We start from the raw sequence: 71,786 nt of genomic DNA on the forward strand, positions 1-71,786 counted from the left end.
TAGACGAATTGACTAAGCACATGCACAACATATGTGATGTCAGGTCTCGTGATTGTTAAGTATAACAGTCGTCATACTAACCTTCGGTACTGATTTAGATCAGAGTGAAAACTACCATTGGCGTGTCCCAAACGATGATTTTGCTCAATTGGGGTGTCTACGGATTTGCATCCAGTCAGTCCAGTTTCTTTCAAAATGTCCAGGACAAACTTGCGTTGATTCAAAAACAGATCGGTAGTAGACCTAGCCACCTCTATTCCAAGGAAATATTTCAAATTTCCCAAGTCCTTTATCTTGAAACAACTATTGAGATACGCCTTGAATTTTGCACACGTTTCTGAATTGTTCCCAGCTAGTATAATATCATCAACGTACTCCTTTTCTGTATATGAAAAGAGTACTCTCCGCAGTGCATTGCTTGAAACCATACTCACGCAAGGATGTTGCCAATTTTGCGAACTAGTTTCTAGAGGCTTGTTTTAGGCCGTACAGAGACTTTTGCAACTTGCATACTGCATTTGGTTTTTCGGAATTGAAACCCAATGGGAGCTTCATGTAAATTTCTTCCTTGAGGTCACCATGAAGAAAGGCATTATTCACATCCATTGAATGAAGTTCCCATCCTTTTGCCACTGCCACTGCTAGAAAGACACGAACAGATACATGCTTCATCACTGGAGTGAAAGTCTCTATATAATCTTCTCCCCATTTTTGAGTAAGCCTTGCACAACCAATCTGGCCTTGAAACGTTCAATACTCCCATCCGAATTGTACTTAATTATGTAGACCCATTTGCATCCGACTACTTTCTTTCCCGGGGGCAAACTCATAATTTTCCAGTTTTATTTTCTTCCAAGGCCTTAATCTCTTTGTTCATTGCTTGAGTCCATCGTTCATCTTTAACTGCCTGTGCATAACTGGTTGGCTCATCATGAGAATCGATGGCCGCTAAGAAAGCTTTATGAGTTGGACTAAACTTACTATAGCAAATATAATGTGTTAAAGGATGGGCCTTACCTGCGGGCGCTTTTCGAATTGGGTTCACGTTGGATGGCGATAACAACGCGTCACACACATAGTCTCTTAAATACCTAGGGCGTTTTCTTTCCCGTTGAGGTTGCTCTTGTTGCAAAACATATTGTTCATTTTCATTTCTTTGTGGTGTGCTCACTACAGCTTGGTTGGACGTACCTGTTCCTTGTTGCTCTTCCGAATTTATTTCCACATCGGTTGTGTGAACACTTTCTTCATTTGCGCCCACATGTTGATTGCCACTAGTTCCAACAAGACTCCTATCATTCCTAAATGGCTCGATTTTATCTTCCACAACCACATGCTCCCCCTCACTTGGAAGTTGTTCCTCTCCAAGTGCCTCATTATTGCTGAAAGGGAAGACTTCCTCATAAAAATATACATCTCGGGATACAAAGGCATCTCCCTTTTCTAAACTGTACATTTTCCATCATTTCTTCCCATATAAAAATCCAACGAAAATACACTTTTCGGCACGCTCTCCAAACTTATCTTTTCAAATACTTTGTCTTTTGGCATACGCAAGGCACCCAAATACTTTAATGTGAGAATATTTGGGTGTTTTTCCAAACAAGCCTTCAAATAGTGTGCGGCCTCCTAGTACACTGCTTGGTGTGTAGTTAATCAGATGAGCTGCTGCCATAATACACTCCCCAAAATTTCAAAGGTAGATTAGCCTGAAAACGTAATGCTCTTGCCACATTAAGGATGTGTTGGTGTTCCTTTCTACTCTCCCGTTTTGTTGCGGTGTCCCAACCAGACCTGTTCATGGGTCGGGCCGGGCCGGGCTTTGACTCTTTATTAACAGAAAACTATTAGGCCCGAGCCCGAGCCCGGCCCGACCAACGGGCCTACAACTTGGGCCCGAGCCCGGCCCTGATGAAAAGCCCGAAGCCCGAGCCCGAGCCCGACCTAATAAAAGAAATTCAAAATTTTTTGACATTTTCTATTTTAATTTAAATGTTTTTCCCCTATTTAAATGAACAATGGGTCTACAAGTGAATCAATGACCTTAAATCAAAAAATTTATTCAAATAGACATTACATAGGGTTTTTACTTAGGTTTAACTATAGGTCGGGCCGGATTTACTTAAGTTTAACTATAAGTCGGGCCGGGCCGAGCTCGGGCCGGGCTATTTTAGCAAAGCCCGGCTCGAATTTTATGCGGGCCGGGCTTTTTGGCCCGAGGTTAAGCCCGCGGGCCAAAAATCCTGTTCAAGCCCGTCTGGGAGTCGGGCCGGGCCGGGCCGGGCCGGCCCGTCGGGCCACCCGGCCCATGAACAGGTCTAGTTCCAACACAAGAAGTTTGATGAATAATTCCCTGGCTGAGAAAAAAATCATTGAGAGTCCCCAAAAATTATGTTCTATTGTCACTACGAACCATCTTGATATCAACCCCAAATTGTCTCTTAACCATAACACAAAAGGACATGAAAACCTTTTGAGTTTTTGATTTATCATGCAAAAGATACACCCATGTAGTACGTGTAAAATCATCCACGATGGTTAAGAAATAATGAGCTCCTGAGAGAGATGGAGTGTGATACCGACCCCATAGATCGCAATGTACTAATTCAAATGCACGAAAAGCTTTATTGTCACTTAAAGGAAATGAAATTCGTGTTTGCTTTGCATGATGGCATACACCACAGCACTCAACACAATTATTATTACGGCTGAAACCACACACTTCAAATAAATATGATAAATTTTTGTCACAAAGGTGTCCTACACGTTTGTGGCACAACTTCTCTGTATTCTTCTTGATGGCCATTGCATGAGCAGTATGTGTGTTTCACAAATAGTATAGGCTATCCTTGAGATCACCCAGTCCAATTAGCATCCGTCGGGTGGGGTCCTGTATTACACAAACATTCAAATAGTAAGTAATAGCACAACCCATATCTGCACTTAACTTTCTTCATGATATCAGATTACATTTAAAATCCGGAACATAAAGAACATCTTTCAATTTTATATGCTTGTCAATCATGATATCCCCTATTTTATTTACTTTCAAAGAATCTCCATTCGGGATGACAACTCTTTCATCCCTTCCAGCTTCTCGAACATTCTCAAAAGCTTTAAGGTTACTAGAGACGTGGTGCACCACTGTCAATAATCCAATTCGACAAGTGGACCAAGGAAAATTTCTTACCAGATAGTGCATCATGGATCACGTTTTCTGAATCACTTGCATCCAGTAGAGACATTAAGCGATCAAGTTGAGCTTGTGTGAGAGACGACATTTGTATAGTGTTGCTCGACGCTCACACTTCTTCAGTAACAGCACCAACTCGGCCCTGGATGGCATTGGCCGTTGCTCCTTTACCTCCGCGATTTCCATTGCCTCGTCCTCGACCACGACCTTCTTTACCTCCACTTCGGTTTTTCTAGTGTTTTGGGTACCTAACGATTTCAAAACAGTGAGATTTGTCATGTCCAGGTCTTTTGCAATGAGCACACACTACGGGTAGGTCAGTAGAGCCTCATCCTTCTCCTATTTGACTCTTTTGATCTAACTTTCCTCGGCTTGCGAAGGTAGCAACTTGCATCCTTGGATCTTCGTGCTGCCCCGCTTTCAACTACAATTCCTCTCTTGATATCACAACAAAACAGCGAGTGAGTGAAGGTAGTGGGTCCATGCCTATAATATTTGATCTGACAATACCGTATCGATCATCGAGACCCATAAAAAATTTATAGACTTTTTCATTCTCCCTTTCTTCCAGTATATTGATCAACGTTTTGCACGTCGATCCGCACACACAAGTGTCGGTTTTAGTATACTGGTCCAGCTGGTCCCAAATTCCTTTCAATTTAGCATAGTAATCTGTGACACTTAATGACCCTTGCCTGAATTCATTTAATTCCCCTTTCAATTGGTATATTCGGGGACCATGCCCTTGATGATATCTCTGTTGGAGTTCAGTTCATAACTCTCTAGCATCATCAAAGGAAATTATAGTATTTTGTATGCTTTTGTCAACACAATTGAAAATCCATGAAACAACCATAGCATTACATTTATCCCAAGTATTATTATCACTATCATCAACCTTAGTTTTCCCTAGAGTCCCATCAATGAAACTCAATTTGTTTTTAGATCTTAGAGCTCTTTGAAAAGTCTTTTCCCAAACATGATAATTTTCTCCATTAAGAATGATTTGGCTCAGAAGCATACCTGGATTGTCAGAGGAACTCAGATAATACACAAATGTGGGATCACTGATCGATGGGATCTTGAAGGAGGCGGATGAGTTGTTGCCAGTAGACCTGTTCATGGGTCGGGCCGGGCTTTTAGTGTTTATTAATAGAAAAATAATAGGCCCGAGCCCGAGCCCGGCCCAACCAACGGGCCTAAAACTTGGGCCCGAGCCCGGCTCTGATAAAAAGCCCAAAGCCCGAGCCCGAGCCCGAAGCCCGACCTAATAAAAGAAAATCAAAATTTTCCCTATTCAAATAGACATTATCTATTTTAATTCAGATGTTTTTTTCCCCTATTTAAATGAACAATGGGCCTACAAGTGAATCAACAACCTTCTCAAATCAAAAAAATTATTCAAATGGACATCACATAGGGTTTTTACTTAGGCTTAACTATAGGTCGGGCCGGGCCGGGCTATTTTGGCAAAGCCCGACCCCGACTCGAATTTTATGCAGGCCGGGCTTTTTGGCCCGAGGTTAAGCTCGCGGGCCAAAAAGCCTGTTCAAGCCCGTCCGGGGGTCGGGCCACCCGGCCCATGAACAGGTCTAGTTGCCAGTCATCACTTCAGACATAAAAATACCTAGAAATTGCTGGGTTGAATGAGTGGTTCGGCACACACCAAACCTCACTGCTGTGAGTCACACAACTCACTTTCTTCAATGGGCGTGTGCCCTCTGAATGGATCAGTGGTGAAGATCACCACAGCTCTAATACCATGACAAAACCCATGAAAGAGATGATAACCGATTTAGGGAATTCAGAGGTGGAAGAGAAGAGTTCCAGTGGAGAAAAATATTCTCATAAGAAACTTGCAACCCAAAGGTAGGTTGGCTACAACATATATACAAGTTACAAGATACAAAAATAGTAAGTCTTAACAATGATCACCTACCTAATTTAGGACTCATAATTTTACTGGGTCAAAGATACAAATCCTCCTTCCTATTAGTACACCTTCCTATTGATACACTTTCCTATTGAAACACTTTCGTATTAGATATCTCAGACACGGCTCTTGAACCCCCGAAGCCTATATAAAGACTCCTTCATTCCTCCACAAGGTACACACAATTAAGTGCAAACAAAGACTACTTTCTTGCTCTCAAATTCTCTACCTTCTTGCAACCAGTTTGACTGATTTAAGCATCCAAGTGCCCAATAACTTGGGTCCAAACCCCCGGGTACTATAATCTAATTGTTGGATTTTAATCTCATAAGAGATTAAATCCAATGGGTTTGATTGGTCAATTACATGAGAAATTGCACCTACACACTTGATTGTAAAAATCAATTTTTCTCTTATAAAAACCCAGTTTTGAACTTGTCCCACATTAGAAAATTATAAGTTTTGTTTTTAGTATTTCAATAGGAGCTGATTTACACTCCTTAGAATTAGTAGAAGAGAGTATGGGGATTCGATACCGCGCAACGCGTGTGCACGTGTGTGCAGCGCAATGAGGCGCTTTAGAGGCTTACTTTGCTCGCACTTCGCGCGCACCCGCGTGGCTCGCGATTGGCAGCTTTGGTTTTGGTGCGTTGCTGACCGTTGATCACCGTTGATGAGATCAACGGTCACGATTCGATCGGGTGTGATCAAGAGGCACAATTCAAAGTTAATAGTCACTAACTATTAACTACTTTTTGAATAGTCACAATGTTTGAAATTGTGACTGTTCAATGTGCCTTCTCTAAACCAGCACCTACCTTTTCTTCATACCTCTTCACAAATTATTTAAGGAGCATTAATCAGACTCCAAAACACACAATTTCAAAATTCACTCTCTCTCTCTCAATCCGATCTGCTACAATCTCATAGAAGGTTTCTTTGGAGACTCTTCAACTTTGCTGGTTGCAGATTCTCGCCCAAGGCTCTGTTGTATCCTGGGAACGAATTTGCTTGTAACCCAATAGCAAACTCAATAAATCTGAGTGGGGGCAAATAACGTTCTAAAGACAGTGTCATGTTTCTACTGTGTACCGCTTGGCATGGAGGAGCTTTGAAGAGAATGGAGATGGGAGAATCTTGTGGTGCTGATAATTGTGTGAGAGTGTTTGATATAAAAACGGATTAAAGTAGTTTTTTTTTGTATTGCCCTTATGTTATTGGTTGCAGCTTAATTTCTGGTGGATGAAACGCTGGTACGCGCATTCACTAACAAAGAGAAACAGGGGATACCATTCCCCAAGGACCAACCAATGGGTGTTTACAGGCTTACAGCTCGATATATGGAAAGTCGATGACTAGCCTCCCAGGGTGGCCGATCGAGTCAAAATAAATTGGACCCAAGGCCCTGTTCATTGCCTCTTACACAGGATTTGAGATTGACGCCTGTGAGTGCCCGTTGTCTGTGGCAGCTGATGAGAGCGCCTCGAAGATGCATTTCGAGTGAAAATTATTGGTGGGATCAGTCGGTGATTTTAGATCTGAACATGCACCAGAGCCATAAGCTTCTGTGGACTGTGAGTCTGAGCAAATCACCACTGCCCTACTCGGTGGGTATCCGCCCCTACCCTCCTCGATGGGGCGGTTTTTTTTTGCTTAAATGACGGGTTTTGGGGCGGGTATGAGTTTTGAGATTATACAACCTGTACGATTACGGATAAGGTACGGTATTAGGTTAAATCCAACCTTTTTGGCCTCCCCGATCCACATATTATTAGAAAGTATATAAACTTTATGTATTGGGTGTGTTGAATTTAATAATATTTTAAATTTTATGTGAATGATAGTTGATATATAGCTTATTTGTGTTAATCCAATAATTAGAAATCTTGATGTTTATTTGTGTTGTTTTACTTATTTATTGTTTATATATGACAAGAAATAATAGGAAATTAGATGTGGGTTTTAAGCCCAACCCGCCCCTACCCTTGAATGCTGAGATGGTAGAGTTGGGGAGGGTTTTACACTTTCATATGCGGGGAGGGTTTGGATTCTCAAAATCTAACCTGCTACAGGTTTTGGGGTGGGTAGAGTCTAGAATTTACAAAACCCTCCCCGAACCCGCTCCATTGCCATCCCTACCTCCTAAGTGCGACTACAATGTCTATTTTGGTTCAGTCTTAAGGTAAAAGATAATGAACAATGGCTTTTATTGAAGGGTATTTTTGATGTTTTTAAATGCTTTAAGTCGCATATATCACCATGTGATACAAATAATTGACGAGTTGCTAACATTAGGGATTAAATTGACACATTTTGAAAGTTTAGGTGTTGAATTGACACGTTTTAAAGTTCAAAGACCAAAGTGACACTAGGCTTAAAGTACAAGGTACTAATCCGGAAGTTTCCCTATAAAATATTCATATTTAATAATTTATTTACCAAGGCTCTGTTTGGGAAGAGTGTAAATACAGAAATGTATATTACAAATTACAAAACCTTGCAATGATATTTTTATACCTTGTATGGACAAATTTGTATTTGCACTCTTCTCAAACTGAACCTAATGTTGCATTTGGTTGCATTGTAATTTTATTTGATTAGTACAAATATGGGAGTGCAAATGAAAAGAATGCAAGTCTTATTTTACTTCACTTCTACTGCAATCAAACAAGGTAACATGAAATTTGAAAAAAAAATCAAAATTTGCGCTCAAATCATTTGTATTACCATCGATGCAAATAAAATTTGCATTATAACCAAACACAACCTAAGAAACAAAACAATAAATCATTCCGTTCAGCCACTAATAGTCCATTATTGGCCCCTGAGAGATAGATGTTCTTGCAAAATGATAGTTAATATACAATTTTCCTAGGGTAAATTAACAATACGCTCCGTATGGTTTTGAAAATTTTAGTTGACTACCTATAATTACAAACATCTGTAATTACAACTATTGTACTATCTTGGAAGAAGACAAAGTGTTATTTTATGCCTATAGGAGTGTACAAACATCTGTAATTTTGTGGTATAAAGAGAACAAGGATGATGACAAGATAGAAAGACTACCTATAATTACAACTATTGTACTAGTAAGAATACTCATTTAGTAAACTAGCATACTAGGTGAAGAATAATGTATGAAACAGGTATGAATGTTGATATAACTTAGAGAAATAAAATACCCTATTATACAACTAAAGGTTTCAAATTTAAGACCATGGTCTCACCTTGTTGCTATCAAAATTTGGGCAACAACTAAAGAGGATGAAAAAGGGTGAACTAAGGTGAGTAGTTAAACTGAGTTACTTCCAAAAACCTATAAAAGGGTTAAATTAAGAGTCTCGAATTATGTTCTTAGGGTGAGTTTTCTGATGCTTAAGTCAGTAAGTGAGCAAGGGGCCATTGGGTCGAGCCGAAGAGGTTGGTTAGCGAGGAAGACAGGTAAAGAGCTAGAGAGTGTTGTATATCATTCACATTTTCCGTGGATATTGTACCTATATATAGAAGAAATGTTGTTGTCAACACCCAAAAAGTGGACACTATAACCCCCTTTGAATTGCAAATCCCCCCTAAATGCTTCACATGACTAATTGACACCCCCTAAATGTTGTTATCAAAGCAAGAATCTTTTTTTGGCTCTTCTCATTTGACCCCACCAACAATTCCAAGACCTTTGAAAACCCCACCCTACAAAATTTCACATGAAAATTCCTTCTTTAGCGTTTAAACGGGACAAGATTCTGCTTCGTGAGTTGTCATTCACCTATACAACTTTCTTGTAATTATAACATTAACATAATAACCTTAGATGAGAATATTCCTTTTTTATAGAATATCCCCAAGACTACCTATAACATAATAACATTTCCTCAAGAAATCTTGGCCACTCAAATCAAGTGGAATTAGTAGACATAGTTTGATTTAAGAGACTGTTCATAGATGTCTATTAAATGGAAAATAAATAATTCTTAATATATGATGATGAAAAGACTAGGAAACATCTGTAAGATGAAGGCAGATAAAATTAAATGCTCTTTAACTTCTTCATGTCTTAATAATAGATGTATTGAAGAAATGAATCATGCATAATTTGAAAACAGATAAAACCAAAAAGCAGTGACACAAAGAAAAATATTTGCATAGTCTAGTGTTCTTGTTTACAAACAAAGACCATTAGAGAAAGTATTGGATATGAAGATTCTTTAAGTAAAAAATAAGCTTGTAACCTAGGAAATTGGTCTCGAACCTAGGAAAAAGGAGCTTTAGTCCAACTAGGAAACTATAGAACTTTCATACAAGAAAACATGCCCATAATTGTGCTTCTAGGAATTGCCCATATATCCCCTTCTAGGGGTGGTAGGGAAATGTCACCAATCAGTCCCTAGAAACACCCCTTCCCATAACTTTTAATTCTAATCGTCACGTAGTCCAATTTCTGGGATAGAATTAATTAGACACAAACATGAAACATGATAACTTTAAATCAAGACAAATTGAGAAATTTATACATGATGTATTTGCACTAAGAAAGAGTAAATAAATCAATTGTTCAAAACAAAATGTTTTCATTTCTTACAAGAAAATTTGAGCTTGAAGTATATGGAAGAACATTTGTATGGTAGCCATTATTACATGGAATTTAAAATTAATCAATTTTGTTTCTTATACACAAACCATCCTTCATCATCTACAGAAAACAGATAGTCAATGAGTAGAGTGGCTTTGTAGGATTCACTTAAGAACATATGAAAGAAAATTGTGAACATAAACAAGCATTTCAATGGTATTAAATTGTGGTATATTTCTGGTATTTAATTGTTAAATAAAGAATAAATCATTATATATACCATAGGATTACCCACTAAGAAAAAGGAAATATAAAATTGCATTTTTTTTTAAATTACACACGAAAGAAATTACTTTTGGCCATAACATAGTTTTCAAACTATTTAATTACACCAAATGACTCCACTTACACACAAACTTCAACCAACTTGCCTAAAACATTGAAAACAAAGCAGCCCCTGGATAACACTTCCAACACAACAAATGAGGCACTGATCACTAAAGTAGTTGCATATCAACTAGTCCTTGTAAGTAGTTGTTCCATCTTCATTTTTGTCATCCATACCAAGTGTTTCCCTCATTGCATTAGCAGCACCTTGGGCCAAGCTCTTCACTTGATCGTTTGTCTGCTGTAGAAAACCACCCGTCATCTCCATGCCTGCTTGTGTTGTGCCTTGAACAAATTGGGCAGCCTCCAACGCCTTCCCCTTGACTTCCTCAGCCCTTTCTTGGAAAAAATTTCCTCTCTTCTCTTTATCTGAATTGGTAGTGTCTTGTGTAGGTTGAACAGTTTCTGATGCCTTGTCTTTTCTTGCACCATTCTTCTCATTCTCATTAAGATAGTTACCTCTTTGACCCTTTGTCTCTTTGGTACGACCTTTGATATCCACATTTAACTTCTTTGATGCATCTATGTTGTCCTTAAGAAGATTTATTCTTTGCTCTTTGTTTTCTTGGGCACGGCCTCTAATGGCTTGAGAGGTTTCTAATACCTTGTCTTTTGTCATATTCAACCTGTTTGCCTTATCATTGGTAGTGTCTCTCTTGTCCATGAGATAACTACTTGTTTGGTTCTTGATTGGTTGAGAATAATCTCCAGCAACTTGAGTAGTTTCGCCCCATGTCTTGTCCTTGTGATAACTTCCCCTTTGGTCCTTAGCCACTTCGACATAACCTCTGGTAGCTTGGTCCGTTTCTATGTTTGCTTTGTCCTTGTGATAGCTACCAAATTGCTCTTGGGTAACTTGAGTAATATCTTTAGCATCTTGGGCAATCTTTGATTCTTTATCCTTCGCTATGTCCATATTTTCCTTGAGATAGTTGACCATTTGATCCTTGGTTTCTTGGTCAAGATCTTTAGCAATTTTGGCAATCTTTGAATCCCTACCCTTTGTGGCATCCATCTTACTCTTAAGATAACTACTCATTTGGTCTTTGTTCTCAACAGTTTGGGTGATCTCTTGTACCTTTTCATTTGTAACACCCATTTTATCCTTAAAATATTTGCTTGTTTGGTCCTTAGCTTCATGGGTGTAGCCTAGTGTAGCTTGGGCAATATCCAATGCCTTGTCTTTTGTTGAGTTCATCTTGTCATAACTATCTATTCGGTCATTTGTCTCTTGGAGATTGCCTTTCATAGTCAGAGCACTCTCTTGTGCCTTATCTTTAGACTTATCCATTTCCTCCTTGAAAAGATTGCTCATATGAACCTTTTGAGCATTACCTCTGACATTTTGGTTATTTTGTAACCCTTTTTCATTTGCCTCTTTAACTGTGTCTAATAGTTCACCCTTTTCATTGCCAATTTGGTCTTTAGCCTCTTGTGCATAGGTTCTTTTAGCTTGGGCAGTATCCAACACCTTGTCCTTGAGATAACTATCCATTTGGTCATTAATTTCTCGAATTCGACCTATTGCAGCTTTGGTAGTACCAAATGCCTTGCCATGAGGTTGGCTTCCCGTAATTTGGATAGTCTCCAATGCTTCACAATCTTCTAGCTCGTTCCTATTCTCTTTTAGATAATTCTTTGTTTGATCATTGGTCTCTTGGGCATGGCCTTCAATAACTTGGGTAGCATCCAATGCCTCATTCTTTGCCGCTTGTGTAGTCTCCAACGCCTTGTCCTTCTCTGCATCAATATTCTCTACTTTATCCATTGTTAATCTATTTGCGTTGTCCTCAAGATTACTATCATCAAAAGAATCATCTGCTTGTCTCTCAAAATAATTCTCTATTTGGTCTTTAATCTCTTCGGGGTAACCTTCGAGAGCTTGAATAATGTCTGACGCCTCATTTTTATCAATTTGATCTTGGGGATGACTTTGGAGAGCTTGAGCAATCTGGGATGCATCATCTTTTGGCTTGTTCATCTTGTTATTTGACTCGTTTGACTTGTCCTCAAGATTACTATCTTCGAAATAATCATCAGATTGTTTCTCAAAATAACTCTCTGTTTGGTCTTTTATCTCTTGGGGGTGACCTTCGAGAGCTTGAACCATGTCTGATGCCTCACCTGTTTGATCTATTTGGTCTTTAGTCTCTTGGGGATGGCCTTCAACAACTTGAATAGTGTCTGATACTTTGTCTTCTGGCTCATCAATCGGGTCTTCGGTCTCTTGAGTATAACCTTCAAGAGCTCCAACAATCTCTGATGTCTTGTCTTTTGGTTCTTCCATTTTTATTTGGTCATCTTTACTCTCTTGGGGGTGGTCTTCAACAACTGGGACAACAATTGATGATTCTTTACTTTCTGGCTCATTGAAAAATTGAACATTTGATGCCTCGTGGCCTTCAAGAACTTGGACAGTCTTCGATGCTTTGTTGTTTGGCTCATCCATCTTCTCCACAGAATGATCGTCAAAACTTTGTGCACTCTCTGATATGTTATTGTCTTTTGGCTTGTCGATGGTGTCATCGAAATGACTTTTTGTTTGGTCAATTATCTCTTGGTGAGGGTCTTCAGTAGTTTGGATGCTCATCAACTCTTTATTTTCTTCTATTTCATCCATCTTCTCCTTTGGATCCTTATTGATTTCTTGGGTATGACCTCCTACAACTTGGGCATTCTCTTGTGTATCCTGGGCTTCGTAAGCCTTGTCCTTCATGTCCTCTTGGGTCTCTCTTTCTTTCATCATCTGGTGATCCATTTCCTCCTGTAAACCCACCATGCAAAGAGTAGGAAGCATCATAACAATTTGCATGCATATGCATTACATGAACCACGCATCATACAATGAATGAAATATGATGGTTTTCAATTTACTTCACTAGTACGTAACCACGACCATGCATGCAGCACATGAATATCAATGTACATGCAACATCCGACTATCCATATTTATCATGCATACTACAAATATACAACCCTTTATGGCATGCCAAACTAAGTCAATGTTTTGGTTAAAAAACACCACCACAGGGCGTTTGTGTTTATTATTGTATATGAAACCACTACTTGATTTCACCATCTATCAAATAAACACTAACAAACTAAAATGTTTGGTTTTTTGTACATATTGAAGAAATATCAAATTTGTTTCCTCCCGATATTTCTTAAAACAAAATGTGGCATGCTTTTATGGGTGTACTAATATGACGTAGAAAACAATAAACCTTTAAAGTGATGTTCAACGGTTGAACAAAAAACAGTAAAATGTCTAAAATGAAAAAATGTTTAAAGTAGAATAATACAAATAAACTTAAAAGTAATAAATGGCCTCTCAATAAACTCTAACGGAACCAAACATATACTAAATATGTCATTCATTGCATTTATTGATAAACAACCATTCATCATAATCAGAGTGCAAATGTAAATACGTTCATAAATACTATAAATATAATATATACATACGGTTCATGTAAATAGGTTTTATTTGTATTCTACAAAACATATTCATTGAGTGAAAATTAAATGTTTGCTTGATGTCTACTGCTACAGACGACACCCATAAATGCTGGGGAAGATTAATCTAGATATACAGATAAGAACTTGTCAAGGGTTTTCTGGTAAGTACCACTTGATGTAGCAATTTCGAATTAGGTCTCTCCAAGATTACAGTACAGTGTATATATGCAATCTCTCGTTTTAATTTGGATGTTGACCCATATATTTTAGGATGTATATTTGTGTCTGTTATGAATGGCAGGGTGTCAATTGAATCAAATTTGTTCCAATCTAGATCGTTTTGGACTGATAAATGATCATTTTGAACCAGAATCTCTTCAATTGGTTTTAATTTGGAATAGTTCCAACCCAAATCTAACTCTTCATCACTCTTCATTGACGAGTTCAGTCAGGGCAAAACCCATTCGGGGAAAATATCTCCATACTTTTGTACTTTATTTCATGGGTATCCCAAGACAAAAGTTACAAAAAGCTGTGCTGTTAGAACGGTGTAACAACAGGTTTGCTCTAATGGAAGCCAATGTAAACATTTTGAACTGATGAATATTTTGAATAATTTTAGACCAGAATATGTTCAAATTGGTTCCAAAACAAACCTGATCCATTAACATGTGTACCATTTTGAATGGATGAATATTCTGAATCATTTTGAACCTAAATCTATTCAAGTTGAAATTGATTTTAATTATATTTAGTTCCAACCCACATTGGACCATTTTAAACTGATGAATAGAATATTTTGAATTGGTTTTAATTTAGATTACTTCCAACCCAAACCTATTCCATTGACGCTTGTGAACATGATATTGGTTCAATCCAACTCAATCTAATCTAAATCCATTAAAAACGGACAGGTTCAAGTCCTACTCACACCCATAGGACGCTACCCAGAGTCCTACTCACACCCATACACCCATATCCATAGGACGCTACCCATAAGAAGCACACCCACCCAAAAGGACACTACAGTTATATATTGAGTGATGTGTGAGATGTTCTCAATGTAGTGATGTGTGGGTAAGTACGCAAAGGATACTACAGTTATATATTGAGAATTAATATCTATGATAACATGCAAATAGGTGAGATGTTCGGAATGTAAGGTTGTAGTGTAGTGATGTGTGGGTAAGACATCCGAACACTCCATTAACACACTTGTGATTAAAAAAGCAGAGGACAAACTGAGTGGATGCATAAGGAAATTAGGAGAAATTTTGAATGGTATATATCTAAATTTTGCTCCGATTTTGAAGGCAAATACGTGAAAAGAAAATTTACTCTCATTTTCAATACAGGAAATACCTGCAAATTAAAACTGAACCAGAATGCAAATTTGCTGGTTCAGCATTTTTTACCAAACGCAGAAAACTTGAATACTATTTCTGGTGATCACTGTGCTACAGTTTCAATCAGTGGGTAGATGAAACCAACTAAACATGCAACTCTGGTTCATGACTACTTTGAGAGTGTTCAAGTACTTACCTGAGCTTGGTCTTCAGCCTCGCTGGTTCTGTACAACTGCTCCTGATCTGCCATCTTTCTCCTCCTGCGCAGGTTGGATTAGAACGATTGCACCAAATAACTCAACAGAACTTTCGAATTTGGAATCGCCGATAAATAGATTGATCGAGATCTTCTGTAACGACTAGAGTCTCTTGCGCATGCATATTTATAACCTCTGCAAAATTAAAAATGTTGGACTCGTGTCCAGCTTCTCAACAAGTGTAAGCTATGAGGCTGATATTGGTCAGATGGGTTTTTCTAGGGAGAGATTAAAATAGCTAGAAGACAGAATAACACAATAATCTGTGGCTAGAGCCTAGAAGATCGAGCAGAAAGACATCTAGATCTAGGAGGATGAGCAATCTCTATATTTGATTGCCACATTGCTTTGTTGAAAGTTTGGGAGATAGAATCTTCGGAATCATCTGGGTTCTTGGTGGGGAAACGTGGCTGCAGCATTCACGAAAAGATCAATAATCAAAGAAATGGATATTTGTGACTGTTTTTGTATTCATCCTCTTAAGTAATTTCTTCTGAAGGGCGGTGGAGATTATTTGGCCATGGTAACGTTAGGTGGATGCAATCTGATCGAAATGGTTGGCGTCAAGCTAAGTACGAGGGCTCAGAGCCAAAGTATGGGTCCCTGTAGAGTCAGAAACCTCTTTTGATACCTTGGCACCGCCATGGCGCATGGCACATCACTTGCTAGATGTCCAGAACTCAGACGATTGGGACCCATTACTGAGCTGGTTAAACCCACCGTGGAGATAAATAGTTTAAATCCTGGATATCATGGATCATGGTCTGTTGAATATATATCTAACGTACTGCTAGCTTTGAGTAGGGCTGTATAACTCAAGAACTGAGTCAAACAGATTTGGGTTCTTTCCAGACAAATTCAGATTTGGTTATCAAAATAACCTGTCTCGTAATTGAAGTGAAATCCAACCGGATTTAGGGAGTCTTAACATTGATTTCATATCATCATTCATGTTTGAGCTATGTTGTAACAATTTTCATAGAATATATTATTGATTTTGCCTTATTACCATTAGTTTTTGTTAGGATTCTCCATGTATTTATTATGGTTTTAAAAAACGATTTGGAAATGGAATTATTCTAGCCACTGATTTTTGGGTTGATGTTTTGATCATTCAATTTGAATAGACGATTCATTCTAATAAAAAAATTAAAAAAATAATAAAAAATAAAATGGCCAAAAACCGTTGAATGAGTCGATGATTCGACCACCTAAGTCAATGGGTCATTGATTGATTCAACGGTTTTTTGTCAGGGACCGAGTTTGGGGTAAAATGGAACCAACTGCCTAAACAGTTCCCAGGCCGAACGGTTTGACTGTTTAGGTCAATGGCAGTTTGAAAACCATGGTATTTATCTTTTATTTTCGTTAGCTAATTACTATGCATTAAACAACTATAAGTAAGTATTTTTGTATTTTTTTTGGTATTACATACTACACACTAAAAGGTAATTAACATGAATGGGGCTGATCAGGGTGCACGTAAGGTTCATTAGCCATACCAAGGAGAAGGAGAGATTGTGATTCTAGAGATTTGATCCCACACCACCCACTTGGAGGAGTGTCAATATCATCTGGATTAGGGGTGTTCACGGTTCGGTTAACCGAACCATGGGCAATTTTTGCAAAACCAAACCGGTGGTATCGGTTTTTCCATTTCTCCAAACCGGTACCACCAGTTAATTGGTCCGCCGGTTTTGGTTTTTGACCAGTTTGGTTCTTTGGTTCTTCGATTTTTTTATATTTATAATATATATTATATAAATATATGTATAATATTATATTATAAATAATAAATGATATATAATATATTATAAATATTTTAAAAATATATAATATATTTATAAATAGATTATTATAAATATAATATAAGAATGTATTTATATATATTTATATATAATATATAGAAAATATGTGACATATTAAAAAAATATATAAAATATATATACCGGTCGGTTCAGTTAACTGTCATTTTTTGTAGGTTAACTGAAAAACCGAATCGGTCCTTTAGTTTTTCAAAAATTCCAAACCGAACTGATCGATTCGGTTAACCGCATTTTGCGGTTTAATTTTCTCTATTCGGTTCGGTTTTTCGGTTTTTCATGGGCACCCCTAATTTGGACTACTAGGTCATCAGCATAAGTATTTTATTTGAGACCCACTATATATCCATGTAAGTCTTAATTCGTAAAACATCTTTTTTTTTTCAGAAAATATAACTTGGACAACAAAATTTCTTGAAATCCTCTGTGTTGGGTTTTTTAATTTGAGTTAGGAAACTAGATTAGAAAACAACAGACATGGGACCATCTCTCTCTCTATGTATATTTCATTCGAATTAAATTTTATTTAAACCCCTTTTTCGAATATGGAAGGGTAGCCACTTTTGAAGGAAGAGCCCCTTGTTTGAGGGCTTTGTTTTACTATATATACTAGCATGAGAGCCCATGCATCGAATTTCCAACACTTTTAAAGAATATATATATATATATATATATATATATATATATATATATATATATATATATATATATATATATATTGGTGAGAATATAAAGTAGGAGGAGAGTTAGGAGAGAAAATTTTCAGGAAGGAAAAAACATTTTGAATTGGAAGAAAGAAAGTAGGATAAGAATTTGGAGAGAAAATTTTAGGAAGGGAAAAATCATTTTGATTGGAAGAGAGAAAGTAGGAGTTTAAGAGTTACAAGAGAGCTGAACAATAGTGATTGGTCATATGGTACTAAAACATAAGGCTGCATTTGATTGAGGTGTAAATGTTAATTGATGTAAAACTTAACTGTTGGCTTGAATTTACACTTGTTTGTTTTCGGTGTAAAAGTGGACCAGTGTAAAACTCTACACCCAATCTATTTTTGCAGCCACTTGTTTCCCATGTAAAAGTTACATAAAAAGTCAATGTAATCCTATTTTTTTGTTGACTTTTACATTGTTAATCAATGTAAATGATGCATCGATAAAATCGATGTACTTTTACATCCGTTCTCACTTAAAAATTCCCAACAGTCCATGCAATTTTAAACCGATAGTCTTTTACATGATGGATTTTTCCATCAACTAACTTTTACAAAATGGATTTTTTTCACTGCATTCTTATGCAACTTAAAGAGAAAAACAAAAGTTTAAAGAAAAAGGATAGAGAATACATACCTAGCTAATCTCACATTTGAATTAAATTTTAAAGGGAGAGTTTCATAGTTACCTTCCTAATTAATATAATATATGGTATAGATAGTAGATACAAGCAGGACAACTGGTGCATCCTTGTGGATGCACTAGGGGTGCATCCTTGTGGATGCACTAGGGGTGCAAGTTAGTTATCTAATTTAAAAATTTTACATTTGAGTAGGGGTGGGCTTGAGCCGAGATGAGCCGAATATCTGGCTATTTGAGCTCAGCTTACCTAAATATATGAGGCTCAAGTTCGAGCTCGAGCTCAATTCAAGCTAAAGACTTGAGCTCAAATTCAATTCAACTCTAAAGCTTGTAAGTTCAAGCTCGACTCGACTAGTTATTATTGTACATATAAAAAATAAAAATATTATATATATAATATTTTATAAAAGCTCAATTAGACTCATGAGCCTCATGAGTTGAGCGCTTTATCAGGCTTGAGCTCAGCTCAATTAGCAAATGAGCCTATATATTGAGCTTGAGTTTGGCTTGAAGTTTAGTTTAGACCGAGCCGTATCGAGTTTTTCACGAGTTGAGCTCGAATTACTTGTGAAAAGCTTAATTCGTATCCACCTCTTCTAAACTTGAGTCGTGGTTTTCAGGCTTATTCCATTCAAATTTTGATAAAATCCTAACTTGAGACCACCCAAGTTGCATCCCTAGATGCACAAGCATGGGCAAAAAATAAAAATAAAAATCCAATATAAGAGGGTAAGATTTTTAATTTGGAGTGAGAGAGAAAGTAAGAGAAGAGATAGGATAGAGGATTTTAAGAAGAAAAAACGTTTCAAAGTGAAAGATAGAAAGTAGGTACGAAAGGGATTTCAGGAATTGGAAGCAAGTTAGAAGAGAGATACACCGGTGATTGGTCATGTAGTAGAAAAACAAAGAGAGGGGGCAAATGCTTCCTCTTGCATATGTGAATATATATTTTTTCATAATTCAAACACCATATGTAACATAGAATCCGAAGCTGCTGTACTTTCCCTCCTCACTTGCTATACTAAGCAATTGGCCTCTAGAACTTAGGTTATGCTTGGTTTCATAGAAAATAAGAGAGAAACAAAAAAGTTGATCATGGAAGTTCTTATTATTCATCAAACCAGTGTAATGAGATATCTTGAAAGAAAAAACTCTCAAAGCATAGGTATCTAATCACACATTGGGAATACCTCTCCAAGTTTTTTTTTTCATTTTTTAAGAAAAAAGAAAATTTATTAATTAAAAGAGGGGGGACATGATGCAGTACGGGATTTGGCCCAATTGAGTAAACATTTATTAGGTTGGCTTCCGATGACCCATTTCAGTTCGTATTTACCAAGATAGCATCATTGTAGGATTTATCTATCTTGATTTGCATTACTAAGTTAGCATTTCAACGAGATTTTCGAATTTGTATTAAATTAGGACTTTCTTGCTTTTTTGAAGAGATTTAGTAGGGTTCTAATAAGGAGTGTTCAATTAGATTAGGGAACTTTCTTGTAGGAGGCATAAGGGTGTAAAGAAGTCTATATAAAGAGTAGCTAGACCAAAACTAGTAAAGTTCTGTTGTTTTTTTCTTAATTATTTAGTGAAGAATTATTCTTCTTCTTGTTTTACGGCTTTGGTTATTTTCTTTGAAGCTTCTTTGAATGTGATTTGTTTCCAAACTACGCCAGGACATAGACCTTACCCCTCAGCGAACCAAACCAATGAAACATAGACTCCTAAAGGATAAAAAAGAAAACATAAAATCATGTCAAATATAGTGGGTGACAACCTTTATTTGGCTTTGAGGATTTACACACCTCTTTTTCCTTTGATTATTTAGGTGTTGACCTTTTTTGAATTTACGACCCCTCTTCTTCCTTTGAATTTAACATACATGTATGGGAAATATTCCTGATGTGCAGCTGGACCCCATACTCTTAGACTTTTTGTTTTCAAGAGACCCAAGCTCCAAACCAATAACATCAGTGGAAAACTCGTATAATTTTCAGACCAGATTTGGTCCTCACATTGTCCTTACATCCTTTTGCAGCAGTGCATTGAGAACATCTTAGAACAGTTGTGAGGACTGCATCAGAATTCATTATAATTATGCTCCAATAAATCACTGCTTTAATATCAAGACCTTTAGGTTTAAAGAATCTTTAGACTTTTTAGGTTCAAAGAATCAATTCCTGGAATAAATTTTGAACCTAGAAAAAAGAACTCATTACAACAATTTTCATAAATTCAAACCTAAAAGTGATTCTTAGAATCACAAAATTCACCATAATCAATTCTTTTAAAAGCATGCCAAACACAACCTGATTCCTTAACGCAACAAGTGCAGGAAAAAGGTGCAGAGGATTCTGACTCAAGTTCAAAACTATGAACTTTGTATCCCTTTACTATGGGAGGGAACCTCTTCATTATTTCCTTTTTTTTTGTCCTAAATTCAAACTCGGCCCATATCTCTATGGGTTCACTAAACATATGACTAGGAACCATTTGTCCATGGTGAAAACCCTTGTTCTGTTACTTCAGAAACAGATGACTGGAGCCCTATTTTAACTTTTAAGCCCAAGCCCAAAGTCATGTGCAGGAAGGCACTTTGGTAAAATCACTTAAACTTAAGTCTTTGTGTTAAGTTGTACATTAACCGTTAAAGAATACATCCGAATTCATCATGAATGTTTTTGATGATCAGTCAAGAATCTCAAAAATGAGAGTGGTGCTTAGTTAGATGGTGTTTGGTATCGATATAGCTTTTGGAAGAAAATGGTGCCAGTTCAGCATTGGAGATGCGTTTAACAAAAAATGCCTAAAAAGTTATTTGGTCGAGCCATTTATCTGATAAATGACTCTCTTGAAAATCGTGTGAACCAATTATTAAAAACACCAATTTTGATGTTTTTCATTTTCAAGACCGACTTTTTACTGTTTGGCTTATATGGCACCTAATGATGCTGATATGTAAAAAAATTGTACAAAAGGTTTAAAACAGATTTTGCCTCATCTTTTAAGACAAAATCGTACAAAACGTTTATCTTATAAACACCATCGATACTAAACAATTTCTTAGTATGCGTACTTAAAGGGTGCGACTATCGTCTTGGATATAACACAATCAAAGAACTTAGCACAAAGCCTTAAATTTAAGAGATCGGACTCCTTCAGGCCTATCTTTCAGATCTGAGGAGAATTTCTTGTTAAAATATTTTCTTTTGATGACATCTTTCTCCTCCCAAAGAGCTTCTTGTTTGAGGCGTTCATCATTTTCAAGGCCCTGGTCAAGCGGAAATGTATTGGAAGGGTTTGCTTTACCCAAAGTCTCAAGAGCCATCTAATTAATGGGTATTACACGTACGTGGTAACCCTACAGATGGACACTAAAAGCTATAAATGACCATCCAAAGAACTTTGCGCTTCACACAGAGAATTTGGGAGACTAAAAGAGGTTCAAGCCCCTTGTCATATCTCTATATCTTTCGTTTTTGTGTTGATTCAAAGAAGAAATTAAAGAAAGATGGCAAGCCAGCAGAATATAAGATACGATGCCATTGAAAGTACCAATCACGCACAGGTGATTGACCTTTCTGGATTTTCTACATCGTCATCGTCATCTAAGTCTTATCCCTATGAATCCTGTTTCATCATTAATGCTTTGAGAGTTTCAATTAATCTGTTTAAATGTTGTGTCATGCCATACATGTTTTTTCGTATTAAGGGAGAATGACGGTTCAGTCCAGGGTCAGAATTTATAGGCCTAAAGTACTGTTGGGATAGGTGTTAATTCGGAATTGATGCCAATTTAAAGGTGAGCTTTGATGCATAGAGTGTGGATTATTGACATTTTGAATGTTTATAATTCTACAGTAAAAGTCATAAATCTGCATTGGGCCTGTGTCCTATCCGTACTTTTCCCTAATAATAATTAATCATGATGAATTCACTGTCATACTTGAAATGTAATCCATGAATGTCATGACATCACTGTCTCTCTCTCCCAATTTCTTTTTCTCTTCCACATTTTTTGTTAATTTTTGGGCAGGCTAGGAAGGATGAGACGAGTATGATGAGCCAGGAGAAGGTAGCTGAAACTGTCCTAGCTGCCAAGGATAAGGTAGCTGAAACTGCCGAATCTATTAGAAATTCCGCCAAAGAAACAATGGACCAAACGACAACCTTTCTTCAACAGGTACAGATCTTTCTGTGGTTAAAATATATATATGTGATCTGAGTTCAGATTGGCTAGAAACAAAATCATACACATTGGGCTGAACAATCTAGTATGAGTGAATAGTTCACATGGATAAGGTGTGGGTCTCATGTGGCTCATGTGTACAGAATTCTAGCATATTCACTTGTGAGAGGTTGTCCAACTTGGTGTACATGATTTGTCTCCAACCCATCTGGTCCTATGTATCTGATCTCTATCAATCTTATGACATTGCCCAATTCAAGATCATCAACAGATGACCCAGAGAGAGAGAGAGAGGACCCCAACTGCAAAAGTTGAAGCAGTAGCTACTCCAAATTGGATTTAACACTGGTTAGACCCTTCAATATGCTGATGACCCACTACTTGAGATGGTCACTCTGCATCCTTTCAAAAAAGGAGGCATGGCATTAAACCCATAGAATTGCAGAATCCATGTGGTATGGCTAGTGGGCCTCTACCAAGGCTTCTGATTTCATCCTCACAAAATTGGTCCTCACACCTATCTCTCACAGTCCTGTGTAGCCATGCATTGCATTGGGAACATTATCATTCTTGTATGTTTTTATTCATGGGAGATGGCACGGTTGTAAGGACTGTGAGGTGGGTATGATGACCAATTTTATGAAAACTAGTGAAATTACCATCATTATGAAATTATCAAATTATTGAATAACAAAATAATTATTATTAAATTATCAATATTTTTGTAATAATTGTAAATCATTTTAAAACTTATTACTATTACTTTTTAACTATTAATAACCTCAATAGTTTGACATTAAAAATTATTTCACAATTTTCAAATCATGAAATTATGTCCTAACATTTCCTTTACATCATAATCTCCACAGTAGCGCACCACGTATACATTGCCATGAAATTTTTTGCCTTCATGTAGAGCCTCCAAATACAGTTTTAAACAAGTGTACTTGAAATAGAAGTGGGCCCTCACTTCTTTGCACGTGGCTTATGCTCACTGTAGAAATAAATTGAGAGAAATCATGTATACTTTTGCTATTAGTATTTTGGGACACTTGTCTTTTGTTATATATAGGGGCAAAATAAAAGGCTTTGAGTTTGTTCGCCAATCAATTCAAAAATATTAAAAGAGGTAAAATTGGAAATAAAAATCAGAGTGTTCGACCAAAGAAATTGATCATTCTCATTTTTATAAATGGTAATAGATATCCAATTTGCTCTGTGTGAGCCCAAGCCCCCCTAAATCCCCACTAGTGTGTATTATGTAATACCAAAAAAAGCATGGCAATGTTTTTGATCACTCCAAACTAGGCCGGTTCACAATAAGTCGATCGAATAAAAATGGATTGGTTATTCTCAAACCAGAGTCATTTATCTATGTATTATTCTAACTTGTTATATGTATATTTTATTGGAGACTGGGGAGCAAGTAAAGAACATGGCTCAAGACGCAGCTGAAAAAGTGAAGAACACTCTGGGGATGAACACCGACGGTAATTCCAATAACCCTGGCAACCTCAACAACGAAGATAACCCTGGCATTACCCTGGCTAAGGATAGGATGTGAGACGGAGACTACTTAATTTGTTATACCCACAAGTCAGAATTACTATTTCTTTCCATCATGTTGTAATTCTGTTATTAGCTTAAGCCATTTCCCTTATGGAGGTGGTTATGTTGTTTCATTCTTGTAAGAAGGGAGAGTATTTCACTCTCTCTCATAATGTAACTCTCTCTCTCTCTCTTCATCATCTATGAGTTAGAGTCCAATAATGGTCTAACTTTGTCGTGTTTCACTTTATTCTGTTTATTTGCAGTGTATATAATATACAATGAAAATTAAAGCAGAATAATTTAAAAGCCAAGTAAAAAACAAACGAAATTTTGCATAATTCTCATTCATTTGTACTAATACAAATGGAATCGCATCGCAAGCAAATAGAACCTAAGGCTCAGTTTTAAAGGATAGTACAAATACAAATATATAGAAGTGTAAAACCTTGTATTTTATATTATTTTGTATGTATTTACATTGTACATATTTGTATTTATATTCCTTCCAAACTGAGCCTAAGATACAAATAGGGATGCATGCTCAGGTACAATGCCATGGAATAATTAACATATATACATGAATGCACATGAGAAAGTCATAAAAATCATCCCATGGTCAATAATATCAGTCTAAATCTGATTGACTACAAGTATAATACTAGTTTTAATGATCATTTATTTTAATTTTGCTTTAGGTTGCATTTGGAAATGATGCAAATGAAGTGTAAATTTCAGTTCAGGGTAAATTTGCACTCTGGTTCACTTTTGCTTGTATTTGACAACATTACATTTATGCATTGACAAATGACAGACCAATGCATATTTACATTGATAATAAGATGTTAAACTACATTAATAAAAAAAAATAAATTTGTATTCAAGTGGGCTTTTGATAAAAAAAAAAGCATATGCTTTATTGGAATAATTCATGTTTGCATCCATTACAGCTAAAAGTATGTTTGGTAAGAAGATAAATTTATCGGTGCAAAACTGACCCAATTTTGCAATTTATATGAATTGTTTTACACTCTACATATTTGCACTCACACTTATTTGCATTGTTTCAAACGCAGCCTTAATTTTTTTTTTTTTTTTGACATCAATACCATCAACGGATACTAATACAATACAGACTAACATGGTTGGAATTGCAAGGATATTTTAGAATTCTACCCGTGCTACATATGCCAACCCCTTGAGAATCTGATACAATTGTTATTTAGGCTGTGTTTGGTTATCGAGTGCAATAAAGGTTATTTTGCTACTATTGCTGTTTTTACATGAACACAATTGTTATTTAGGCTGTGTTTGATTGCAATGCAATTAAATTTGCACTGATGCAAAACCTTGTTTCAAATTTTATTTTATTTTGTTTGATTGCAGTAAAAATAAAGTAAATTAAGATATGAAACGGCATAAAGTAAAATCCAAAACAAGATTAAACAAAAAATTGCATTTTTTACATTTACACTTCCATGCATTTGTATTAATACAAATAAATTTGTACTACAACCAAACACAGCCTTGGGCTTAATTTGAAAGGAATACAAATATATATATATATATATATATATATATATATATATATATATATATATATATATATTTATTTATTTATTTATTTATTCTCTTTTTAAACCGAGCCTTTGATCGTTTACAATTGAAACAGACATACTTTAAAAATGTAGTCTTGGAGGCTGTTTGTAAAAGTGTCATCAAATTGATTTTTTTTTTCCCGGGTAGAGGAGGGATGAAGTCTAAAGTACATTTTAGCAAAAATGGCTCTCATATGACAACACATATCCAATCTATATTGATAAACCCAAAATGTTTCAAAACAAAAACGTTATACCAAATACATTGAAAATCCAGAGAATAAAGGATGGTGAAAAAGTGTTGAACATTAATTTTTTGTTTGGTTGGACGCAAGGTGAAAATCCAGCGAATTAAGGATCGTAAGGTGACATTTCTTTTGCTAGACGAATGGATAACATACAAGAGAAGATCCCATCCCCGGAATTCAATTCTAGGTCTTTTCCTACACGCTACAACCCAATAGAACGTTACCACTTGCCAATCAAACAACTGCCGCCTCATCTTATATAATTTTTTTTCCATTTTTAATCAATATTTTGGAGAAAAAAAAAACAGATTGGATTGGCAGGTTTACAGATAAATCAGAAAGGATGAGTTTCTGTTGAATCGGTCAATGATCCATTGATTTGAGTGGTTGAACCATTGATCTGTTGACCCGTTCAATGGTTTTTGGCTGTTTTTTATTTTTTTTAATTGGGAACCATCCAGGCAACTGGTTCCGTTTTATCCTAATCTTGGTCCTTGGCAAAAAATCGTTGAATCAGTCAATGACCCATTGACCCGAGTGGTCGAACCGTTGACCCGTTCAATGATTTTTGGTTGTTTTTTATTTTTAATTTTTAATTTTTGTTGTTAGAACGGGTCATCCGTTTGAATCGAACAATTGAACAGTCGACCACTGGTGGCCAAAATGGTTCCGTTTTTATGTCATATGAGTCACACGCTCGAATGACATAACACGTATGGTAGTGCTTAATGGACCTCACAATGGGTCATCTGTTTTTTTATTTATTTTTTAATTGGGAACCGTCTAGGAAACCAGTTCTGTTTTACCCCAATCCCGATCCCTGGCAAAAAACCGTTGAATCTGTCAACGACCCATTGACCTGAGTGGTTGAGCCATCAACCCGTTGACCCGTTCAATGGTTTTTGCCCGTTTTTTTTGATTTTTTTAGTTTTTATTGTCAGAACGGGCTGTTTGTTCGAACAGAACGGTCGAACCATCGACTAAAAAACGATGGCCAAAACGATTCCATTTTCGGGTTGTATGAGTCACACGCTCGAATGACATAACATGTACGATACTGCTCAATGGACCTCACACACTCAAGTTTTTGCCTGTAATTTTTGTTGTCAGAATGGGTCATCCATTCGAACCGAACAATTGAACCATCGACCCAAAAACCAGTGACCAGAACGTTTCTGTAATTTTTTGTTGTTAGAATGGGCCATCCATTCGAACCGAACAATTGAATCGTTGACCCAAAAACTGGTGGCCAGAACGGTTCCATTTTCAAGTCGTATGAGTCACACGCTCGAATGACATAACACGCATGATACTACTTAATAGACCTCACAAACTCAAATTTTTACCTATAATTTTTGTTGCCAGAACGGACTGTCCATTTGAACCGAATGATCGAACCATCGACCCAAAAACTAATGGCCAGAACGGTTCCATAATTTTTTGCTTGTAATTTTTGTTGTCAAAACGGGCCATCCGTTCGAACCGTCGGTTGTCAGAACGTTATTAACAATATTTATCAATAATAGTAAGTAATTATACTATTTAATTAAATAATCATTTATGATAGTTTTAATAATATTATTTAGTTATTTTTAATATAACATTAATTATTAAATTTATGAATAGGATTTATTAAGAATATTCATTAAATTAATAATTACCAAAATTAAATTAAATTAACATTATTTATCAGTAATTATAATATTTTATTAAATAATCAATAACAATACTTTTAATAACATTTTTAATTATTTTTAATATAACAATATTTATAATTTTAATTTAAAGTAAAATTAAAGTAAATATCTATTTATTAACAATATTTATAACAATAGCAATTATTAATTATAATCACTAATTGTATATTTATTAAATTACTGTAATAATCAGTAATTATTAAAACCGGGTTACTAAATTTATTAACAGTATTTTTTAATAACAATATTTATGATTTTAATTTAAAGTAAATATCTAGTTATTAACATTATTTATAATAACAGTAATTATTAATTATACTCACTAATTATATATATTACTGTAATAATCAGTAATTATTTAATTATAGTAATTAATTACTGTAATACTCAGTAATTATTAAAACTGGGTTACTGAATTTATTAACAGTATTTTTTAATAACAATATTTATAATTTTAATTTAATATAAAATTAAAGTAAATATCTAGTTATTAACAATATTTATAATAATAGTAATTATTTATAATTGATAATGGCAGTAATTAAAGGGAAATACAGCCACGGATCTGAGTTGCTCTCACGTGGGATCTACTTGCACAAGTAGATTCCATTTCCTGGAGGCAGAGAGCACCCATTTCCCATTAATATATTTTCAAAACATTACTATTAAGAGTTAAGTCTTTAACCATGGTGTGGAACTAATACAAAATAAAAATTAAAAGAAAAAACATGGTAGAACCACTGGAAAAAGGTGTAGGAGACACCCTTACCACGTGGCAAAAGCAAGCCTGCAATTTTTGCGTAACGAATTTGGTTTGGAGAAAATTTGTCTCTCCTTTTATAAAGAAGGAAGAATTCCTCTTTTTCATGGTATGGTGGATGGATGAAAGCAACAAAATCTTGAACTTTCACAATATCATGTTGTGGTTTTGTTGTTCACAGTTACGAGAGCACTTCTTTTTTAAATGAGAGATAATGGACTGTTTTTTTTTTTTTTTTGTGTGAGAGTTAAAAAAGTTTATGCTGGTCTCACCCATCAGAAGTCTTGTGAGGGCTAGGTCTGGGATAAAATATTTGAGCCTGATTTAAACATGGGTTGGGCTTGGTTTGAGGCATCGGATAGCTTAAGTCTAGCCTGACCTAACCTGTGCCTATCTGAATAAATATATACATGTATTTATAGATATATAAAATATATATTTTTTAATTGTGTATGTATAAAATAAATATATATATACATTTGTAAATATTTTTAATCAATTATATTCCTAAATTAGTCCATAAAACCAATAAAAGATGACTATACAAAAATATATTTATAAAATTCATTCAAACCTGATCAACCCACCCAAAACCCTAGTAAGCTTGGCTCGCCCCAAGCTGATTGCTAGTCGGCATGGTTTGTATTGGGTTAAGTTCAAGTTGGATTTAGGTTGATAAAGTGAAGCTTGACTTTAGGTTGGATAAAGTTTGAGTCCGAAATTTGCACCTTTAGATATGAATATGAATATGTATTGTGATACACGTTGGATATATATGAACACAATAGAAAGAAAAAATACACTTAGGCTCCATTTGGAAGGAGTACAAATACAAATATATAGAGTGAAAAAATACACTTAGGCTACATATTTGTCTTTATATTCCTTCCAAACTGAGCTTTAAATACATTGAGAAAATTCTTACAAAACTTTGCAACCAATTGGTGGTAGTGCTTGAGGTAGAGTGCCCAAAACTTGGCAAATTTTAACCACATTCATAGACGCAAATCTCATTTTCCAACTGATGGTATCTCAATGTATTTAAAGCCCTCTACCAACTGATGGTATCTCAATTGTAGGAGTTTTGGTTCGCTGTAGTAGAGACTTGGGAGCAAATCTCATTTTCCATGGGCACAGGGGATGGGCTCCCAGGTGACCGGTGTTGTGTAGTCTCATGAATTTTTCCGCGAACAAGGTTTAGCTGATCGCGTTAGCTGTTCAGCGGGCTGTGGTGAGATGTCGAAGCTAACCGATACCGAACCCGGCCTTCTGATATTTTTTTGCCAGTTGTCACCTAGCTAAGAGACCACATGCCGCATGCCAATGTGGAAATATTTTCCAGCTGTCTATCACGAGGCTACGTGGCAGACGTCTAGAAGCGTTAACATTTAGGAAAAACACTGGCTTTTCATATTTAATTTGACCAAAAACACCCTCTATAAAATGACCAAAACACCCTCAACTGCATGGCGCTGCAGCCAGACGGTGCCGTAATTGTCACCCAAAGAAAGGAAAACGTCGATAACTGTGAAAGAAAGCATTACAGACGTTGATATAATTTCCAGGAGATCTATAGACGTTTGATTGGTTTACCATGATATCATCAACGACGGTGAACGATGATTTGTTTCACAGATCAAACCGCATACAAGTCCGGTATCAATTTTTTCTGAGGGCTACTGGTCTTACCACATCAGCGTGCGCTGAGATCCAGGCATCCAGCGCCTAGAAGCTCTCTCCTTGCTTCCTCTCGGCTCAGGTAAGGCGGAGCCTAGAGGATCTTAGGAATCTGGTTCTATCCATCTTCAGGACTTCAGGTTTCCGAAGGAAAAATTGAGAACAGAATAAGAACAAAAATGTCTTTAACGTGTGTGAAAATGTCGGAAGATGTCTGGTTAACATGCCTTACGCATGCATTGTCTACGGAGACAGAAGAAATCATGGGTCTTCTTCTCGGAGACATCCAGGTCAGTTTGATTTCTTTGATTTTATAATTGTTGGATTCGATATTCATGAACTTTAGCTTCTGGGTTTCTTCGTTCCAGTTCAGGGGTGTTGGGTTTGGGGGGGGGGGGGGGGTGTGATTCAGCTGGAAATGGGGTGGAAGGAGTTAAGGCTTAATGGGGTTTGGGTTGATTTGTGAAGTTTTTTCTTGTTTTATTACTTGGTGATCTTTTCTAAAGAGTTTATTGTGATAAGTGGTTTTATTATTAATGAAACTTAATTCTGTTTAGCTGTTGAGTATTGCGCATTTAAAACAATGGAAGAGATCCTATTTTTGTTTCTGTGGAAATGGAGTTCAGTAAGTACAGAATTTTGTGGCTTTTGATTGTTTTCTTCATCTCTTTGTCTTGTAATTTGTGAATTTTGCGCTGGGTTTTCTTACTGGTACTTTGTTATTGAATATTAGGAATTGAATCGACTGGGTTATTGTCTTTTACTTATTTATTTTGGTATTATTGTCTGTTACTTATTTGAAAGTATCGGATAAGCTCCTGTGTTTTCTAATGTTTTGTTATGTGATACCTTTTGGAGGTTCTCTGATTGGATCAATATGGTTGGGTTGGGGAATTTGAAACGAATTTGGTCTTTACAATTTGAAATGAAGTTGGTTCTTTTTCTTTTTAATTCTTTTTAGTTCTTCTGGTTAGTATTTTTATGATATCTACTGGGTAAGTTATAGTAATGTGATGGGTTCTGTATGTCTTCATTTAGGTGTTTTAAATTGTTATCAGATCTCTATTTGACCTACTGGTTTTCCCACTCCATGAAAAGTATTGCCATAATCAAGTGGTTTCGAGTTGCTAAATGCAATTTTGATGGATTAAGTTCTAATAATTGTATTTCTTCAATCATCACATCAGATGATCAGACGGGGTGTAAAAACAAAGTTTTAGCTGTAAAAGGGACAAAAATAATGGTTGAAATATTTCAATCAGAAAAAAAAATCATGTCCATTTTATGGAGAAACAAGTGCAACCTTATGCTCAAGGTGTAGACTGGAACTCCCATATGATTGGAATTGATCAAACGGTTGCTGCTTTCTGATTTAGGGATTCTAGGGAACAGATTCTTTCCCCTCCATTTTATCCTTCAGATTTCTTAGGTGTCATTCTGTATAATCTAACCATGGATTTGGCATTAATGGAAATATTGCTGGCATTGCTTGATGGAGGTATATCTTGAGTGCCTTATTGACAGGACTTGATAACCGAAAGTGATGTTATCTGCAATTTTCACAAAATAATTGTGTCATTATTCTGGTGAAACTAGCCTGGATTAAGAAGCGAAACACGATTTTATTTTATTTTGGTTTTTTTTCCTCCCCCCCCCCCCTGACATTACATGCTGGTTGTCTTGTTTTATTATGCTTTTGGTCATACATTAGGCCATGGAACCTTCCAGGTGCATGGCACATTAAATGGGATAAAAAAGGCCTTTTTGATGATCAGTTATTTGCTCAATGTTGTTTTTTTTTTTTTTTCTTTTGTATCATTCTTTCTAGCAAATGGTTCAGTGGTTGAATACAAGCTCAATGAATCTTTGTATTAGTTTCAATATTTACTGTTTCCCCTTTAATTCTGGTTTTGATGTTGGTTACTTGGTTATATTCAGTACTTAAACAATGGGAGTGCAACCGCACTAATCTGGGGAGCATCACCTCAGACGCGGTCTGATCGTCGCAAGGATCGGGTAGAGACTAATCCAGAACAATTAGCTGCTGCATCAGCTCAGGCTGAGATATCCTTGATACTTTGTTTCTTATGTGCTTAGCATATTTGGTTTCATTTTTTTTGGTAAATAATTTTTGGCTTCATTCATTGTTCTGCCTTTTCTGGATATTTGAAATTTGAAGCCAGTTGGTTAGTATCTTCAAGTTCAACTTGACTCTTTAATGGCACAGAATGACACTGGCAACAGGAAGAACAACAAGAGTGATTGGGTGGTATCATTCACATCCACACATTACAGTTCTTCCATCCCATGTCGGTAAGGATGATTAATAGTTATTAATTTCTATTATTTTTTCTTAACCAAGGTTCTTTGTGAAGTTCATTCAATTTCATGCTACAGGAAATGCTTCTTTTTATTCTCAGTTTACAATATGGTCCATTTTGATCCCTATTTAGCCATTTTTGTGGTCCATTTTTATATATGGATGTATGTGTATATGTATGTATATATGTATTCATATGGATGCGTCTTTATATATTTGTATATGTATTTGTCGTGGGCAAGAAATCTGCCTTACCTTCTGTGGTAGTGAGGAGTTGTATTGTACCCTATTGCACCTACTATCTATAAAGAGGATTAACAAAATGAATAAACACTGGAAGATAAAACTGCCATATTTTTTGCTGATTGAAGCTATGAAACTTTAGTTGATACTAATTTTGTGTGCTATGTAAATTGGGGGGGGGGGGGGGGGAATGTGGAGCATCAACCTATAATAGGATTATTATTATGATAGATGGTATCGTTCCACCTTTATGTTTGTTTAAAGAAACCAAATCTGTCTGATTGGTGTTTCCTAGCCATTTCTTTTACCATGTTGTCGTTGTTTATTAATAAAAAATAAAGTTTTTTTTTGAAAGGAGAAATTGTAAAGTGTAACCATAGAAGTGGATACTGGAAGTCTGAAAGAGGATTTAGGGAGACTTCCAATGAAAAGAAAGTAACCATTGTCTAATTTTTTATGGGAACTACACAGCTAAGTACATAGGCTCTTTAATAAAACCTATTCTATTATGACCTTGACAATATTATTTCATTATATTGTTGACATTATTATTTATGAGTTATTTTGGTTGTATTGTTATTTAGGCATACTCCACTTTTTATGTTCCCCATTATGTACAATCTTAAATTTTATTGGTGTGAACTATAGTAAGAAAGTGAAGTCTACTTAGATGATGAGAACAACATGCCTACCTGACCTCTAACAGAAACAACTTCTAATAGATTTGGGTGGTAAATGGTGCACAATTTTGCAACAAAAAAAGTGATTGATTTAATAATATTTTTATTTACCATAAATGAGGGTATCTTTTATCTTTTCATTGTAAGATTGCCCCTTAAATGAAAAATAGGGTGTTCGCATATGTCACTATCCTAGTATTTTATTTTTTGATATTTTCCTAGTAATTTCTTCCTTGGTGCATTTATACCCTCAAGATAAAGTGTTGGTTCCATCTCCTGGTGCTGATGGTATTATTACAGGCCAGTTCTTACATGCATCAACAATAGCCTCATGACACATAATCATGTCTCATGCGCATGGCATTCACCATGCACATACAAGGGCTTCAAAATTCTATATTCTATACCTGCTCATAAGTGAGTATGAATTGTCTACAGTTCTATACATAGTACTTGGACAATCAAGATAGAACATGTCAATTCTGTATCACATTGGCACTGGAGTTTTGTTGGTTACTTAATCTTCGCAAGAGGTTTAAATGTTAATGTGGCAGATGCTGACTAGACCAGTAGCATATTTTTGATGAGGTAGATCATATGTGATTTTGTGTCCCATGTGAGTTCTTTCACATGTACATGGACATTGGAGTTTATCATGCATAGATGGAGGTTTTAAGGATCTCTACCTGCTTTTAAGATTTATACCTGCTTATGTTACTTGCTTGCATGGAGGATATCTTGATCATTATGAAGCTTGTGGAGTTATTGGCTATTAATAGGTTCCAAACATAATAGAGTGATAATCTAGGGTGTTGTTTGTGAGTCAATAGGTAAATGGTGGAATTTTAGGCCTTCTTTCTAACTGCATGTATTTGGATGTTGTGGGCATTTTTTTTTTGTTTTTTTGTTTTCAAATCAACAAGCTCAATGTCCAGTGTTTAGTAGGTGAAGTCAGGATTTGATCCTAGGTCTGGGGCTTGACTCCCGTCATGCTGTACATTTACTTAATAAAATTTTAACTGGGTGTTCACTTCTTTGTGAGCTCTATATAATAAGCTATGATCCCATGGCTCCTTAATGTGCTTGGTATATCTAACATGAAGATAATAAGATAATAGGATATCAGTGGATAGAGAGTTGCGACATGGATATTTCTAGAATGTAGTGTACTGAATAGACACTTATAGTAGCATGCAAACAAATCGTACTACAAGGAACTTTGTGAAATGTTAATAACCTTAACCAAATTTGGCAAGTTACTAGTATTGCAAAAGATAGCTTAAAAAACTTAAGGTAGAATTATGGTATCAGCTTATGGAATATTGGATCAGTATCAATAATTGTCTCTTGATTCAGTAACTGAAGGGTTGTGCCCCTGTTCCTCTTTTGGTAACTACCTATGCATCTTGGTTAATGAGGATGTCCAATTATTGCAAGGTTTATGACAAAGAAACTCTGGAGTCTGGAAAACCTGAAATAGGTTTCCCATTGTATTTCAATGTGAGAGGCTGCAGCTCATGCCTCTCTTTGGGATGCTTGTAATGCTCAAATTTTATATTTAATGAAATCATTATTAATTATCAAAATAAAATATTTGCATGAATCTAGAATGTGGATACAACATGATCACCAACATGTTCATCTTCAAAAAATGGGTGTCCTTTTTAAGTGGGGTTGTGTTTATTTATCATCAATGGAGACAAAGCTGAACAATACTGGCAAATGCTGCTGGTTTGCAATGTAACACTAATACCCCATATTTTTAGAATTGGTGACTCTCTCTGAATTCATAACTTGTATGGGCATTATCCTGGATGATGTCAATTTTAATGTAGCTATGTAAATTACAATGGCCATAGATATAGAGAAGTTACTTTTTTTTTACCCAGAAGATTCAAATTGAACCTTTGCTCTGAAAAGTTATCTCCAGATGATTGATATAATGGCTATGTTTGTTTCAATATAAAATTGACAGAAAAACTTTCAGGCTGATTTTTTCCCCTTTTACAATGAAAACTTTCTTTTCTCGTCAAATAAATTAGAAGAGGTAGGCATTTTTTGTTCATCATGTAAGACAAATACTAGCTGAAATAATTTATTCTGAAATTGCATGGTGTTCCAATAAAAGCTGCTTTGCGTATGAATGCATTTAACATAGATTAAAGTCCTGTCAAATGCATGAAGATTAAATGTGATTCTCTGTTCTCTTTTGAGTACTTATTCCTTTATGAGCTTGCTTGAGAAAGAGATTTATATCTGCAGTCTTTCTTCTGCAGATGTTCGGACCCAGGCCATGTATCAACTTTTAGATTCTGGGTTCATTGGATTGATATTTTCTTGTTTCAGTGAAGATGCTCACAAGGTCTGCTTTGTAATTTATGCTATTTTATGAATCTAATATTGCAACTGGATTTCTAGGCATTTGTTGTAAACATTCTGGCAATTATTTCAGGTTGGAAGAATCCAGGTCATTGCGTTCCAGTCCTTGGATGGGAAGCAGAAGCATGTGTCAAGACCAGTTTCTGTATCCCCTGTTAATAGCAGTTCAATTATAGAGGTAGACTCATCTTGGAATTCTTCAGAGAATGTTGCAACAAGATCTGGCTCTGTCAGGACAGAAAGCCTTGAACAGGATACTGCTGATTCAAGAACTACCATGAGACCTTCTAAAGTATGTATAAACCTCTTATGGTATTCCAATGCGTTCACTATTTGTTGTTTCAATTGAACTATAGAAACTGTGGCCGTTCATTAGGACAGTCATAAAATGATATATAGTGTCAGAGCTTAGCCAATTGCTATTGCTAACTGATATTTTAGACAGGACCATGCTCCATTTTTGTTCTAATCAGTCAATGCTGCTTGAAGTGTGAAATCCCATAAAAAGAACTACTTAAATATTATTTTTGGGTATGTATTTGGAATCTCATCAATCCCTGGAGGCTGATAATAATGCATGACCTATTGATAAAAAAAGTAATATTAGTAATGCGGGGCCTAGTTATCATTTATCAAAAATAATAATGCAGGACCTGATGCAAGGAGTATTAAGAAATATTTCAGATAGTTCACTATAGAACTTAAATGGAAAGCATATTGACAATACTAGCTAATTCTTTTTTCAAAAAGAAAAAAAAAACTAGCTAATACTTTGTTATTGGCCTGCTCTGGATGTTGACAATTCCAGCCTTTTCCTCTGGTCAAGCTTTACTTGTAATAATATACTAGATGCTAGTCTTCTTTTAGTTAGTCTTCTGATTATGAGTACTGTTATATGGTTGTATGGTTGTTTAGGGTGTAGGAAGAGCATCAGACTTGGAAGGTTTTTTTGCTCATGCTGATGTCAACTATCTTGGGAAAGAGAAAATGGGAGGAAACTACCATGCTGACAACCTACAAAATGCCATTGTTGATGTAGACTCCATGGACATGACTGCAAGTATGCAGGAGGCAATGCACCGGTCAAATTTGGACATGAGGTATTACATGAGTATGTACTTGATCACCTGATAACTGTTTCATTCTTTTTTCTTGCTTTTATTATGTCCAATGTTCTGATGTTGCAGATGTTATTCAGGTGACTTTTTTTTTTTTTGTGGCGGACTTCTTTCCACTTATCATGATAAGAACCCACTTTTAGATCCCGAAGGAAGGTGAAAAGTATCTAATTGCAATTGCAGTCTTCTAAATTGGTGCCATGTAGACTTAAATAATAACCTAATAAGTTCAAGGGTGTGTGTTAGAGATTAGGTGGGGGAATTTAGAATATCTAGGGAATTTAGAATGTTCTATAATGCCCTTAAAGAAAATTTTCAAGCTTTTGAGAAAATAAATTTTTGTATATGCATAACCACACATTTGTATACATATAATCGAACATAGACATAGAAAAAAGGTTCACTAGTTGCATCAAGTAGAAACTTCCTTGCGTGACCTGTTATGTGCCATGTGGAAGCATATTCCAAGCCATCCACCAAGTACAGGACCTTCTAGATTAGCAACCTATTCAAGCATCCAGTCCACGTCAGCTTTTTTTCCTACCTTTGGTTAGTGTTTTTAATGAATAATATTAGCAGTTTAAAGTTTCTATTATCTTAATATCAAACTTGCCTAAAATAATAAACATCATGGTGAAGACAGCTTATTGGGAGTAAATGAAAATTTATTAAATCAAAAAAGAAGAGTACAATCCAAATGGTGACGAGGTGTCACCACTGCTCACACAACAAACTAACTCTTGATAAGAGCAGACATTAATCCAAATTACAACCGCTGAGTTTCTAGAATATTCCAAAAATTCCTCCCCATTTCAGATCTGCTGATTTGATCAAATTCTGGTAGCACCCAAACCCAATCCACTACTAGCTTCCCAACCAGAGCAACTAGTGTTTCAGTGTTCTTTGATCTGTCCTCAAAGAGTCTTCTGTTTCTTTCATTCTAAAGAACCCAGTACACTGCAAAATGAATACAGCTCCACACTATCCTTGCTTTCCTGCTGTTGTTTACTAATTGTCTTCTATTTCTGTTGATTTATTAAGAGGATTGGCCACAATTTCTAGCTTTACCCATAGAAAAAACCATATTACTACTACTTGGCTAGAACTGAGACAGATCAAAATTTTGTAACGTATTGGCCCATATTGGTTGATACATATTGTATCGGTGACCCATCGATATGCGAAATACATGGAGTTTTGGGGTAAGAGTAAGACTTCTTTCAGGGGGTAGCGAGGCCTTATACTGACTCCCCTGAACCTGTTTTAAAAAACCTAAAAAAAAAATAAAAGCATGTGATGTTAAAGTCCGATATGCCCTGTCTGGCATATTGAACTGAATCGATACTTATTGGAAATAGGGACATTGGAACTCAACTTTGATGGGTGCAGCATTGGAAACCTGGGACCATTAGTCATAGGGGGTGTTAGATATCACCATGGAAATGTTATTATGAGTTTCACAGGGCCAATTGGACAAGGAAATTCACAAAGAGCTGAGATGTCTGCACTTGGGCACTTCGAAATGTGGTTAGAGAAACTATTTCATTAGCACCCAATCTGAACCATTTATTCAGATGGAAACCCTTCTTGGCTATGTAATACCAGATGCCCTTGCAAGAAGTGGAGTATCCAGGAATCAACTTTTGTGGGTGACATCGGGTCTGGGTTTTGATGTAAATCCATGATAGTAACAAAAAATTAAGGATGTCAGTCAGCTTGAGCTGTTTGTATCGTGTTGTCTGTATGTGTCTGGATACAGAGATGTTTCTTATGATTAATACCAATCATAGTTTCTAATTAAAAAAAAAATGAGAGAAGTGGTTATTGGGCAGGGATAGGAGAAATTACAGAAGTGGGAGAGGCACCTTGAATGGATGCTTGATAGAAGTAGGGGTTTCTTGTTGGGAAAACTTGAGCATTCTGATGTAGTTTAGGTTTATTTTATTTTTATGCAGTTTGGGTTTAAATTTTGTCTCCATTTTTTCCAATTTTAGGTGTTTGTTTGACCCTTCTTGTCTATACAAGTCCAGATTTGTTGTTTCTGAAAAAAATGCATGATCTAGTTATTTTAGGTGCAAAAAGTGGGCTTTCAATTTTGTCTCTGCTAATTAGGTGATTTTGGGTAATAGTGGTGCAGAATATGTCAGGAAGGAAATTCCTTTGATAGTCTCGCCAACATCATCTCTTTTAAAGCTCGATTCTCCTTTAACTTCATTCATGGAGTTGCAGCGGGTATTGTTTGAGGAGGAGAGGGCAGCATATAACCAAGCCATTTTACAGAATATGCGGTAAACAAATGATACCCGACCACATGCTTCCATACCTAAAGTATTTTACATGCCCATTTAGGGGTTATTTGCCAATATGCATGATTTTATTTTTTTTAAAGCAAAGTCATGCATAAGCATCCTCTTAGTGGCTTTATCATCATCATTTATTTATTCCATTTGTCTCAATCTCTAATTTTAGGGATGGGAAGATACATCCCCTCGCCTTCATCCATCACACATCAACATACCAGGCTTCAATGTGCAAGTTAATGGAGTATTGGTTAGGACAAGTCCTCTTATTTTTCTCTTCTTTTATTATTGTATCTGAACATTTCATTTCGTTTCAATGCTTTATGTTTTTATTATATATATTTTTAGAAAGGCTCACTCATTTATAGTCATACTAGAATTAATCGATTAGATCACATTTTCTTTTAACTGCTGCTTTTTTATCACTATTAACTACGTCTTTCGATTCCATTTGCAGTTTAAGTCCTGCTATAAGTGCTCTTCAGGACCGTTTGAGAGAAAATGAAATTAGGGTACTGAATCCCATACTCTCTAGAGAAATCTCACTTCAACTTCTGCAAAGACATTAAAGATGGTTATTTTGCTTCATGGCAAGGCATATGATGTACTTATTTCTTTTTTCCCTTTTTTTTGGGGGGGCGGGGGGAGGGGATAATGAATTATCCTTTATCCAAAAGAAAGAAAAAGGAAAACGAAGTAAGAAGGAAACTGCTGGTGAATCCTAGCTCTTGGAGCTATGATTCAGTTTGGAAGGTTGAAAAGGGGAAAAAGAAAGAGGTGCAACCACCAGGTGAAAAGGGCAAAGTCTGAACTAGATGGTCACCCAATTAAGCCATTTTTACCTGGAAGGAAGTGTACCCACCAAATGTTTGGACCCAACACTTTGGCCTAATAGGACTTTGCCCAGCATGTACTGTGATGCCATTGATATACCATGTAACCGATAGTGTTTGCAGTTATGCTGTACTTTATCCATATTTTAAGGTAGGGCACTGATATGCTTTTCTGAAAAAACAGTTGGCCATGCTGACGGAGGAAGCTAAGACATTGGAGATCGATGCAATCAGAGGGAGTGAATCAAATATGGAGTCTACTAGGAATTATCCTACTCATGGGCATCGGGGCAGTCCACAACTGGGTCAGAGGGATTCTTATAATTCTTCAGACTCGACTAGTCAGAGGTCTCCTGTTGGCATCAGTAGCCGGAGTAGAAAAGGTTCTTAATGTAAGACATTCATGTTTCCTTTTGAGGCATTATGCAAGTCTTGTTTCTTGTGCTGCACCTCCCCTTCTTTTCCCTTGTTTTTGTAACTTGCAGATGCTTGGTAAGATCTAAGATGCTCAAATTGTACTATATTAGAACACTATTTAGGGGTTGAAATATGGTTGTTCCATATCTTGTAAATGAAAGATTCAGGATTCAAACACCTCTCCTCTTCCACCCCCTTTTTTCTTGAAGTTGGGTGGAAAGATTAAAAAGGGGCGACGCCCATGTACAAAGGGCCATGTCTTTTATGACAAAACTCCTCAAACTTCAAGAACTACTTGAATGTTAATTTCAGTTTGGTTTGCAGGGTTATTACTGATCAAATAATTGCTTGATATATTATAGCTATTCCTACATGATAATCAGGGAAATTATCTTATTTGGCTGTAGTTCCTATCAGGCAGAGAGTTCTGATTCACTATTGCAAATGAGAAGAGTGCAAATTCTGATTTACTTTTACTTGGGGGTTTATATTTACTTTGGGTTCATCTTCACTGCAATCAAAGAAAATAAGGTAAAGGTTGAAGCAAAAGTTAATTAGAATTTACACTCAGACTTTTGCACCAATACAAATGAAATTGCACTGCAAATCAACCAGGTCCAACCGTCCAAGGAACACAACTATATGCACATATTGTTAGAAGCGTGTGTCACAGGCCTTGTTTGCCAGCATTGCGAGCAGACGGTTCAGCTCAGGATTAGAATTTGTAGGCCCAAAGTACTGTTGGGGTAGGTGTCAGCTTGGAATTGATGCCAATTCACTGGTGGGCATTAGTGCATAGTGTGGGTTGTTGATATTTTGAATATTTATAACTTTGCAATGGAAATCAGAAATTTGTATTGGGCCTGTCTGTATTTTTCTGCAATTTGGGTTAGTCTTGGGTACAAAAGTTTGGGTTTTTGTTTTATTTATTTTTTCACGTGGGTTCAGTTTGGAAGGAATACAAATACAAATTTGTAGAATGCAAAACTTTGCATTTTATATTGTACTTTTTCAAAATGGGCTAATCGGTTAATCCGATCCCAGCCTGGACATTGAATCCAACCTAAATGCATCACATTTCAGTATGGGTTGGGCTCCGATTACAGTTTGGACATGACCTTGGGCTAAGTTCAGGTTCAGGCCTTAACCCCAATTTTTAGGGTTGGGCCTGGGTTGACCTGACCTTAAGAGCTATGTGATGGCTAAGCCTGTGATGCTAGCATTATTTTGATAGGAGACTTGAGAAAGATCTAATTTATTTGATAATAATTGGGTCAGTCTTGACACAAAGCGATAGATGCATCCATTATGCTTAAGGTTGTGTTTGGCTTATTAGAAAGTAGGAGAGAACCAAAAAGCTGAGGGAAAAATCTTAAAAATTTACCTAACACAGCTTTCTTAAGCTATTCCTTCTGATATTTTAATTTAATTGCTCTTTTTGTCCTCTTCACCTGTGGTTGTGGTAATAATTATACAACCCTTGGTGAGATTTATAATCATCAAAGTCTTTACGATGGAAAGAAGGTTGCTCGCCTTTCAAAATAGGATTTATTGTTGATGTTGAACTTTAGGGCCCAGATCTGCTGCAATCATCTCAGCATTTTCTTTCTACCATGGCAGCATCTGGTTGCAGCAGATGTGAAATCAGTCATAAAGAACTCTGTAATTTGAGCCCTTGAAATCCACATCAACAACAATACCAAGAAATATTCTACTTGTTATGTGTTCAACTAATGCATTAAGCCTTAAATTTGGGAAACAGTTGAAAGGTGTTAGATCATGTGCATGTGCAAGCATGTGCTCATTCATGTGGATTGTACTGGTGGTAGATGAGGTATTCACCATTCTTATCCTTTCACCATGACATGCTCTGTAACCACAATGATGATATTCTCTTCTTTTCCTTTTTCTCCATCTCCGGGATTGATCATAATGATGGCACCATTTGGTCCCTCCTCAGTCCTCACAGTCCCCTGTCTCTGTCCCTCCAATCCTAGGAATTGCATGGATCACCTTTACTGAAGACACTCAAATGGAAATGGGTCTCTCTTGGCTCTTCCATATTTTCCTTCACTTTCTTAGGCTTCTAATGTTAACTGAATTCAGTCACAAACGCAAACGAGAGGAAAGAGTTCACTTTTGCTACAACATGGTTTTAGCCACATCATGGCTACCACAGTGTAGCAAAAGTGGTTTGGAGAAGAAAAAGGGGGAAAGAAGAGTAATTGTCAGTGTTTTAAAAACCCTCTTAGAGGCCAACCCTGTTTGATCGTTTGGGTTGAGTGGGTCAACCCATGATGTCATATGTTTGTGTATGCAGAAGATTTGTATAACAAATAGAAATATTTCAAGTTTGCAATAAAATATAAAACTATTATTAATAATGATGGAAATGGCCAGAAAGGGTAGAAAAATATAAAAAAAAAGTACAGAAAATTGAGCATCCTCTAATCTTACTTATTGATCACATTAAACAAAGTAAATGCAACAAATAAAAAGTATTGTTGTTAATTTTTAAATGGATAAAAATGCCAAAAAAAAGATGTCTAACCTGTAGGTCTGTTCACAGGCCGAGTTTTGGGCTCGGGCTTGGCCCATGAAACATTTTACACTATTTTGGATTGGGCCCATTCAAATTTTGGCAAAAGCTCAACTCGAATCCAGCCTGTGAAGGGGTCCACTAACCTGTGGGTTTGACCCACTGATTGGGTCAATAGGTTAATGGTTCAATCATAGTCAAACCCATGCAACGGTTTAATCAACTGAGTCAACATCGAGTTGAAAACATTGGTATTTGTAGATTCAATTTCATTTAACCACTTAAAGAAATGACACAAAACTCTAACTAACATTCAACAACCAATCATGTTAATTACCTAGTTCACACATGATTAGGAATTAGTTAATATATAATTTACAGGGCAGTTATTTCTAAACTTAGAAACATATGTCGATGTCATTGATTAAATCTAGGTTACCCAGTTTTCGAGTATTCTAACTTTTTGAAATTATTGGGGATGCCGTGGAATATAAAAGTGGTATGAAAACAGAGAACTCTCCTTGTTCCATATTACTTCATTGAATGTTCCTCCATGCCTCCTCAAGTTGACAAAAGCACCCTTATCCTTATTGAGAAGGCCAATATGCCCTTCCATGCCATCAAGGCATGAACACAAGTAAAATGGTCCCTGGAGGAAAATGCAACTTGTTCTGAATCTAACTTGGGAATGGTTATTTTTGCTTGATCACTCTCATTGGCCTAATAGTTCCATATTGGATGATAAATTTCTTCTCTGAAATGTTTAGGTAAATTTAATTGGAATGATTTCATTACAGATGATTTCCAAAGGGCCCATATATATAATAGGATGTGATGGATCTTATATTGAGATATATCATTCGACAAATTTGTCTGTCCTGGAGATTTCCCAGACATGACCTAGAGGGTGGTCCAGCCCTTCTGGTCACTACCCAATCTCTGTACTGAGTACTGACAAGAACATGGAAAGATGGAGAGAGAGAGAGAGAGAGAGCATCTGGATATATTCAAATGGTTTTATGGATGGAAATGTGTCTTTACACCACATGAACTTTCTTAATTCCTACATCCATACCTCTTAATCTTAGCTTTTTTCCTGTTTGTCTCCATAAAATATTTACCTACGTTGCGTTTCTTCTATAAATTATATGAAAATAGAGTTTCTCTTTCATTAGTAAGCTGTTTTATAAATTTTCTGTATGTATGTAAAGTATGTATTACTGAATTACTGATGAATAACATGAAACAAAATAGATGTATGTCTTGGAGCTGCCTCTTTCCATGATTGTATGTCCTCTCAGGAGTCAGAAGGTTTTCCATATGATGAATTGGAGGACTAAACATAAGCCCTTTTGAAATTTGTCCATTTTTCACTATGTCATGCCTTGTGTTTTTAGTAATTGTAGGAAAAACGAATTTTCTGTTAAATGATTCTTTTCTCTCTGTGTCATGGGGTTGTCAGTTTGGCCACGCTTGTCTAGTCTTCTTTACACATAATAGAAAGATTGAACCATGGAAGTTTGCAATTTGGATGGCTCTCAGGATGAAAATTTCCCTCATATCTGTTTCCTACTAGTTTGAGTTGAACTATCAATGTCTTTCTTTCCAGAATTCATGCTGTGGGTTTTACTGGTGCTTCATCTTCAGCTTCAAAAATGGTTCTAGGCTTCTAGCCCAGAAGAAAAAGGATTTCGGGGGTTGGGGCACAACCGGAGCCTTGTCCAGATCTACACTAGGTTTGAAATAACTCACCCAAACATTGCAAGAAGCAGGTGGCTGGGCTAGGTTGTTCTGTAATCTCTGTTACAATGAGAGTTGAAGAAATCCCAACTGAAAATCAAGTCAGATAAAAGCCCAACTGAAGCTGGGAAAAGCAAATTCTGTTTGGCAGAACATTTAAAAATTGCCACGCCTTAGCACCACCCAGACCCAGTCAGTATTCAGTAGTCATCCACCATTTGAACAGAGTGGTTTAACTTATCAGTGGAGTTCAAATTTTTTGTCTAATGTACTTTCTAACTAAAACAAAGCTGTCAAAAATAAATATTTAGAATTGTATATGCACTCGTGAACAACAGTTGCATGTACATGAAAAGATTTGAGCAAGTATTTGAGATTTTAGTGGGGGGATGATGTGTCCATGGACAAGTAATGGAGGATTGAGTTTTCCAATACATTTGCTTCTGTGCAGTACTGCAATTTTTGCTGGGTTTGCTAACTGGAATTGAAACCAAAAGGAGGAATCATAAGATTCTGCAGAGTAAAAGAAAAGTGTGAAAACTGAGGTCAGTAAGAAACTGTGCTGTATAAAATATTCAAATAAGATAAACTTCTTCTGTACTCTGAGCAGTACAAATCCTTGTAAACAAGGGAGAGGATTCCATCTTTTTTACCACCCCACATTTCAATGATCAAGCATCTCCATATTTCCTCGTTTTTTTAGCTTCAAGTGGTAAGAACTAAGAAGTGTCATGCTTCAGCTGCATTTGACGACCCACCAGCTCTGGTTTTGGATGGGAATCCCAGAAACCAGACCGACGAAGATACCTCAAAAACAAGAGAGAGAAAGAAAGAGAGAAGAGAGAGAGATGAAGGGTCTCTATCAGTGAATTGGTATGCCAGACGTACTGCTTGATGTGTTGGGGTTAGGGTCCAATGATCCAAACATGCAGAGAACCTACCTGGTCATCATGTATTTCTACTTCGCCTTTTTTTTTTTGGTGTGGTGGTTTTGTAATTGGACCGTCTTGGGTTTCGGGTCACTGACTTGTAGGTGAGGTGAGACCGGGACCTATGCCTGTCTCATGTTAAGTTGATTGGGACCCACCGTCGAACACTCGTACTGCATTTTTGTGGTTACCAAACTACCAATTGGTCAGCTCTACGTACGTCTTGGCCCAGGGCTTAGGAGCCTAGGACTAGCGGTTGCAAAGAATCGCATCTTGCTTGCGGTGGGCTCGGGTTCCAACTATTTAACTCGGTACCGCTCCGATAAATTACCCGATATCCGACTGTGGCATCTTATCGCGAATCCGCGATCGGACTTTCGGTTGTTAAGCCCCCGTTTGCGAGTGTTTATTTTACAACGGGACTACAGTCAATACACTAATAAGCACTTTTATGTGTTTGGGAAACTTATATCTATGTTTATATTATTATAAAAAGTATGAACCCGTCTTGTATTTTTAAAATTATTTTGACTAAAATATTCTTCTTTTGAAATGTGTTCCCTCTTTATTGTGTGGGTAGAAAATATAATTTAAATACTATTATTAAGTTCATTCAATTTCCTTTTATTAATCTCACATTTAAGGCATTAACTCCCATTCTCTTTCATTGAATTATATATTTATTTTTTATTTCTTATAACTAAATTCTATTAATTAATTTTTTCATTAATCCCATTTCATTTTTATCATCAATTCTACTAATTATTACATAACAAAAGTCTATCGGGAAACAAAACCATAATTTTGTTTAGGTGGTGATTAAGAAATAAATAAAAATGTCTAAAGAAAATAAATAAAATATATAAAAAATTTGGGCAGATATAAGATAAATAAAAAATATTTTTATTAATGATAAAAATGGAATATAGAATTTAAAACCAACTAGAAATAAAATCATTTTTTAATTCCCTCTCATTAAAGTTCCATATATAAGTTATTAACTCTCATTCTCTCATCAAATCCTATATTTAAAGTATATCTGTTTCTCATCATTAAATTCTACTAGTTAAATCTAGAACATTAATTTTAATAGTATAAAAATCAATATTTAGAAAATTAATCTATACTACTATAAAAGTTGTCAATAGCTCCCCATGGTTTCTAGAATTTTTTTGACTAAAGTACCCTTATTTTTTGAATTTGGTTTCTCTCTATTGTGAGGATAGAAAATATAATTTGAATATTACTTTTTAATACATTTTATTCATTCATTAAATCCCACTCTCTCTCATTGAATCCTATATTTAAGTTATTTTTGTCTATCATCATTAAATTCTATTAATTAAATCAATGAACATTGATATTAATAATATAAAACCCATATTTTAATCAACTAAAAATGAAACTCATTTTCTAGGTAACAAATAAGTAGTTATACCGTTCAGGTCAAATAGGTGAACCAATTATACCATAATTAAACACTAAAAATTTAAAAATAGATACAAATACATAAATAAAAATTAGAAAATTTTAGTAACATCTTTAATATTATATATTTGCCATACATATTAAATAAAAATAGGTATATGGAATGCAATATTTAAAACTGATCCATAAATGAAACCATTTTACTTCTTGAGTGATGGGTCAATGTTTTAGCCATTCACATCAATAGGTCAAACCCATGATATTAAAATTGAATAATAAATTTAAAAATATAGAAATGAAAAAATACTATAATTAAATACTAAAAATTAAAAATAGATAAAAATACATAAATAAAAAACTAGAAAAATTTTAGACATATCTTTAATATTATATATTTGACATATTAAAAAAAATAGGTATGATAAAAAAAAAGTATTTTAATTAATAATGGAAATGGAATGCAATATTTACAAATAATCAACAAATGAAACCATTTCCCTCCTTGAGTGGTGGGTCAATGGTTTTATCATTTAGACCAATGGATCAACCCATGATGTCATATAGTAAAATATCATTTTTTCTAAAACTAGAAAAATACAAAAGATTATAGAAAATACATAAAATAGAAACTAGACACATCTCTAACATTATATATTAATTCATATTAAAAAAGATAAGTGTGATAAACAAGAATTACTTTTATTAATGGTGTAGTGAAATAAAAATTTAAAACCAAATGAATAAATTGTCCAAGTAAAATGGGTCAGCCCATGTTGTTATAATTGAATAATAAAATTTAAAAAGCATAGAAATACAAAAAATAGTAGAAAATTTGGCACATCTCTAATATTATATACCATCATATTATTGAAAAAAAGAAGTGTGATAAATAAGATTTATTTTTATTGATGGTGGAAATGGAATACAAAAAGTAAAATTGTCTTGAAAATGAAAATGCTTTCCATTCAAGGAATGGTTCAGGAATTCAATAGTGTAGGTTAACACATGATGTTATAATTAAATAATAAAAATTTTAAAATAGATGGAAATACTAAAATTTATAAAAAGCAGAAAAAGTTCATAGAAAAATTAAGACATCCTTGATATTATACATTGATCACATTGTATAAAAAAAAATTGTTTTATTTATAAAATGAAAATGGAGTACAAATTTTAAAATTTACATAAAAATAAACCCATGTTTTGTGTTATGTCAAATGGGATATAGCTCATGATATCATTATTATTGTTATTAAAATTCTTGATATCTAAAATTGTCACATGCAATGCACGTACACATTTACTAGTTTTTGAAAAAGTGCTTATTGCATTTTTAGCCTATTTTTTGACCCATAATGTAATAATGTAATTTTCAAAATACCTATACTAAATGTGAATGAAGTGCTTTTCACCAAACACTCATAAGCGCTTATTAGGATATAAGATAAGCACTTATTTTTCAACAAGTAACTAAAAGGTGGCTGGACTGACTGAGTTGAATGGCTTATTGATTTGTTTCTTTGATGATTATTAAAGCCCATTCGTTTTTCATTTGGTTCTTTACCTGGGTAAGTGAACCTGTGTTCTCTTGTTTTTCAAGTAAATAAAGCAATGATAATTTTAGCTATAAAAATCATCATTAAAAGGGGTAATTTTGTTCCATCATGTAATGGCAACTTTCCCTGAGGTGGGAAAATTACTTAGCAATTCGAGAGATGAGATGCTTAGGGAAAATAATTTTTTATGGACCCTACATGAATCTAACAAACGAGCATGGGTATTTTGGTTAATGGGAACTTCCATTGATCAATTTTCCCCCTTCAAAATCTAGGAAAAAAATCGGGCCTAATATAGATATTGGACATTTTATGATATTTTGGTTAATGGGTATTTTATGATCTATACCAAAACCAAGAAAAATATTCACTTTACATAATGTAGATATTGGATAAACTCCATACTCCTAATTACTACATTATAGGATAAGTTTGATCCACCAAAAGCCAAAATAATAAACAATTCAGGACTTATTGTTTTTGGATAAGTTATTCATCTAGAAGTTATATAGGCAGGTGTCCATTATATTCTTATATTGTTTTTTTCAATGCCTTTTTCTCCAGGCCTTTCAGAGCACCTATAATTGGTTGTGGTTAGATGTGTAAATTGGGTCATGCTACTAGTGGCCTAGCACGATGGTTCATAGGCCATGTCGGGCTTGGGGTTTCAAGTCTATGGGTCAGACTGAGCCAACATGATAGTGCGACCCATGGGCTTGCATGGCCTAGCGTGCGGCACGACCCAACCCGTAGGCCTGTAGTGGGCCGAGTGCGGCCCGCCCAAAGAATTAGTTATTGGAGACCCCCCCAATGGCTAGTTTCAACTTTTTGGGCCATTTTTTTACAGAAATACCTCCAACAACTATAAACAACTATATAGGTGGGTATTTATGTAGTTTGGCTTTGGGGAGAGATAAAATGACAATAATGCCCCCTAACAACTATATAACAACTAATTTAGAGGGGTATTTAGGTAAAGTGATAAATGATTTTATAATAACCAAAATACCCCTCTTAATAAATAAAAAATGACTAGTTTTTAGGGTATTTTTGGAATTAAATTATTTTAAATTCATATAAATAGCCTTATCCTCCACTATTCTCATCACATCAATTCTCATATTTTCTTATACTCTCTCAAATCTCAATCTCTCATACATCATACTCTCACATATACTCTCATACTCACTCTAGTCTCTAATTCTCAACTCAATTCAAGTTTCAACAAGAAAAAGGCTTGCTTGGATATCTCAAGTTAGCAATTTGGGAGACTTGGAGGTTTCAACCGTTGAAATTAAGTTGAGATTCCGAACCAACAATTTGACTAAGTGCAATTAAATTAATTTTTATGTTTTTATAGTTAAAAATGGTCGGTTCCTCCTCTCACTCTTGACACTAATTCTCCAACATGGTCAATGTCGACGATGTCGATGTTCAATCGCAGTATGATAGTGTTAGCGCTAATATGGATGTTGTTGATATTACCAATGTTCCCACCCCATATTTAAAATAGAGAAGGTTGAGGGGAAGGGAAAGAGAGCCGTTTGTCAAAAATTTAAGTGTGACTTTAACTACAGTAGTAGTGGGGGTACTGTCCACTTGGGTAGACATTTGAGACGCTATATGATGAAAGAAGAAGAAGAGAAAGAAACATCACAAGCACAAATAGGAAGTGAAATTTTTGGTACTTTTAAATATTCCCAAAAAAGAATGAGGCAAGAGTTAGCAAAATATGTTGTGCATGCTAAACATCCATTTTTATTAGCTGGAGATACTAAACTTGAAAAATTTTTATGTAGGTCTTTAAATACACAATTTAAAAAAGTTTCTAAAAATACTATTAGAACAAACGCTTTAAAAAATTTTTATTCATACAAAAAATTAATTTCTATGTTATCAAATTTTAATTCTAAAGCTGTAATTTCTTCTGATATTTGGACATCTAGATTTAATATAAGTTATATTTGTGCTACTAGTCATTTTATTGATGAAAAATGGTTTTTACATAAAAGAATTTTAAGTTTTACTAAGCTTGAATGGCCACATGCTGGCCTAATTATTGCTGCAAGTATTTTAAATACTTTATATATTTATGGAATTGAGAATAATTTTTTTATTAGTTTTGATAATGATTGTAATAATGATTAAGTAATAATATTTTAAAATCTCAATTAAAACCATACTTAATATTAGATGTGCATGTTACATATTAAATTTATGTATTCAAAATGCTTTAAATATTATTTCTCATCATATTTCTAAAATTAGAAATTGTATAATATATATTAAAAGTTCTAGAGCAAGAAAACAAGAATTTAAATATTTATGTCAAAATTATGGCTTAAAATATAAGTATTTTGTATTAGATGTTCAATATAGATGAAATTCTACATATTCTATGTTAGAAAGTTGTATTGCTTACAAACAAATTCTTATTGATTTTTATAATGCAAAAATGCCACATGATATTATACTTGAGGAAGATTAGAAAATGGTAATTTGTATAAAAGATTTTTTACAAATTTTTTATGATGCAACTAATGAATTTTCGGGTGTTTATTACTCAACTAGTTGCCTTTGAGTTAATTGATTATTTATGATTAGTGATTTTTTTTTTTTGCAAAATATAGGAAAAATCCACAATTTGGAAGTATTATTGAAATAATGGAGAATAAATTTAAAAAATATTGGGAGAAAATTTCTCCCCTTTATAGCTTAGCTACAATATTAGATCTTATGATTATGAAAGATGGTTTAGAAGTTTTACTTGAATCATATTATGAAAATATGAATATTAAAATTGGAAATAGATAATTTATTATTTGAAATGTATAGTTTATATGAATTTCAAGTGGTAGGGCATAGGAAATTTTGTACAGGTGCAAGTTCCACTTCTAAAATAGCTATAGTATTAGATCCTAAGATTAGGAAAGATGGTTTGAAAGTTTTACTTGAATCATATTGTGAAAATATGAATATTGAAATTGGAAATAAATATGTATTAATAATTTATTATTTGAAATGTATAGTTTATATAAATCTCAAGTGGTAAGGTATAGGAAATCTTGTACAGGTGCAAGTTCCACTTCTGAAATAGCTAGTTCCAATAGTGGAAAAGACAGAATTTGGTTTCTAATAAATAAGAGGCAAAAATCTACAAATACTTCATCAACAAGCTCATTTACTGAACTTAATTTTTATTTACAAGGAAGTTTTTCTACTTTAGCTGATTCCTTCGATTTGGAGGAATGAGATAATTTTGATATTTTATCCTGGTGGAGAGGACATGAAAAAAAAAACCTATCCAATCCCTGCCTCCATGGAGCGTGATCTACTAACCCCTCTAGTGTTTACAGTTCCATCAAAGTATTGTTTTAGTGCAGGTACTAGGGTGCTGGACGACAAGAAAAGCTGCATGAATGATGAAAGTTTGATGATGTGCATTTGCCTTAAAGATTGGTTGGATGCTAAGGATATATTACAAGACAAATGAGAGCATGATATTACACCTGATGTTTCACTTGAAGTAAATGATGAAAATCAAGGAAATGATTAGATAAAGATGCAAGTGGAGGTAGAATTTTTTATTTTTTTGTATACTCAATATTTCAATTATTGTATTTTTTTCAATTTTATTTAAACTAGTTGTTATTTTTTCAATAATGTAATTTCTTATTTTCAATTTATAATTATATTATATTTTTTATATTTTATTCCATTTTTATATATTTCATACATCCATTGACCATTGTATTGTTTAAATTCAAGAAATAAAATTCCTATTTTTTTTTCAATTTATTGTCCATTTTGTATTTTGTTAATTATTTAAGTATTTTTTCATTTCTTTGTTAGATTTTTTATTTTTCCAATTTGTTCCCAAATTTCAAAGGAAAGTGAAATATTTTAGTTTTAGCGTTTACTTAGCAAAAAAAAAAAAAAAGAAAATCAAAATGTTAAAAAAAAACTAAAACTAGTTTGGCCTGGTTTGGCCTAGGCCCAAGGTTCAGCCCGTAGCTCAGCCTGAGACAATCCAGGCCCATGGCATGGCCTACAATCCACCTGACCTAGGCATGCGGAACGACCCGACCAAACACGGGCTTGTACGGGCTCAGACCATGGATTGTACCGGACCAACCCCCAAAGTATCCTAAGAAAGAAAAGCATGGTCTGACTCAATCCGTTGACTGACACAACATGGCCTGCACTTTACACGGGCTGCACGTGGGCCATACCGTGCTGACCCGATTTACAACTCTAGTTGTGGTGGTGCCAAAATCACATAACTTTCACATTAATTAACGGAGGGCCTATTTGTGGTGTCAAACGGGGCCATCTAGATATGTTTAAATAGTTTTAAAAACCATCGAATATCTATTTTAATTAATTTAGTAAAAATAAAAGGTATATTCAAGTAACTAATTCTATATAAATTGATTGATCAGTATAATTTGAAAACAAAATCAGAATATAAATAGGAAACGGAATAATCAAACACTCCGGTAGTCCGGTCCAATTTTATTATAGTTTGGATGGAATGTAATTAATATAAAATGTGTTTTACGTTGATAATGGATGTAAATGCAATTTTACTACTTTCATAAAAGCGATGTAAATATTTACATCGATAATCTTACTTGTCATTTACAAATTGAAACCGATGGCTGTACAACTGCATCAGTGTATTTTACTTTTATACAGAGTAAACAAATTAGAGGAAAGTGGGCCCAAACTTCAGAACTGCTCATTAATGCATCCATGGACCCAAACCCTAGCCTTAGCCCTAGCAATTGGGGGATAGGGATACATAGGGTAATTGAACAATCAGGCACTGAAAGACACCATCGAAAACCGAAACCGTATACATTGCACGCACCTTCACGAAGAGGCCGACGCCGATCCGATCCACCACATCGGTCATGACTTACTCGTTTCTATTTTCTATCTCCCGAACCAAATGTTGCAACTTATTCCTTGAATAAGAATAAAAAATAATTATAATGTGTAAGGCTCCCAAAGCTTAACTTAACATTAGGGGTGTCGGCGGTTCAGATTAAGCACCTCTTTGTTTTCAGGTAACTCACTTAGTGTTCTTTTCTGTTTTCAGGTAACCCACCCATTAACATTAATACATCATGGCAGGCATTGATCATTGAAAGCTTGAGCATAGGTGTGTATCATTTGGACACAATCACAATCCAACGAATTGTTTGTAAGTGGTAAATCTCTTGCCTGGGCTGCATCCTTTTCAGTTTTCAATGAGATTAAAAAAGTAGATCATTGAAAAATATAATTGACGACCTATTTCTAAGCTGAAAGAATTAGGCCCCGCGTTTGGGACAGTTTTGCATTTGTGGCGAGTTGCATTAATTGATTTGTTACGGTTTGCAATAATAGGATTTGGAATTGGAATCAGAATTAGAATGGGTTATTTCGATTTCAGCTGTTTGGTTGGGCAGAACTGGAATCCCATTTTCATTCCTACTGGAATAGCACCATTCCTTGCCCCTCCTTCAAGAATAAAATCTAATTTCTACTGATTCCAATTCTCATTTCCATTCCTGTCTAAACCAAACAAACTATTCAAAATAGGCCATTCCAATTCCAACTACAAACCAAAGGGAGCCTGCATTTGAAATGTTTATGTTGACTTTCTAAATTTTCACCAAACACATTTTCATGGGTTTTGGGAGGGTTAAAGGGGTAGCTGCTAAAAAAAAAAGTCATCAAATGGCTATTTACTTTAGCCTGAATTTGCTCTTCTTGTAGTATTACTCGTTATCAACCTCACAACACATCTCAGTCACACACTGAAAACATCTAACATTCTATATTTATTATAGTATTTCATAGTACTTGATTACTGGACAGCTTAAGCTGAATCTTCAGCTCAGCCCTCCAAACGGAACCTTAATCTTGGACCAACTATGAGCGAGCCGTGCGGACCGGACCACACAGCCCCGAGATTCCTTTCGTATGGGGAATGCCAATTTAAGCCATCCATGAATTTCCTTGCTATATGTAGTTATAACTACCACCATCATTGGCCATTAAGGGAGCCTCTGATGTTGTCCGGTTTCAACTGGGTCCCACAAAATTATGTCTTCCCAGTCCCAGATTCCTATATACTTCAACTCAAATGTTTGTGCCACGTGTACAATGGTTGACTAGTACACGTCACCTGCCACTTGTCCCCTCATCGACATATGGGTTGGTGTCACATGTATAGCAAGATAGCTATAAACAGTTAAAAAGGAGCAATAAGAAATTTTGAGGTGCAATTTAATGTGACACGGGTGCTGCATGTACCTCCCCCGAACTTTCTCCCACCAATCTCTCTACTTCCTTTAACTAGTCTACAATCACAAATGTCAAGCACACAATTAAGATAGACAGAGATTATCTTTTCTTTTCTTTTGTTTTTTCAATGAGGTCTAGCTGCTTTCTAACCATTGGATTGGTATCAGATGATGGTACAAGATTGGGTGTGATGTGGGGTAGATTCCAATCTTCCTCCTCATGTGAAGGGGACCCTCAAGGCATCCAAATATTTGCCACGTGTGTTCAAATTCTAAATAAATCCAGCCCTGAGAGAAGATTAGTTCATTAATTAAAACATGGGAATTATAACTTTTTCATAAGCAGGAAGTTTAATTTATTGACCATGTATAAATATAGGCGTTGCAGCACTAGAGAAGAAGTTACTTTGATACAGGTCGCACCGCCATGACTACAACAAGCAGAGATGAATCCGACTACGACAGTAGCTGTTCTTCGGTCACACTGCCGGACTCCCGCTACAGCTGGATAAGCGACTTCAGCTTTGGCAGCAGGAGCTCCGTTTCAGTCTGTTCCTTCAGTGACCACACCCTCTCTTGTGGTCAAAAGCCACACAAGGCCAACCAAGCTGCCTGGGAAGCCATGAAACGCCTCCGAGGCGAGAATGGCCAAGTTGGGCTTCACCACTTTCATTTGCTTCGCCGGCTTGGAAGTGGAGACATCGGAAATGTCTACCTCTGCCGGCTCCGGAATCCTGTTGTGGGATTGCCTGAGTGCTTGTATGCTATGAAGGTGGTTGACAGAGAAGCTCTTGCATTTAGAAAGAAGCTTCAGAGGGCAGAGATGGAGAAGGAAATACTGCGAATGCTTGATCATCCTTTCCTCCCAACACTCTACGCCGAGTTCGATACCTCTCACTACTCATGTCTAGTGATGGAGTTTTGTCCCGGCGGCGATTTATATGCTGTCCGGCAACGCCAGCCCGGGAAGCGTTTTAGCATCTCATCTGCCAAGTAAAGTTTCTCTTCTTTCTTTTCACTATTTCTTGCTGGTTTTCAGGTCTCTTAAGATAAAAGCTGTGATGGTTCATAGATGGAACTGAGGCTAACTAATGGATTTGAAAAAAAAAAAAAATCTACAGGTTTTATGCGGCTGAAATCCTTCTGGCTCTGGAGTATCTTCACATGCTGGGGATCGTATACAGAGACCTTAAGCCAGAGAATGTTCTAGTTCGGGAAGATGGGCACATTATGCTCTCCGACTTCGATCTCTCCTTCAAATGCGACGTGGTGCCCAAGCTCCTAAGGACGAAACCCAACCCTGCTGCTACATACAGGAATGTTAAGAGCTCAACCCCTTCATGTGCTGCACCCATGCAACCTGTGTTTTCATGTTTTCTGGCGTCTACCAAGAGTAGCAAGAAAAAGAAGGAAGCTGCCATGGGAGCAGTGGCACCAGAGGTTGATTTACAGAATGTTGATCCAGAGCTGGTGGCTGAACCCATCAATGCTCGTTCTAAGTCATTTGTAGGTACCCATGAGTACTTGGCACCAGAGGTGATCTCAGGGTTGGGCCATGGAAGTGCTGTGGATTGGTGGACATTAGGGGTGTTCTTGTATGAGCTCTTGTACGGGAAGACACCCTTCAAAGGTGAAAGCAATGAGAAGACTCTTATCAATATCATTAAGCAGCCATTAACTTTCCCCAGGATTGGTGTTAGTACCAGCAAAGAACTTGAAGAGATAGCCAAAGTTCAGGACCTCATAAGCAAGCTTCTGGTGAAGAATCCAAAGAAGAGAATTGGGAGCTTGAAGGGTTCCGTTGAAATCAAGAGGCATGAGTTCTTCAAGGGCGTCAATTGGGCTCTGATTAGATCAGCCAAGCCTCCTGAAGTCCCCAAGGATTTACGCAGGATCAAGAGCAAAGCTTCTTTATCAAAGTTTAGCAGCAGGAAAGAAAGAAAGCCTGCATATCAGCTCCCTGATCACCATTTTGACTACTTTTAATTGTAAATAAATATAGATAGATAGAGATGAAAAAGCATGTTATACTAATGAAAGAGTCTTTTCTTTTTCTTGGGTTTTGGTAGAGAAAGAAAGAGTTCTTTTGCTTTCTCTCTCTCTGCTAAAACCTGGTATTATGATTAAGATGTTCCTGTAATTCTTTTTTGTTTCCTACTAATGGAAGAGTTCTTTTCTGGAAAAGTCTTTTGATTTCCTCCTCCTTGTTAGATCCCTTTTCCCTGTATAAGTGCATGCCCTAGGACCCAATATGGAAAGGATAATAAAAAAAATATGGAACCCATAATTGTTCCAATTTTCTTTTCTCATGGAACTCATGTGCTGACAATAATGGCTCTTCATCAATGATGAAAATAATAATAAAAAGAAAAGCTAGTATCAGCTCTCATCTATCAACCATCTCTAGTTTATTTGGTGATCTTCTTTATTATATATATATATATATTTTTTCTTGTGGGCACCCAGCTCTCCACACTCCACCGGACTGAACTGAATCCCCCTATCGCTCGCCAATTTAAAAAAAGAACACAAACCCATTATAGTCACCTGCAACTTTTCCATGAATGCTCTGTTCATCAAGCTTTGCATATCCTTTGGATAGCATAATTTCAATCAGAACTCATAAACAACCAATATAATTGATGAATTAATTAATTAGATTTCACCGACACTAATATATTCCAACTGCTAGTGATTGAAGATATTGGGCTGATCTTCTCATTTGTTTAGTTTTACTTAATTAGTCTGTGATTGGATAAGAATCATGGGGAGAAATTAACTGTTTTTTTTTTTTTCTTTTCAGTGAGGAGCCTTTTATGATGGCTTCGACTGAAGACTACTGAGCCAGAAACTAGCAAAAGGTCAAGGTTCAAGGGATGTATTCGTCATTTTAAGGACTGCCGTGGCCAACCTATTGATGGCCTTTCAACTGAGTCACTGACCGTCAGCTCATGGATGCACGCGGGCTTTGGGCTTTTCTTTATGCGAGAAATACGACCCACTCGGCCAGAGTCTCTCGACAGGGACAGAGAGGGTGGATATTGTAAGTTCAGTAGATAGAATATTGGTTTTCAAGGACAGGTCCGTCCGAGAAGTCCACACTCCACAACCTTTAAAAGAGATGGGGACCTTGTGTTGTGGCTTCTAGTTCTAACCTAGTAACCTTCGCTGTGGGGTGAAGGGACCTAACCTTCTCATAAACCTGAAATGACCATTATGTCCAATGCCATTCAGAGTTTGTAGGGCGAATCAGTGTTCTGATTCGAATTGAATTTTATATTGGATTTGCAATTTTGAATTGAATTCGGATTGCAATAAGGTATTGTACAGCATTCATGGATTAAATAAGAATTGATTTCATGAACAAAATATATTGAAAGTAAATTTCATGAAGCTTGGACAGACTCTTTAGTAATAAATTGAATCTAATCGAATCATATTGGATTGTAGAGGGATGAATCCATATTTAATCTAAAATTATATAAAAAAATTGAATTTGGATAACATTTAACAGGATCAAATTGGAATCAAATCTGGATAAACAAATACCATTTGTAACCCAAATAGCTGAGTAGTCCTGGATTTGTAAGGGATTGCTAGAGAATAAAGAAAAAAGAACCTATTCCCGAAGACTATCTAACAACTTAAAGCTTCTAAGTTCAATTAGTGTTCAATTCTCATTATCCCTATTATAATTAATTAACTTTTAGCATAAAGTATGGATAGGCTGTATATTTTATTTGTCCATTGAGCGAGTATGCTAGAAAATAAAAACTTATACCAAAACTTTATTTAACACTTTAAATTGAAAGATTTTTCAACTTACCCTCATTATAATTAATTAAATTTCAACACAAGATATAAATGGGCTGTAGGGCCGAATTAATCGGAGAGCTTACTTAATTAACAGCTTATTTGTTGGAGCCATGGCCCCAAGAGGGAATGAATGGAGCCGCCCAAGGAACACACCAGGACACCAAGAACATGAGCCCGTGAACGGAGGAAACGACAAATTGTTCCACCGAAAGCCAAAACATTGGCGTAGTCACCGCTCGCCATTGCTGATAATCTGACCTGAGTCCTGACCTCAGGCTCAGGCTCTCAGAGTTTCAACATCGATGCAACAGCACAACACCACCCCATTTTTGTTTTCACGTTTCTCATCAACCCATCATGGCGCCATGACTTCCGGCTTTTTTGATTTACTATTCACGTTCATGTCTTAGACATGGATGCGTGACAAGCACCATTTTCAATTTATTACATCTTTTTCTCCTTTTCTTCTCCAGCTTTGTCTTTCAGCGTCGCTGGCGAGCCATTTTTGCACTTAACGTGGCAAAATTTGCACTTCACAGGGGCTCGGCCGGCCTAAATGTGCAAGAACAAACCCAATGTAAGAGAAAAGCTATGTACCAAGCACAAAACAAATGTCCTACACCAAATCAGCTGATTTGGCGAGGGATATTTATTTGGAGAGACATGAGAAGCAGCTTTTTGCTTTTGATAATTGTTCATATGAGAGGCACTGGAAGGGGCCCTAGAAAGCTAAGTTTAACCAAATACTCTTGAATGAATGTGGCCTAGGGTTTATTAGTAGTCATTCACTCATTTGCGTGTGTCCACTGTAAAATAATAAATGGGTCTCCCTAACAAACAACTAGATCTCTGGATGGGGATCTGTTGTGGGGCCAAACCACTCCTTGAGTTCATAGAGATAGAGGCGCCCCACTAATGAGGAGAGAGACACATGTATCCAATCAGGTCTTCTGTTGATTTCTGTCTGAAATATAATCCTAGTGATGTATCCACTCTGTTCTACCATCTTCCCAAATGAAGGGAACTCTATAGAGACTATAATGGCCAAAGCTTAGAAAGCTTAGAGAGAGAGAGAGAATCAATTCTTTTGAACATTTTATCATATCATATAGTGTAGAAAAAGTTATTTGATTATTTAGCATATTGCCTCTTATTGCAACAATTGAAATAATGAGTAGTATTATTCTTATGTAGAGACATGATCTCTAAAATGATAAGAACAACAGAGATCTTCAAGCGTCAATCATGGATCTGAACTTTTAGATGTAACTCCAGCCCTACCATAGGGACGGTTTGCCAAGCTTAGCTTGGGCTCAGGGAAAACAAAAAGTTAGGCTCACGCTTGTCTGTGGCTCATGATGATCCAAAAATGATGAGTTTGGGCTTGGACCGCCATGTATCTACCAAGTTCTGGCTTGATTTTGGGTCTCCAATAGTTAATATTAGGTCCATTAAAGCCCAAAATTTGAAAGCATGTTATAGGCCCATAATCCACGGGCTCAAGTAAAGTTAAGTGAAATAAAAATAACTTGCCAAGTTACCACGTGTTATTCTATCTAACAACGCATGTATAGTATATTTTAAAAATCGCTGTGCCCATTTGATTCACAGTAAGAATCAGAATCTAATTGAAATTGGAATTGGAATCGGAATGATCTATTTTCTCAGGGCCCATTTGGTTTTCAATAGGAATCAGAATCTAATCGTAATTGGAATTGGAATGATCTATTTTTTCCCACCCGTTCGATTCAGATGGTAAACGGAATCAATTGGAATGAATTCTCTTCGTCAAATGGGAGAATGGCATTCGACGAGAAATGGGAATGGATTTCGATTCCGCCCAATCAAGTGGGCTCGCACCCCATAAAAATTTAATTAGGCTCGACCCATTAAGACAAAACTCTTGAACGAGCTAAGCCCATTCAACACTAGACGTTTTAGTGAACACAAATTGTTATTCCACTTGATACCAGAGGAAGCTTCGGTTAGTCTTTTTTTTTTATGGTGTCCAGCCAGTCATTAAGTGACACGTGGCACGCCAAACTGTGATGACACCTCAACTCCATGCGGGATGCATATTCCAACCTGAGGAGACCAACTGGGCACCCCGCAACAGGGCAGCACTTTCCACCTCGAGAAAGATAGCTAAGGACCTCGAAGGCTGACCTGCACTCCTCCTCCAACCCGAGCAATCAACGATCTAGGTAGCCAGCTGACCTCTGGGGTACCGATCTACTGACCTGACGACCTGCATGACAGATTGGCCTTATCTCGAGCAACGTGCCTATCGATTCCAAATCAGGTGCTAGCACGTCGCCCACACGGCATAGATGACCCTGGTCTCTGTATGACTTGGAGAGACTGAATGAGGATGACCGCCAACGTGGCAAGGACACCCCTGAAGATAACGAGCAATAAGGTCCGGAGTCCCCGGATATCTCAGACATGGAACTCGAACCCCCAGTGCCTACAAAAGGACTCAACTCCTTTACAAGGTACGCACAATTTAGTGTAAACACAGCTCTCGTTTTTTTGCTCTCTGCTTTATTAGCTCGATTGGGTTAAGCATTGGAGTGCTCATCTAATGGGGCCTCAAAGCTGTTGAGAAGTATAGCTAGGGATGTAAATTAAGAAAAAAAATAAAATAGAAAAATTGTTGATAGATACTTTGGATGGGCTTGGTTCGTTATCAGAATTGGAATTGAAATCTTATAGAATCAAAATCAAATTGTCTATTCCTTCTGCCTGTTTGGTTCAGATTAGAATTGGAATTGGATTTCATAAAATATATATAATTCTCAAGGGTGCTTTTTTTTATGCCAATTCCTAAGGAGCGTTGGCATCAGGAAAAGAGAAATAAGGGGGATGTTTGGCTCCGTTGGCGTTTATTAAAAAACTGCCACCACATCAGATGAAGTAAAATGAAACAATTGTTTGGTTTCACCGTTTATCAATTAAATGGTTGAAAACTGAAATGCTTTGATTTTTATGCATGGAGCATTTGGGGAACGTTAAATTTTTGGTTCCCCAAATACCCCACTATTTATTGAAACCAAATGTTAATATGGCACAGTTTAATTGGTATTAATCTGATGTGGAAGGTAATAAAACGTTTAAAGTGAAGTTCAACCAAACAAAAAAAAAATGTTTAAAGTAAAACACATTTAAAGTGAAAAAGTATAAATAAACGTTTATAGTGAAACAACACAAATAAATGCCCTATCCATAAACGCTCACGAAACCAAACACATACATACAAGGTGTGGGGGGTTATAAGTTGCTTTTTTTTTTCCGGTTGGTTGGACCAAGGGGGAGATGCCGGAGGAATGCTATCCTCCTAGGAATGGGAATTGGAGTCTCATTCCGCCCAACCGAATGGCCATTCCAATTCTAGATCCTTACTCCGATGAACCAAATGGACCCTTACCTAAAAAATAATTATGCTGTTCTGCATGGAGAAAGAGTAGCGTATGATTTTTTTTTTTTAATTTTATTAAAGCACGTGGTTTTTAGTCGTTGAGAGAACAAAAAATAATGTCAAACAAACGTTGTATCTTTTCTATTTAAAATAAGTGTTAATATGACAACAGTTTTTTTTTTCTTTTCTTGCAATATATCTCAATATGTGAAAGGCTCTATCTAACATTCATTAAAAGATAAATTTTCTTCCTTGTCCAGATTTTAAAATGAAGATTTATAGATAGTTGTCTTACAGTGGCTACAAACTAATGAGAAGAAGAAGAACTTTAAGTCCAAGCCCAAAGGAATGGGCCCAATCAAGCAAAGAAGAAAGGAGTAGCCCTAGCCCAATTGATCAGAGGACGTTGGACCATCCATTTTAAAGGTCAAGATAAACAACCATCAATAAGATAGGGGCACCGTCTTTACTTTTGTTTTTAGTTAAAATATGGAGGTCACTTTTTTAGGTAATCTCTCAATCTCAGGTTGGGTGCTCATACTTATCCTTAGTACACTTGTGTGAATGAATGACACGGAGCTGGATGGAAGATTAAGGTTAAAAATGGTATCCACATTTGTCGGGATTTAAATTTAAATTTGAATCTATATTCACATTTGTTCAAATTGGATCAAATTTAAATATGGATCCAAGTATATCAAATTCAATCTATAGCATTTGCAACCCAAGCATCCATCATTTGGAGGGTCCACCTTTGTTTAGGATTACAAATCTTTTTTTTTAAGGGATGCCAATCATACTCTCTGAATCATGAGTACGGGATCTACTACCCACACAGCTTCCAAACTTCAAAAGCTTGCATATCTGTGGGTAAAAACATTCAAGCAATGTGTCCATTTGGAAGAGTTTTTATGCAGTGGCTTCTGGCTTTGCAGGACAGGCCTCATATGAAAAGCTTTAAAAGCTTTCGTTGAGCCAAGAAATCAATATTCCTGTGAAGATAGTTTCAGTAGCTTTTTCAATATGGCTCCGTCAACGCACTTCAATCAAAGCTGAAGCTTAAGCCCTCCCAAACTGGTTCTACATTGGGATAAGGTTCAGCTTTTAATCACTGGACTGTGGTAAATAAAATGGGATAAGAAGTGTTTTAAGCATTTAATAAGTGCCTCTTTTAAAAATATAGTCTAACGTTAAAATACTTTTAAGCCCAAAAAACACTTTAAAAGCACAAACTCCTGAAGCTTATTCAGATGCAATAGATATAGTACACAAATCAATGTCTTTTTTTACATCGAGGTATTCTGGTAATTACATCTCTTTAATATTAAATTAAAACTTGTATCTCAAAATGGTTTATAATTTTATAATGGAAACAAAGCATGTAAGACAAGTTTGAACTGGCTTAAAAAAATAAAAAGACAATTTTCATATTTGAAAAAAATGCCAAGTGAAAATTTTGGGGTCATTTTGAAAAAAAAAAAAATCATTAAGCCCCGTTTGGTTTGCAGGAATAGGAGTTTGAAATTGGAATTGGAATCCAACTGTTTGGTTGTGTAAAATCCGAGTCCCATTCTTATTCTTACTGGACCCCTGTCCCTTCTTTGAAAATGAAATCTCACTTCTGCTGATTTCAAATTTCATTTTCATTCCTGTCTGAACCAAATAAACTATAAGAATTCTGATTCTGACTATAAATAAAAACATCCTAAAATAATCTATTCACTCTATCATTCATATAGTTTTAAAAACCGGCCCAAAAACAAAACCATTTTGACCATTGATTCCCAATCAAATGATTCAATTGTCCAGTCTAATCCTAATCAAATAGTTTCAATATCCAAAACCAGATCCAAAGTTATAACCGATTTTAAAATCAAATGGGCCAACCATCCAATCTGATCGGGTTTTCAAAACCATGATCATTCATTGTATATCGCTCCAAACTAATTTAATCGTCTAAAACTTTTTTAAGTTTTTTATTAAAAAAGAAGAGAAAGCAAAGAACTTTATTTTTGAAGGCTAAGAAAGGAAAGAACTTACACAGGAGTAACACCTATCAAAAATATAAACAGTATAACTGTAGAAGATTCGAACTAATTAATAATTATCATTGGAATATTAAATTAGGGAGGATTAATGGTCAGATCAGCGACCAAAAAGCAAGAAAACACAGGTCATGAGTGCACGTCACGTGACTACAATATGCTACAACAGTCAAACTGCTGGTTATCCACTAAATAGGAGAAGAGACGTTAGATGTGGAACACGTGGCGTCATCGTAGGATTCTTTACAGTTTGATAGGCACGAAGGACGATTGCCAGGTTTGTCACCACCCACGGTTTTCCGAGATCAGCTTCATCCAAACCGATGGCCACAATTATTTACTTTTTCTCCGTGTACGGTAAAAATATAGGACGTGATAGAATATGCGCGTCAACAACTTTATGCCCTCCGTGGTACACATTATTTACACTCGCGATCTCCTTCCCTGCAAAATCTAATGCCAATAATACCCTCTAACATGTATTTCTTACTTCTTGATGAGAGGGCTAGATCGTCAATTCATGCCCCGCTAGAACTGGAAGTCTAATAAAGAGAAGCAGGGGTAGTATGGGGACAAGATCCGAGCAAGTACTGAACAAATAGTGAAGGAAAGCAAACTACAGACTGGGACGTCGGACGGAAGCTGAAAACCATCAAACTCCGCTCCCAAAACCCTGAAACCACTCTTTCCCTCTCCAAACTTTTCTCATCCTATAAATATGGCCAACCTACCATCTCCCAAATTCATGCAGTTGCAGTCTCTAGAAGCTAATCTAATCTTTAAGCTTACTTTTGCTTTTACTCTTTCTCTTATCTCCTCGTTTTTCTCAATTATCCAATTCAACTTCTTCAGTGACTTTACACTCATCTTCTGAAGAAATGGACAAAAATGTAGCTCAGTCCCCTCTTGAGGGAAATGGGTTGGCTTCATTTGACCAGAAACTAGCCATGGCAAAGCGATGTTCTCATGGTATATGATTCTTCTCTTCTGTTTTCGTGTTCATTCAACCTCTACTTTTGTTTGCAGTGCAAAAGCAAAAAACCCAATTTATTGTTCAGTTCATCCACCATCCATTTAAGCTCGATGAGCTGATGGTACCTGGGTTGTGATAATGCCCAACATTCTGAGATTCCTTGTGCGCATCTGCACCCTGTCTATCCACATATGCAACAGATCATCGCATTGCGCAGGCTGTGGTTTATGGGTTGTCAGATGATCTCTTTCTCTCTTTTCTTCAGAAAGATTGAAGCAAACCCATCTAGCAAAAAATTCCGCTTGCTTCTGTGTCTCATTTTCAAGTTCTCCTATCACGATTTTGAAAATTTTGTTCTTATTTTCAACAGAGGGCGTAATGGCTGGGGTAAAGGCGGCTGCTCTGGCGGCCATTGCTACTGCAATTCCTACTGTAAGCTTCTGTAACATGGTTAGGAGATAGTACAGCCCTTTATTTTCATATCGATAACACAACTCTGTTCTGCTTCGTCTCACGCAGTTTGCAAGTGTTAGAATGCTGCCTTGGGCCAGAGCTAATCTCAACCCCACTGCTCAAGCTCTCATCATCTCTACAGGTCTGCTCTCTCTCTCTCTCTCTCTCTCTCTCATTAAATTTCTGTTTCTTAATGTACTTGATACTCCGGTGGCAGTGGCTGGTTCCGCATATTTTATAGTTGCAGACAAGACAGTGCTGGCTACGGCAAGGAAGAACTCATTCAAGGGTCACACTGACACAGATGCTAACTTTTAAGTCGGATCCAGACATGAATCGGCTCCCGGAGTCTTTCTGTTTCTCTCTCCTTCCCTTTCGTCTGGAGTAGGGTCCCTTCCGTTGTATGCAAGCCCAAGGTTGTCAATGTAAATGTCTGATTATAAATAAGGAAATTGGGTTCCGAATTACGATCGAATCAGAATTTCGCAATTTCCTGGTTTTAGATGGTATTATAGCATGGGAGTTTTATCAAATAATACATAATGACTTTTTATTTACATAGAATGATAGAAGGGAAGAATAATTTTCCAGAGTAATGCAAAAGGGTAGATATGAGAGATGGGTAATTTCTTATAAAGGACTTCTCAGTGTAGAGTAGAGCTCAGGCCGAAATTAGTTTAGCGTGGTAAGTTGAGATTCTGCAAAGCAGATGCTACAATTTAAGGGAACCTATCTGGGGTCTAGGTTGGATCTGTTTGGGTCACAGTCGAAATGGAATTGAAATCCTTCCGAATTAGAATTGGAATGGTCTATTTCTCTGCTTGGTTCAGATATGAATCTAAACGGGAATGAGAATACTGGAATGGGATTTCATCCTCAATGGAGGAGGAGGGATGGTCATTCCCTTAAATGGGGAATCCCTTTCCATTTTAAATGCAATGAGATTTTTGTTCTTGAAATGACCCATTTCGATTAGAGACCTCTATCAAAATAGATGTTTCCTATCACTTGAAAAATTAAGGGGTTGTTTGTCTAAAGGATTTCATTATTAATTGTCTCAGACAATATTAATTCCAAATCTATTTATACATAGAAAACCAAAACCACAGCAGCAATATCTTATGGTTTTTTAGAAAGAAGAAATGCCAAGAGAAACTGATTTGCCAATACCACTTTCGGTCTTACCCTCCCAACCGATTTGGTAATTCACCTTGAAATTTTTCATTTTTTAGGCTGATCAATTCCTCGAAAATAAGTGGAGGAAACGGTCACTCAAGATTTTCGTGTATGGGGTGATTTTCAAATCCAAGGGAGATAACCCAAGGGATTTGGTCGGAAGAATTGCTCTGTCAATTCTATTCTGTGTTATAAATTAAGGGGCTGCAAATTAGATTTTTGAGGGGGATTGCTGTCCAAAAATCCCTATAAATTAACATGCTCTGATTCACGAATGCACGACATATGAAGGGTTGCAAAAGGATTCAATTTCAATATTAAATATCATTACTAAATTAATATAAAATGATAAAAATATTAACCATTAATAGTAATTATTAACCATGTTTGTCTCGTTCTACATATTGAATATTGATAATGCAAATTTCAAATCTCAAAAATAGATGTAAGAATTACCACCTTTCTCCTACCTGACCTACAAAAAAATTCTTAATAAAGCTGAAACAGTATCATTTTACTTCTCATACTAGCAGAGGTAGGAAAAAATTTTGTGAAAGGTAAACTTTTTAATTAAAAGTTTATTGAAAAAGGATCTATTTAAAATAAATAAAAAATTATGAATTATAATATATTTAATTTCATAAAATAAAAATAAATAAACAAATAAATTATCACGTCCATCGGGCAATTGAGTGAAAGAGGGAGAGATGACTTTTATCATTGTATTTTTGTTTTATATAATGAAATAATTGTAAATAGTTAAATAATAATTAATTTAATTTAATAAATAAATAAATTTATAAAATAAATGAGATAAATAGACCAAGCAACTAAGAGAGAAATATAAATATATACACGATTCTATGTCTTATTTTGCTAGCAATAATAATTTGTTAGATTATTAAATTATTAACTAATTAAATAATTTAGTAAAATAAGTAAATAAAAACTTTATGTATTATCAACAACGATTGGTAAATGCTATCTCAAATTAATTAATTAATTAAATAATTAATTAATTTAGCACTATTAATGGGTCGGGCTGAACTACTAGACTATAGAGTTCATGAACCGGCTTAGCCCAGTTCGTAGCCTAGCCTAGTCTAAGACTTGTCCCACAGACCAGCCCGGCCTATGGCATGGCACAGGCTCGTGCTAAAATAAAATTTTAAGATCTTATTTAAATTTTTTGTACATTTTTTAATTCATGTTAAAATTTTCATTTTGTTTTTAAAACATGGCTTAGCCCGAGTTTGTAGACCTGTTCATGGGTTGGGTAGCCCAACGGGCAGCCCAGCTCAGCCCGATAATTTTTGGGCTTGGGCAAAATTTCAGGTCTATGGGCTTGGACTTGGGCCATATATTATATACAATAATTATATAATATATAATTTTATTATATTATTTCATTTTATTATTGCATATATAAACAAGGGTAAAATACAAAAACCTCCCTTAAAGTTTCTGACAATAATAAAAAGTTTAATTTTAACAAAAACCTCTCATAGACTTTTAAAGAATTTAACAAAAACCTCCCTTTCGTCACTGACGAAAACGTTAGCATACATATACTTTTACTGAAAAACCCCATTTGAAAATTGACCAAAAAACTCCCTTCAACCTCATTATACTCTTCTAATCCTTGAACTTGACTGTTTGAAGATGAGGAACGCAGCTATTTCGATCATTCATCCAAACCCTATCGGTTCAAAAACAGAGTAATCCTGAAATTCTGTCATTTTCTTATTCTTTCTTTGCTGTTTTCTTCCTCCTCTTTCAATATTCCTTGAAACTCCATTGACTCAAGCAAGAAGAAGCAGTTGTTGACTCTTTCAATGTTCCTCCTCTTTCACTGCTGAAGCTTACTCCAGTCAGATAAAGGTGCAACATCCGATGCTTGGGACAATGGGAAATGCAGCAACTCATGCATTAAGGATGATACAAGTGGCAAATCTGACTCAGTCTCAACCAAACTAGTCAAGGAAGCTATGCTGAACCCTCACCATCTATAATCAAGGATCTTGTGCCTAATGGGAAGGAGGTTCATCATCTACAGTTATACTTTGTCCATCACCAGTCAAGGAAGCTAATGGGAAAATTCATATAAAATAAAATTTTAATATCCTTTTTAAATTTTTTATTTATTTTAATTTATATTAAAATTTTCATTATTATTTTTAATTAAGAAAATGGCTTAGCTTAATTCGTGGCTCAGCCTGGCCTAAGAGTTGGCCAATGGTAGGGCACGGGCCCGCATGGGCTCGGGCCGTATATTATATACAATAATTATATAATATATAATTTTATTTTTAGTTTTATTATAATATTTCTTTTTATCATTGCATATATAAATAATTATATACATTAAAAATCATATAAAATAAAATTTTAAGATCTTTTTTATTTTTTATCTATTTTTTTAATTTATATTAGATTTTTCATTATTTTTTTCAATTTAAAAAAAACATGGATTAACCCAATTCACAACATGACACAAGCCTATGCGGACTCAAGCTAAGGGTTGTGCTGGGCCGATCCCCGAAAGTATCCTAGGGAAGGAAAACATGGCCAATACAGAATGGCCGAACACAGTCCGATTGTAAATAAAATGAGAAATAAAGACGATTTTTAATCAATATACAAAAGGTAGAAGCTTAGTGGCATCATTGTAAATAATTAACAATGACAGAATTGTAAATAATTAGATGTTCATTATCAAATATGAAAGAGGAAAAGGAGAAAGGACAGGTTATGATTGTTTTTTTTTCATTCAATGGCATCATTATAATTAATTGAATTTGTAAGGTAATGGTTAAAAGCATAAAAAGAGAAAATTATAAGATTTCATTTAGGTTATAAAAAAAAAAAAATTCATTTGACAAATGCACACTAATGTCCTTTGCTTTTGGTTTATATATATAGATTACTTCTCTCAGATAAATAGCCATGCATATTGGTATTTTCATTTTCTCTAGACACATTAAGATCACATCATCTCACTTCAAAAGAAACAAAACAATGTATCTAAAAAGAAAAATAATAATGTAAAATGAAATTAATGATTAAAATATCCATATGTTCTACAGTACTCAAAGTTGAGTATTGGTCGTGGTATGATAACTTATCACTTATTTATTTTTATATTATTATTTTATAAGTATTAGAGGGATGGAATAGACTAGGGGGTCGGATTTGGTCCAATTCGATATGGTCTAATATGAATCCATTTCTAATGGACCAGGTCCAATCCAATCTAGTGAAAACTTTTGACCATTTTGGACCTGTTTAATTCAATTTCTGGACCATTTAATCTGTTCAAATTGGTTTTAATTTAGATTGATTTCAACCCAAATTTGATCCTTGACACCTGTATTCTTATCTTCTATCAATGGAACAGATATCAACCCAATCTATTACGGATGGATCAGGTCCAATCCAATAAATACTTTGTATTAGACTAGTCTAATTCAATGTGTATGTGTCTTATTGGTATGTCCAATCCGTTCCAACCCAAAACCGGTGCATTGACACCCGTAGATCCAATAGACCATCCCAAAGTTTTAAATGTAAACTAGAATTTGCACTCTAGCTAATGAATTTTTCATGCGAAAAGTCGCCTAGGCCTCACGTCAAAACCACCATTACTTTACTCAACTAAGAAAGTAAGAATCGCCCTTCGTTTTATCAATCAAACAACTTCCCAGGCCAGCTGATGATTCACTTGGAAAGTGAGGATATCAGGGAATTACAAAACAGTAGACTCCTCCGACGTTAGAATTCAACCAAAACCATCAAACTCCAGTCCCAAGTCCCAACTACCCAGACCATGTCTTCCACATTTCTCCCCTAAAAGTTCTACTTATAAATAACCAACCACCCATCATCCCAAGCTCATTCCTGGACCCTGGTCTATCGAAGAGTAGTACTCGTCTCTAAAATTTATTATATATATCATCACCTTATTTACCTTTGTGCCTCTCTTATCAGCCATCAGTTCTAAACATAAATTATTTTCCTTCCTTCCTTGTTTCAATAGCTCTATAATGGCGAAAAATGTACCCAAGTCCTCCCTAGACAGAAATGGGCTGGCTTCACTGGATCAGAAGCTCGCCTTGGCAAAGAGATGTGGTCATGGTATATAATTATAATTATATTCTGTGTTATTGTCTTGTTCATCAGCTTTAGATCGATTAATTTCGTAGAAATTAGTCTATTAGAAAAGAAAATGATTCCAAGCGTAGCTTTCATGGTGTACAAGTGAACTGTCATATATAATGCTTTCTTTCCTTTATTATGGGACCCATGCAGTAGCTCTCTCTCTCTCTCTCTCTCTGTTCATCTTTAGTCTGTAATTAGACTAATAACTCGACTGTGTTGTTCTGAAACAATAGAAGGCGTCGTGGCCGGGGCAAAAGCTGCTCTTCTTGCGACTGTTGCTACTGCAATTCCTACCGTAAGTCTTTCTCATAAGTCCTAACCAGTTCTAATAGAATTGAAGGGTCATTAATTATATATTGACATCCTGCTTCACATGCAGTTCGCTAGTGTAAGAATGCTGCCTTGGGCTAGAGCTAACCTCAACCCCACAGCTCAGGCTCTCATCATCTCTACAGGTTAATTACCATCATCTTCTTCTTCTTCTTGTTGATAAATTGAAAAGTTGTGCTTTTTAATGAAATTTGAAACTTTGATGGAATGCAGTGGCAGGTTCCGCATACTTCATAGTGGCAGACAAGACAGTTTTGGCCACTGCAAGGAAGAACTCATTCAAGGGTTACCCAGACATTGAAGTCTAACTAGCTACTCCTGAGTTGGAACCAGACGCCAAACGGATCCTGTATTTTCTTCTTTCTTATTAGAGTACTGGAGTGGATTGTATTGGACGTTGTATGTATTATGTAAATCCAATTCTATATATGTATATGTGACCATATATTAATTAAATTGGTGTTTGGATCTATTCGCATTTTATCTGTTCCTTGCTCCTCATGACCTTCAAGTATCCTATTTTATTCTCCAATTAACAAATAAAAGTAAAATCACGTTCTGTGTTAATAATCCCCAAAGTCATTAAGGACTACAACTCAAA

General features: G+C 35.8%; 6 protein-coding genes across 6 annotated transcripts; 5 read left to right on the top strand and 1 right to left on the bottom strand.

The window, feature by feature from the left end:
* Positions 1-9,983: 9,983 nt before the first annotated feature.
* Positions 9,984-15,244, bottom strand: LOC109114540 (uncharacterized). Its single transcript, XM_019197377.2, has 2 exons — positions 15,085-15,244; positions 9,984-12,847 (listed from the first exon to the last, which is right to left on the bottom strand). Exons 1-2 carry the CDS (start codon positions 15,136-15,138, stop codon positions 10,214-10,216), a joined length of 2,688 nt encoding a protein of 895 aa, XP_019052922.1. The 5' UTR covers positions 15,139-15,244; the 3' UTR covers positions 9,984-10,213.
* A 6,485-nt stretch (positions 15,245-21,729) lies between these two features.
* LOC104595456 (uncharacterized) lies at positions 21,730-24,308 on the top strand. Its single transcript, XM_010256177.2, has 3 exons — positions 21,730-21,889; positions 22,358-22,504; positions 23,925-24,308. The coding sequence occupies exons 1-3, from the start codon at positions 21,833-21,835 to the stop codon at positions 24,072-24,074; spliced, it is 354 nt and encodes a 117-aa protein (XP_010254479.1). The 5' UTR covers positions 21,730-21,832; the 3' UTR covers positions 24,075-24,308.
* A 5,555-nt stretch (positions 24,309-29,863) lies between these two features.
* LOC104595340 (uncharacterized) lies at positions 29,864-40,657 on the top strand. The gene is made up of 10 exons (XM_010256039.3): positions 29,864-30,328; positions 31,977-32,102; positions 32,264-32,351; positions 35,558-35,643; positions 35,734-35,952; positions 36,576-36,760; positions 38,908-39,066; positions 39,248-39,328; positions 39,536-39,590; positions 40,096-40,657. Exons 1-10 carry the CDS (start codon positions 30,218-30,220, stop codon positions 40,300-40,302), a joined length of 1,317 nt encoding a protein of 438 aa, XP_010254341.1. The 5' UTR covers positions 29,864-30,217; the 3' UTR covers positions 40,303-40,657.
* Positions 40,658-55,198: 14,541 nt separating this feature from the next.
* Positions 55,199-57,000, top strand: LOC104595341 (protein kinase PINOID 2-like). Its single transcript, XM_010256040.3, has 2 exons — positions 55,199-55,809; positions 55,938-57,000. Exons 1-2 carry the CDS (start codon positions 55,244-55,246, stop codon positions 56,800-56,802), a joined length of 1,431 nt encoding a protein of 476 aa, XP_010254342.1. The 5' UTR covers positions 55,199-55,243; the 3' UTR covers positions 56,803-57,000.
* Positions 57,001-64,827: 7,827 nt separating this feature from the next.
* LOC104595342 (early nodulin-93-like) lies at positions 64,828-65,996 on the top strand. Its single transcript, XM_010256041.3, has 4 exons — positions 64,828-65,064; positions 65,439-65,500; positions 65,588-65,663; positions 65,739-65,996. Exons 1-4 carry the CDS (start codon positions 64,974-64,976, stop codon positions 65,837-65,839), a joined length of 330 nt encoding a protein of 109 aa, XP_010254343.1. The 5' UTR covers positions 64,828-64,973; the 3' UTR covers positions 65,840-65,996.
* Positions 65,997-70,580: 4,584 nt separating this feature from the next.
* LOC104595457 (early nodulin-93-like) lies at positions 70,581-71,657 on the top strand. The gene is made up of 4 exons (XM_010256178.3): positions 70,581-70,831; positions 71,089-71,150; positions 71,235-71,310; positions 71,399-71,657. The coding sequence occupies exons 1-4, from the start codon at positions 70,741-70,743 to the stop codon at positions 71,491-71,493; spliced, it is 324 nt and encodes a 107-aa protein (XP_010254480.1). The 5' UTR covers positions 70,581-70,740; the 3' UTR covers positions 71,494-71,657.
* The last annotated feature ends 129 nt before the right edge of the window (positions 71,658-71,786 follow it).

This window comes from Nelumbo nucifera, chromosome 2, assembly GCF_055504915.1.
Source record: "Nelumbo nucifera cultivar China Antique chromosome 2, China Antique-T2T, whole genome shotgun sequence".
Lineage (NCBI taxonomy): Eukaryota > Viridiplantae > Streptophyta > Magnoliopsida > Proteales > Nelumbonaceae > Nelumbo > Nelumbo nucifera.

What these genes read in the sequence shown, in the direction of transcription:
- LOC109114540 (XM_019197377.2), bottom strand. Translation starts at nt 15,138, where the DNA reads ATGGCAGATCAGGAGCAGTTGTACAGAACCAGCGAGGCTGAAGACCAA. An exon ending in AGGCTGAAGACCAAGCTCAG is followed by an intron (nt 12,848 to 15,084) that starts GTAAGTACTTGA and finishes GTGGGTTTACAG; the next exon opens with GAGGAAATGGATCACCAGAT.
- LOC104595456 (XM_010256177.2), top strand. Translation starts at nt 21,833, where the DNA reads ATGGCAAGCCAGCAGAATATAAGATACGATGCCATTGAAAGTACCAAT. An exon ending in AAAGTACCAATCACGCACAG is followed by an intron (nt 21,890 to 22,357) that starts GTGATTGACCTT and finishes ATTTTTGGGCAG; the next exon opens with GCTAGGAAGGATGAGACGAG. An exon ending in CGACAACCTTTCTTCAACAG is followed by an intron (nt 22,505 to 23,924) that starts GTACAGATCTTT and finishes ATTTTATTGGAG; the next exon opens with ACTGGGGAGCAAGTAAAGAA.
- LOC104595340 (XM_010256039.3), top strand. Translation starts at nt 30,218, where the DNA reads ATGTCTTTAACGTGTGTGAAAATGTCGGAAGATGTCTGGTTAACATGC. An exon ending in TCAGTGAAGATGCTCACAAG is followed by an intron (nt 35,644 to 35,733) that starts GTCTGCTTTGTA and finishes CAATTATTTCAG; the next exon opens with GTTGGAAGAATCCAGGTCAT. An exon ending in TGCAAGTTAATGGAGTATTG is followed by an intron (nt 39,329 to 39,535) that starts GTTAGGACAAGT and finishes TTCCATTTGCAG; the next exon opens with TTTAAGTCCTGCTATAAGTG.
- LOC104595341 (XM_010256040.3), top strand. Translation starts at nt 55,244, where the DNA reads ATGACTACAACAAGCAGAGATGAATCCGACTACGACAGTAGCTGTTCT. An exon ending in TTTAGCATCTCATCTGCCAA is followed by an intron (nt 55,810 to 55,937) that starts GTAAAGTTTCTC and finishes AAAAATCTACAG; the next exon opens with GTTTTATGCGGCTGAAATCC.
- LOC104595342 (XM_010256041.3), top strand. Translation starts at nt 64,974, where the DNA reads ATGGACAAAAATGTAGCTCAGTCCCCTCTTGAGGGAAATGGGTTGGCT. An exon ending in TTGCTACTGCAATTCCTACT is followed by an intron (nt 65,501 to 65,587) that starts GTAAGCTTCTGT and finishes CGTCTCACGCAG; the next exon opens with TTTGCAAGTGTTAGAATGCT. An exon ending in AGCTCTCATCATCTCTACAG is followed by an intron (nt 65,664 to 65,738) that starts GTCTGCTCTCTC and finishes CTCCGGTGGCAG; the next exon opens with TGGCTGGTTCCGCATATTTT.
- LOC104595457 (XM_010256178.3), top strand. Translation starts at nt 70,741, where the DNA reads ATGGCGAAAAATGTACCCAAGTCCTCCCTAGACAGAAATGGGCTGGCT. An exon ending in GGCAAAGAGATGTGGTCATG is followed by an intron (nt 70,832 to 71,088) that starts GTATATAATTAT and finishes CTGAAACAATAG; the next exon opens with AAGGCGTCGTGGCCGGGGCA. An exon ending in TTGCTACTGCAATTCCTACC is followed by an intron (nt 71,151 to 71,234) that starts GTAAGTCTTTCT and finishes CTTCACATGCAG; the next exon opens with TTCGCTAGTGTAAGAATGCT.